We start from the raw sequence: 72,089 nt of genomic DNA, 5'->3' as shown, positions 1-72,089 counted from the left end.
TGTTTTTAGCTTTTTGAATATTATTATTTATTTATTTATCTTTAGAGAGGAAGGGAAGGAGAGAAGGAGAGAAACATCAATGTATGGTTTCCTCTCGTGAGTCCCCCGCTGGGAACTGGCCTGCAACCCAGGCATGTGCCGTGACTGGGAATTGAACCGCGATCATGTGGTTCACAGGCTGGTGCTCAATCCACTGACCGACACCAGCCAGGGCTGCATATTATTTTTAACAAAGCTCTTGACTCCCATACTCCTGAAAATGGAAACGAACTGTTGTTTTTGATTTTTGTAGTCCAGCCTAGACTCGTGTTTTTTTCTCTGGTGGAAAGTTCTCTACCTACTCACCAGACCCCACAAGTTATCACAGTCTCCTTTGTTTTCCTAGTGCTTTGCAATATAACCTATTAACACAAATTAAATAGCATTATAGGTATTTACAGGTGGGCCCTTTCCCCATCCTTATCCACAAAATAATAAGCCTTTTGAGAACAGGAACTGAATCATTTTTCATCATATACCCCTTTAAGCTCCACTAGATCCAAGAGGGCATTCAGTGCAGATTTCAGGATGAACAAATGAATTGGGGTTGTGGACCAGGTCCCCAGTGGGGGGCGTGCGAGAGGCAATCACACATTGATGTTTCTCTTTCTCTCTTCTTCTTTTTCCTTCTCTCTAAAAATATCTTAAAAAAAATTAGTAGACTTGCATTTGGATGACCAATCCAAAGCTCAGTGAAATACGTGTGTGTCTTAACTTTACAATCACGTGCCGTCATGTGATTTTGTCATTATGGGAACATTATGGAATGTACTTACACAAACCTAGATGGCATAGCCTACCACACACCCAGGCCACATGATATAGCCTATTGTTCCTGGGCTACATGCCTGTACAGCATGTTACTGTACAAACAACACGACGTGAAGTCAAGCACAAGTGAAAATGATGCAATAAGAGACACCGTAAACAGAAGGCGTGTGAGGCTGCTGTCAGCGTAACATGGCTGTTTTACAAGACTTTTTTATAAGTAGAAAGAGTACCCTCTAACATAATGGTACAAAGTATAGTAAATACATAAGCCCGTAACATGGTTATTTATTTTCATTGTCGAGTGTCCTCATTGCGTACCGTACATAATTGTATGCACTGTACTCTGTATAACTGGCAGCACAGTGGACTATGTTTCCACCAACAGCACCAACAACCTGTGAGTAATGCATTGTGCTTTGATGTTATGACAGCTACCATGTCTCTAGGCAATAGGGATTTTTTTAGCTCCATTATAATCATATGGGACCACCATCATATATGTTGTCATTGACCGAAAACTTGTTACAGGGGACATGCCTGTCATTTCACATTTTTCCTGGTGTCAGGAGAGCTTCATGGTCCCATTGTTGTATAGCTGTGTATTTTCCTTTCATGGGGCAGGTTTTTTGATGACTGACTATTGTTGGAATAACTTCAACTGATCAGTTCTGTACCCGGGACTCGGAAATACCTCCTTTGGGAAAGGATACGGTATTATTGTAAAAACAGTATCAAGTCAAGTGCAGCACAGACTAAATATCATTACTAAGGTATTTTATGAGAAACCAGATGTTGCCAAGGTTTACTTCACTTACTCAACTAATATTCAATATAAAATCGCATTTCGTTTAATGCTTTTAGATAAAATGTTAGTGTTTGTTGTAATGAGATGAACTCATATGAATTATTACCTTGATTTCAGGGAACTTTCTCTGTGATGCCAACTGGGGTAGGCTCTCCTCACTCTGACCCCACAGACTCTGTCTGTGTCGAGGTGCCTCTTCCAGGAGCCTGAGCTGGTGGCAGTTATTCCTGATCCCAGCATCCTGCCCAGGGCCTGGCCCTCAGCTGGTATTCAGGGAGGGTTTGTTGAATGAATGAGATGAGCATAAAGGGCGTGGGGTCTGGATTGTACTTCACTTTACCAAATGATTATTTTCAAACAGGGATAACTCATGAAGCACATATAGGTAGAAAATAGGCACACGCTGAAGATTTCATTGAATTCATTAATCAGTGAGGGAACCAGGCAGATGTTATAACAGGTGAAGATGAGGAATATTGAAATGAATGTGCAAATAGAGGCAAAATCAGCTTCTTTCACAGACAGAGAGGAGTGAATCGAACCTCTGTGGAAAGGACAGAATTTGCATGTCTATAAACGAGAATTACTTTGCATGGCTACCAGTTATCCACACCCTCCAAAGTTGTAAAAGAGCTCCTATAACATCAAATAACCTGGAAGGGATCCTCCAGACAATACAGTTTCTCAGCAAAGCACCCATTTTCCCCTGCAGTTCAGATTTCACCTGTGCTGACAGGTCCTCCGGGAAGGGCCTTCTGATCAGAGATAACAGCAGCAGAAAAGGCCTGCAGGCCTGAAGCCTTGAGTTTCTGTAAAGGGAGGGAAGTCCCTAGAAAGAAGAATGCAAGGGTAGGCAGATGTAGCGACTCTGGAAGGCCAAGGTGAAGAGTACTGATTTCATCCAAACCTTCAAAATTGTACAACCAGAGCCAAAAAAAACCCCCACCACTCCCAACCACTTATTTTGAGCATTTAATCCCAATTTGTACACTTTCATTTAATTATGAATTATGCACATGTATTCTGATACCAGAATAATTCTAAGAGCGCAAGTTCTGCCACTTACTGGCTGTGTGACTATAGGTAAATTACTGTTAAAAAATGAAATTCAAGGGTTGAAAGACAAATACCGTATGACCTCACCTTTAACAGGAAGCTAAACAACAAAACAAACAAGCAAGCAGAATAAAAACAAAGACACTGAAATAGAGAACAAGGGGACAGTGACCAGAGGGGAGAGGAAAGGGAATTTCAGGGGGAAAAGGGGGAGGGATTTGGAGAAGCAAATATGAAGGACACAGGGATGAGAACTGGGGGGGGGGGAAATGGGAGGGAGGTGGGGAGCACGGGGTGGGGGGGGGCTGAGATGGGAGAAACAGGCAAAAAACTGTACTTAAAAAATAACTAAATAAAATTATTGAGAAAAAAAGGAATTCAGCTGAGTACATTTGGAGGTCTAACTGGCTGCACTAATTAATTCACGAATGAAGCAGCATCCTATCTAGCAGTTGGAAGGGTGCTCTGAGGGGTTGTACCATTTGGAAGGTTTTTATGGGAGGAAGGGTGTGGCAAGGCAGCATTAAGAAAAAAAGGGAAGGGTTATTTGGGGCAAGGGCAACAGTTTTTTAGTAGAAGAGAGCAGAGCACATGAAGTTTTGTTTTTGTTTTTAAAGATTTTATTTATTTATTTTTAGAGACAAGTGAAGGGAAGGAGAAAGAGAGGGAGAAACATCAGTGTGTGGTTGCCTCTCATGTGTCCCTCACTGGGGACCTGGCCTGCAACCCAGGCATGTGCCCTGACTGGGAATTGAACTGGTGACCCTTTGCTTCACAGGCCCTTGCTCAATCCACTGAGCTACACCAGCCAGGGCAAAGTTTTTATCATGCAGATTGCCTCTTCTCTCTGTGGTGGGAATGCAGAGGGCCCACAAAACAGATCACCTCATTGGTGTGGACCAGAAAATTCCAGGCTGGTTGATTATGTTAGCTAGTAAATCTTGGTATGTTTTCATAGGCTTTTAGCACGAGTGACACATTTTGGGCCTGTGGTTTTTCTCTTTAACATTACTTACCAAAGAGGTGCCTCAGTTTCCCCATCTTTAAAATGGTGATGATAACCCAGAGCTGTTGTGATGATTGTATATATTAATAAGATAAATGCATTGCACTCAGCACATAGTAAGTGCTCAATAAATGCTAGCTCAAAATATATTATAAAACACACTCACAAATAGAAGTTAAAATGAATGAGATATAAAATAAGTGTAGATCAAGTTCTAACATTTGTCTTTCTGCACTCAGTGGATCAGCTGACCACTCCATGGGGTGTGTGCATCCCATTCCAGAGACTAAACAGGAGGCTTGATAAAACCTGTGGGTTGTAGAGATGGAGGGCGTGGGATGGGGGAGGGTCAGAGTCAGGGAGACCACAGAAGAGGCAGCACTGCAGCCCAGGAGAGAGATGGAGTGGCTTGGGCTTGGGCACCCATGGAAGACGTGAGGAGGGCTCCCTGAGGACAACGGTGGGGGCCCTACTCTGATAACCTCTGCACAAGGACTTGGCAGAGATGGAAGAATGAAGACAGGCAGAAAATTCTTGGTGTGGGAGGTAGATGGTACAGAGAACAAGCTTTGGAGTTTGAAAGACAGACAGGGAGCTACAACAGAAAAAGGCCAGAGCAGGAAGCTTCCTGGGTCATGGACTCATCTCCCGTGGTCCCCACTGCTCTGGAAGATACTGGCCATTCATGCTGCCTCATGCCTGCATCACTTTTCATGACTGAGCCTATAATGGGCCATGGTGTTGAACGTTATTCACAGGCCCACTTTCTGCACAGATAAAGTACTTGTTACTTTATAGACAGTAGTAACTTCATTTACTTTTCCCAATGACCCTGAAAGAGTTATTATCATCCCCAATTTACAGCTAAAGAACTGAGGTTTACAGAGGTTAAGTTGCTTGAGCCATGAGATGACAAGCTCAGTATAAGCACCCTGCCATAGAATCCGAAAGAGCATGAGCCCTTTTTATTCTGCATTCCACTGTCTCCTGCTATATCTTAGAAACCCATGCACCCTCTTTATGCCCTCGTTACCCCCGTTCTTAGTGTCCTTTCAGGGAAGAACATTTTCCCCACCTCTGGGGTACCTGTCTGCAGAGCAGCATACCTTAGCACCTGATCGCTAGGAAGCCCCAGTGCATCTCTGTCCTCACCCAGGAGACGGTCAGACTGGATGGGGAGAAAAACCCAGGTGAGTAGAGGAAGCCCAAGGGACCAAAAGAAGGCGTAGCCTGCACAGCTGTGGTGGAACAAGTCAGAGTGGCAGGAGCTAGTCTTTTAAGAAGATTCAACTGAGACCCTCTGGGAACCTCAGGCCACTGCAAAAAGGAGTGATTCGCCTTGAGGCGCCCTCATGGGGGAAAAAGGCCTATGTGCAGCTTTGATGTCCTATCCTCCGCTCCGTTTCCACCGATTGTCAAATCTTACTGCTTCTGAAGAACTGGAGAAGGTCCGCATTGAAACAGATAAGTTACAGAAAAATATAGCACCTAACTTTAAAGTATGCTTGACAATTTTAAACTCTTCAGGCAGACCTAAGTTAGATGATCAAAGGTGCATGAGAGGAGCCTCTGGGACTGGCTTGACGGAAGAGCTCAAAATGATTTATAAAGTCAGTGTCTCACCCTTCTATGACCTGAATGGTGTGCAGAGCAGTTTCCCACCCACTCGTGGTACATAATATTTAACCTGCGAAAAGCCTGGTTAAGCAGTGCTTCTAAAATGCTTAAGTTCTTTCTTATCTGAAAGATGTATAAAAAGCATTCAAGGTTTATTGAATGAACAAATGCCTGAATGAATGAACGAATGACCAATGAGTCTTTTTTTTCCCTTTAGTATCAAATGCCAGTTTAAGCTAAGCCCTTGACTGAGTCATCACCAGCTCCTGGAATCACTTGTAAAAATAAAGTCTTACCATGGGTCATATTAGAAACAGTTTAGAGCAGATTAGAAACAGTTCTGTTGAAACTCTTTCATTTTAACCACGGGAGGTGGTACCACCAGGGCTGTGCCTGCACATTAAGTTATGTTGTGGATCTTGGTCATGACAGTGGCTCTAATGAGCACCCTGCTCACAGGTCGTGCAGAACGTCAAGCTCTTCCACATGCTAGTCTTACACAGGACAGCTCCGTCTCTCAGCAACCTGTTTGGTAAATAAGGTAAATCTGGATTCAGAAATACTAACGTGAGGTTCAGAGATGTTTCAAAGTCTTACCAGCCTAAGTCTGTAGACTGTAAAGTGGAGGGGTAGCCCCTATACCATAGCAGGAGTGTTTTATCTTTAAAAGGGGATATTGCTCTTTCTGTTCTCTAAAGAGGCAGCTCAAGCTTGTTGAGGTTACAGAGAAAGCAGCTTTCCAGTTTAGAGGAAATAGGAACTGAGCAGTCCTCATGCGAGATCTAAGTTTCTAATCCTTGGATTCTTCAGAGAGTTGTCTGCTTCCCCCTCCTCAGGACGAGGCCTATGGCATTCTAGCAAGTTCGAAATGTCTTAAATTCAGATGAATCACTCATTTGAAACAGAACAAAAAATAATAAAGCAACTAAAATCCGAATGTTGCAAACTCCTTTAGCCAATAATTGTGAAATAGCATTGACTTTGCCAGTTCCTGTTTTCATTTTCCATAAATCTATTCTGGTATCATTTTATTCCCTTGAAGTAGATGTAGCAAGTTCTCAGTGACACTGAATAAAGCAAGCAGATCATCAAAACCCGCACAGTGTATTCAACAACAACAATAAAACTCTGACTCCATGTTAAACTTGGGAAAATTACCTTCCTGGGGAAAATTTAAAATGTTATAGAGAAGTCACAGAACTACCTGAAAATATCCCTAAACCAATGCCAACAGAGTTGTAGTGAGTGATTAAGCAATTAAGTGTAGGAATTATAAGTTGGAGCTGCTGGTGAGTTAGAGTTTCTGTAGCACTTACCGGGGGTGGAGGGAAGCAGGGAGGAGTGGGGTCTGTGGCTTCACCCCAGGCCTTCAGTCAGTCTGCCACCGCCCAGCTCTGTGAACTTGGGCAGAGACTTTGAACATGCACACCCTCCTTTGTCTATGAGGGGCAGACTGATAGGACCGATGTCAAAGGTTGTTAAAGAAATACCAAGGGTGGGGAGGGCCCTGCACGGAGTAGGTGATGAGAAAATGGCTTCCGCCATTGTTGCGAAGGTGGAAGAGAGAAGAGATGAAGAAAAAGAGAGCAAAGCTTTGCTTGTGCGAGGCTGGAAGCAAGAAAAGTGTTTAAAAACGGGAGGGAAATCCTATCAAAAGCAGATTGCTATGTAAGTGAAATACCCCGTTATCTGAGTGAGGCTTTTGGGATAAAAATCTGACACCCAAATTCTTTCCGTGTGCTGCTAATAGCATCACTGCGCAGAGCAAATGGAAGGCATTTACCTTTCACCGGCTCTCCCTCGCGCTGGCTTTTGATGGGGCAGTCAGTTCAGGCATCAGAGCCAAGTGCGGGCAGCTTGAGCTGCAGGGATCCAATTTGTAGCCTCTTCCTGGCCTGCTGCTTCCCTGTTGCAGGCCCACCTTGCCAGGCCTCTTCCGCATTCCTCCTTCCGTCCTTTTTTAGGTGGCGAGGCACCTGGAAATGGCCCTTCTGGGGAGAGGAAGGCTTCTGCCGAGGTCCTCATTGTCGCACTGGTCTTGCACTACTGAATTATGAAGGGGATCAAAATACCACTGTGGGGTCCTTTGTCCTCATTCTCTCTGCTGGCCAATGAGTGTAGGCCGAGCAAACATTTGGTGTCAAGAAAAGACAGGGTGGCCTGGAACATTGTGTCTCAGTGGGTTCCCTCTCAGGCAGGCCTCTGAGCAGTCCCGGAAAACAAGTTGGCTGGCATCACAAAATAAGAATCATGCAGTTGTTGATCTTCTGCTGAGAGTCAGTCAGATCCCATGGCGATGCTTGCTCAGAGCATCCCAAGCATCACACTTGTCTCCCCTGTGCCCTTGGAATTCTTGATTCTGTTTTCTGGTGGCAGGGGGGACAGGGTACTGGCTCCTTCTGAGTATCTCCTACTTGCTGTGCTCCCCTCTGACTAACATGACATTTGTTAGGTAGGTGCTCAGCAAACATTCATAGGATGGATGACTTGAAATGAATGTTGTATTCTGGTTTATGGCATTTTGTCCCAGAACTTTGGGTCCTCAATAACCCTTGAAAATTCCTGTTATGCTCTTTCTGGAGGACCATAAAAGCTTGTATCATAAGAAGTTCAGCTTTTGGTTTAGTCTACCCATGAAGACAGAGCATATATAGCAGGCTGGTAAGACCCTGAGAAACCTAGTTCACCCTCCTTGCATTACTGATGAAGGCCCAGACACCCAGAAAGAGACAAGAACTTGCAAATGCTCAAGGAGGTGGCAGAATCACCATCAGTCCCCACAATAGCCTGCTTATGTAACCTGGGCTCCCTACACTGTGGGAGCAGCAGAGTAGTATAGTGGTTAAGAGTGCAGGCTCTAGAAACCAGGCTGCTGTGTTCAAACCTTGGCTTTGCCACCAGTGAGCCTAGTGGTCACAGGCAAGTCACTTAAGCTGCCTGTGCCTGGACTTCCTTATAATGGGGTAACAATGCTCTTCCTTCTAAAGCTCCTTAGAGGACTAAATGAGTTAACATCTCTAAAACACTGAGAGCCGTACCTGGCACATAAGAAGCACTATGGAAATGTTTCTTTACATTACTATTACATTCTATAAGATCTGAATAACCTATTGATTCCAATCTAATAACCATTTCTGGGGCCCATTCTGTGCCAGGAGCAGCATGTGGATGGGAGATGCCAGATAAACAAGTCATGGCTCTGGCCCTCAAAGCTGCTTGCAAAATCCTCTTAATGGCAAGATCATAAAAGAATGATGAACTGGATCCAGCCCTGGGCTTGGAAAGGAGCGGGCCTCTGTAAAGGCCAAGGGCAGACATCAAAGCTGTAGCTATCCACATCACACAGATAGGAGGTGAAAGCCCCACATGAGAAATATCTGTTGCTATCTGTGATAGATTGTATTTCCTAAGGATGGTGGCAACAATACCTCCCATTCCACATGCTTTTCTAGAACCTTGACACTTTTATATCAAGAGGTGGAGTCTAATTCCCTTTTGCTTGAATCTGGGCAAGGCTCCCAACTCGCTCAGAAGGAATAGAACACTGCAGAAAGTGACATCGAGTGACTTCTGAGACCAGGTCACAAAAGCTTGGGGGTGGGAAGTGTAGTGGGCTCCCACTGATGAAGCTGGGACATTTGCCTTTGCAGTCCTAAGGTGACATTTGAAAAACCTGAGGCTGCCATACTGTGGGGAAGCTCAGGCCACAAGGCGAGGACATGTGCAGGCTCTCTGGTTGACAACAACACCAGCTGAGGTCCTTGCCAGACGTGAGTGAAGATGCTGCCAAATAGGTCTAGTCTCCAGCCCTGCCTCTCTCCCAGCTGTCTCTTCAGACACTGTGGAGCAGAGTCCGACTGGTTCCCTTTCTGAATCCCCAACCCACAGAATCAGCAAGTGTACCAAGATGGTTATTTTAAGCCGCTAAGTGTTGGAGTAATTTGTTGTGCAGCAACAATAACCAGAACACTGCCCTCAGACCTCTGCTAGGACTCATTCTTTTAAGACTTCCAGCAACAGACAATTCTTTCTCCAGAGGTCTCAGAAGATTTATTTCTTCGTGAGTCTGGAGAATTCCCAGAGATCAAAGATGTTACAGCTGGAAAAGTTTCTGGAGCTTGCCATGTGTCATGTGTCACGTGTCATGCCTGCCAACATCTGGCTGTGACAGCGCCCCAGGGAGTCATCACCAGTCCCACCAGGAGAGAGGGCAAAGGAAGACAATGGAGTCCCCTCACTGCTCATGACTGTCCCACACTGAGCGGGCACAGATCACAATGGCTCATGCAGATGAAAGTGCCCTTAATACTGGAGCAATGTTAAATCCACCTAGATATATGGCATTCACCTTGAAGGAAGAGAACAACTCTTCATTTGGCTGACAAGATGGTATCCATATTTTCTATCCTGTTGTTTGTCTTACTATCTGCTCTTTGCTCCAGACTCTATATTTAATATCTATCATTTTGTTCATTGTTCACAATCAGGGTGGGAAATTGTCTATCTCATTTTAGTGATGGAGGAACTGAGGCTCCAAGACTAACTCAAGATATATTGATTACTAACACATAGCTAATCAATGGTGAGGCTCAGAATTAACACCAAGACTTCTGATTCCAGATTCAGGTCTCTTGTTATTGTACCCTCAAAAGAACTTCTGTTCTGGAGGAAAAAAAAGATGTCTGTTTGTTCCAAGGTGGTCAGGAGAGTGTTTGTTTAACATGTAATGTCTCTTGTTTTTCAGGTCATTCCAAAGTACTGGAATTCTGCATTTCATCTATAAAGGAAGTCAGTTTTATGTTCCAAGTATCAGCTTTGTGGGGTTCTTTCCGTAAATGTGATGAAACCAGAGGTGAGTGGAAGTATATCCCACCATGGCTGACTTCAAGCCACCAAGTTGATGTCATTGACCATGGAGTTGAGAAGAAATGCACATTTTGCTCCTATGAGGTAGTAATAGTCATAAATAAAACCAATGCAAATTTGAGCTTTTTGCAATTCTTTGCCTTTCCCAAAGCAATCATATACCTTCCACTCCAGCATTTCAAACTATCAGACGGTGAGCAAAAACAGTGATTCTGTTCCCCAACACAAAAGGACTGGCCTACTTCTGAAGACAGCTTCTATATAGCGGTGCCATTCTGGAGTGGTGAGCTGTCTCTGGCTCCAAAGAAGTCCTTGGATCTTCCATCAGTAACCCAACCCCACCCAATGACACAGGAGCTAAATACTGATCCCTCAGTGGCTTGACCATTCTTCCAGCGTTGGGATTGGGGTGGAGGCCAATGTTGCAGGGTTCGGTAGAGAAGCCCTGGGAAAGAACCCCACAAGCTTTAAACGGGCTCCACAAGTCGGCTATGGTGGGCCAGAGGCTCATGTGTGCCCTTAGCTTCCACCCTTTGGGGACTGTGAGTAAACCTTGAAGACAGGAAGGGGTCCCTGGTGTCTTGGAGCACTCCTTTGAGACGTGACTCTTAACAGGGTGGGAATGTGCAGCCCTCCTTCTCTCCTCACCTGTCTCCCCAGTGCTGACCTCCTCATTTCCCCACATGTCTGATGTCTGGTAGCGTGTCCTTATGCTCCTAGGGAAGAGAAGCTGGAGAGAAGTGGGTGGGAATTTTAAAGGGGAGACCTGATCTAGGTGGAGATAGAGATCTGAGTGGCAGTGGTATACAGGAGGCAGTGGGTGAGAGCCCTGGTGTGGGGATGGGCAGCTGGTAGGGATTGGTCCACATGCTTTAGGAGCCAGCAGCCAGCACGGAGCAGGTCGGGGCAGTCAGAATGAATACAAGGGTCTTTGATCTGGCCTCTGCCCTCCTTTTCCCCCATCTCCACCCACATCCTCAGACAAATTGAACTTCCTGCAATCCTTTCAACACCCAGAGTTCTCACACATTGTAAACTGTTCTCTTTTAGGAAATTTTCTACCCTTCGCTCTGCCCCATCTTTGTAACTTCTGCTTAGCATGTGAGACCCAGCTAGGTTTCACCCCCCAAAAAATCCTTTTCAGGCCCTGGGCTTCTCATTGAAACACACACACACACATTCACACCTACATACACATGCCCTCTTCCCCACCCCCCACTCTACACCATACCACAGTCTGAGTTAAAAATGCAGCCCTTGATTCTGGCCCCAGAGCTGCCGTAGCCAGTTAAGGCCTTTCACCCTCTGAGCCCCATTTCCTTCTTGGTAAAGTGAGGGGGTGGATAGGCCATGTGTTTGCCGTAGAGTTCTGGGGAAGTCTCTCCTGCCAGTGTGTGCCGACATGGGTGCCAAGCAACCAGCACAGCCTCTTCATTCCATTCTAAGCAGAAGAGCCTCAGGTCAAAGCAATTTATTTGCAGGCAATTCCAGTGTAGCCTTGCCTACGGTGGCTCCAATTCCATGCTGACATGTTCGATAGAGCTGTCTTAATGGAGAAAAATGACTTCATTCCCTAAGCAAGACAGACTTTGGTAGGGGTTGGGATGAGTAGCAGAGGAACTTTTATTTACATGTCACATTTCCCTAATTCTGAGGAATTTGAGTATCCTTTTGGCTTTGCTTTCCATTGCCTACCCATCCCATTAATGAAGATTAATGAAAGGACTAAATCTATCGAGTAAAACTAATCAAAATGACAATCTTCAGTCCTTTTGCCTAGAAACATAGCATGCCCAATTTGGAAATCGCATACAATTCCATCCAGTTAAAACTGTGGTTATTAGGCAATTAATACTTAGTTTTGGTTCTGCTTACTCTCTGGAAATGTTGTTTTCCAAAAGCATAAATGTGACAGGAAATTTCTTCATTCTGTTTATCCTAAGTAGTTTAAATATTATTTCATAATTGCAAATGGGCTATTCCCTTCTTGTACAGGCAGGCTATGGCTGGTCTTCTTATCTGGGGGTGACAATATCTCCATTTCCAGGGTGACAGAGAGGAGCAAATGAGATCAAGGACGGGAGAACTCTTTCCAAATTCCAAACCTCAAGTAAATGCGAGGAGGTTACATGGCCAACGGCAGGCCTGAACAAGCTGCGAGTTCTAGGAGGTCAAGTGTCTTTGGGACAGGATGAGCCTGAGCTCTACAGAGAGATGGGGTGACACTCGGACAGGACTGGGTCCTGGGCTACAGACCCATTAGCAGCGTTTAAGAATATGAAAAGGCGTACACAAGACTCAGGTTTCTCCATGTTCTTTATTTCTCCTTTCTTTTTTGCAACTTATCCTCACAAATGCCCCTTTGCCCTGTGCTGAAGGAGTGATATTTCTGTGAGTCCAGTTCCTCAACTTCAAAATTTGAAGAATTTGCAAATGGTTACATCATGTGGCCCTGCCTCACATTTTCCCAGTGAACTCTCCCATCCTACAACCACAGTATGTCTAGGAAGATCTTTGGGTTCTCGGTACACTGGCCAAGTGTGAATGCCGTTGGAGTCATATTTACTCTCACGCTCAAATGTAAATGTGCCTCTGAGAAAAACAAGTGAGGACTCCTCATATATGAGGGATGGCTCTGTAAAAGACTTAAGGGGGCCAGGGCACAGGATCGTCAGGAGAGCCTTCCGGATTTATTTCTTTGCATTCTTAGCCTGACACTTTAGCCTGGCCATCTGATCTATTAAGAAGAAATAAATTCATGCAAATTTATATCTGCTCCCAGTCTCCCTGGGGACAGAGTGATCCTGGTCCTAGCCCAGCTGCCAAATGAAGTATAGTCCCTCATGGTTTTTTTTCACTTGTACTAGAAAACCAGCACTTGAGAAGGAACGCTGACCAAGTAAGCCTTTCATTTAGAAGAACATGTCCGCTAGGTTATTGTGGAAAGGGCAGATCTTATTGTTCAGAGCGTAAGAGTCATATTCGAAATGTCGATCTTTTTGTATTTCCGCAGATATTTTAATCTGATTAGTATTGGTAATTTGCTTTAATGAAATCAAGTATTGGTTGATTGATTACTTTCTACTAGGCATTAGAATGGGAGACTATAGAGTTGATTAAAGCCCCAAACTATCAGTGGAAATACAAAATCTGATGTCTAAATAGTGTTTTACTGATCATTCTGCATATATCCATTTTTTTAGGTTCTCCAAGTCTCTTGGTGAGGCAGGCAAGTCTGTGCTTTTTTTTGTATAAACCAAAGTACAAGAGAAGACTTGACTTGCTCGAGAACATACAAATGGTTTATCACACTAGTCCAAGACAACTCCCTGGGTTCTTGCTCCTCAGAATTTCCCCAAGGCCATGGGTTGTATTCCTAAGAAGAAATGGCCTAGAATTTAGAATGTTTGGGGATGACATACATTGAATTGACATGAAGGACAAGATCCAAGAGATCTCAACACGGGACAGTGGGAAAACTCATGGCCAGACAATGGTTTTGGGAGGAGCCAGCACCACAGAAAGGGATGTGGCTCTAGGCAAGTCCACCCTTGACAGATGGGTCAGAGGATGGCCTTCCATGGGAACCCAGTCTTTGGGTTACATATGTACCAGATGCTCCTAGGACATTCAAATGTTTTTCTAGAAACCAAGAGCTTTAGACTTTGCACAAACACACCGGAAAGACTGGACAGTTGAGGGGGGATAGCAGCTGAAGTTTCCGGTTGTGGAAATGTGGTCCTGGCTACCTGGAAAGGCCAGAAATGTACCCTAGTTTTTGCTGACCTGCCTCCATAGACACTGTGGTCATAATCTGACTGCTTAGTCCACAGAGACCTGTCAGAATCCATCCCTAAGATCTCAAGAGGAGTAAGAATAAAGATTAAAAGGGAATGGCTTGACAAGTAGAGTGAAAATAGAGCTAACAAACAGTCCCCCCAGTTTTCTACTCATTTTCCTTTCATTTACAGAAAAGCAAACACCTGGGTGAACGCCTGTTGTTATAGTGCCTACAGCATCCAGTGCCGTTCCGTATATATTAGTGTATGCAATGCCCTCTTGGTATTAGTAATTCTTCTCTTCTCTATTTAAGTGATGAGGGCATTCAGACTCAGAGAAGTGAACGTTTGGCCCAAGGCTGGTGTTGGTGAAGTTTCTGGATGCAAAGTCAGGGCTTGTTGTGTTACACAGTGGCCATTTACAGCACCTGATGGAACTCGAGAGAATCCATGAATGCGGCTTTGGGATGCTTTAGCAGAGAAAGGGGGGGCCATAGGGGCTGCTACTCTAACCCTAATGCAACCAGAGCAGTTTTAGCTTTAATTTATTTTATTCTGGGTTTTATGTGCAATTTCTTTTGAGTCAAATGTTTTGGGCATTGAAAAAGTGCCAAAATTCATGATTCACCAGCTTTTAACCGATCATTTCTAAGGGAATAGTCCTAAAGATTTTAGGCAGATTATTTTTATATCCATGTGATCCTGGAGTGGTTGGAACTTTGGTTTGACCTTTGTAGATGACCCTATCGTGACTTGACGCTCTGTCATTGGTGGCAAACCAACCCGAGGTTTGTGTCCTGGCTATACCACTGAATCTTCCTGTGACCTTAAGCAAGTCACTTCCTCTCTCTGACCCCAGTTTCCTTATCTATACAATGAGGCCATTGGACAAGATCAGCTTCCAGGTCTGATATTGTGGGAAAGGTTGAAGGAGGTGTGGAGATGATTACAGTCTCTCAAAATAAAGTACCCAAGCAATTGTCTGGAGGGTAGTAGGGTTGTCAGATTTAGTAAGTCAAAATACAGGCCAACCAGTTAAATTTGCATTTCAGGTACACCACCAATAGTTTTTAGTATAAGTATATGCCATAAAATATTTGGGATATAATTATACTCAAAAAAGTATTTGTCATGTATCTGAAATTCAAGCTTATCTAAGGGTTGTATATCTTATCTGGCATCCCTACCTTAGAGGTATCCTGTTCTCTGTATCCTTTAAGCAAATAAACTGGAAAAGCAGACAAACAAGTGAATGAGCAAACAAAAAAAATCTGTTAATTTTTGCTTTTACCATTTTGATAGAATCTTCGTTTTGATCTTTCAACTTGTGACATCATAGCACCCAAAATATTAAATTCAGAAGACAAAAACAATACTGTTCCCAGTTTTTCTTCTAATTTTTTAATTTAACATTTTGTGTGTGTGTGTGTTTGAAAAAACACAATTCTGTGTCTATTGTCACATTTTGTGTTTGGCAAGATATGTATACAAATTTTTTCCCCTGTATCTGGTGACTTAACACTTGGCTCTGGACTTGACTAAGCCTCTCGTCTCCCTGCCCCAAACATGCTCTTTTGGCCAAAACCCGCTCTGCCATTACAAGGAATTCTGTTGGCTGTCTGAGTTTCCTTCAGACCTTACTATTTGTTTCTGAGTACACACACACACACACACAATCCAAACTTGCACTTTTTGCTTCAGCTAGTGATTGCATGTGGCCGGTGGTTTGGCGATTGTGAAACAGTCTTGAAATATCAGTGAGGAAAGTGTTCCTCCTGCATTTGTGGCCCAGCTCCCCACAGGAACTTCAGGTTTCTCTCTGTCTCCTTGAGCAGGAGGAAGCAGCAACTCAGGGTTGCCCTGGGCCAGGGAAGCAAAGAGGCTGGAAGAACACAGCTCCCTGCATTCATTCGTACATGTATCCCTAACATTTTTTTCAAATGTCCTTTGTAAGTGTTATATGGTCTCATTGGGAAATCACAAGTGTCCTGAATAGAATTGGGGGCACACCTGGGCATCGCTGAGCTCATAGGTGGAAAGGGAAGGAGGGACTAGCAAAGCACTCATCTGGAGGAGGGCCCCTCCACCTGACCCTCTATTTGCTGGACATCTTCGCACAGACATTTGGATGAAGAGGTGGTGTATGGAATGAGGTGCTGTGCCTGATAATCTGGACACTTCTATTTTTGCATTGAGTCAGACAGGGGCTCACTGCCAGACATTGGGTTTCAGGGGCCATTGAAGGTTGGTTGAGCTTATTTCTAAGAGATGTTCCAGTCCAGCCTTTATGTCATTCATTCATTCATTCATTCATTCATTCATTCATGGTACACCAGTTTGTTCACTGAACACAAGTCTGGAAGTAGGAAATTCTGCAGCTTGGGGAGAGAACAGTACAGGCTATAAGACCTACTTTTTAAATTTGTATTCACCCAGAGAGACTTTAAATGAGAAATCAAGGTAAGTATCAGAACCTACAGGCATATCCAGCTTTCCATTTTATTCTATCCATACAGTAAAATATTGTAATGTTCTGCACCAGGCTCTGCTTAGGGGACAGAGAGGGAACAGGCAGGGTCCCTGCACGGGGAAGCTCCCAGTCTGGGGGGGCGGGGCAGTACAGAAAGACAGCAGCCATCATCATGAGCTGCGTGTGCCTTTTGCAGTGGTGGAAGGAAGGGCAGAGGTCTGAGGGAGAACTGAGGAAGAAGTGGTTCATTTACCTCTGCTTATTTCTCTTGTGGAAGTGATATGTAGGGGTTGGCTTGGACCATTGGGGCAGCAAATAGAGGAAGTATATGCAATCAAAAATAGAGGAGAGAGGAGGAAATAAAAGTTCTAATCTAACAGAAGCACAGAAGGCCCCAACAAGCACCAGGGATGCGTAACTTTCCCTGTGCTTTTGAATGGGATATTTCTCCAATGTACAACTGGGCTCAGGAAACAGAAACTGTCTCCTTGGTCAAGAAGTGACACTTGCTCAATGTCAAAGGCAAAGCACTGGGTGCTCCTGCATCCCTTGGGAAGGGACTCGGGGCTTCCCATGGGAGGATGGGGAAGCTGTTTTCGGAGGTTTTGTGTTCCTCTTCAGGCCACCTGCTTTGGCCACCACCACAGATGGGGACAGGCTGGGCCTGGAATGGCTTCTGTTCCTGGAGTCCTTACTGAGGTGTGAGAATGCCCATCCTGAAGGGTACTTGCCATCCCCAGGCTGTAGCGGTTTACGTGGAGGTGGCAGGCTTACCTGGGAATAAAGAGCCGTACTGCTGTCAGGACACAGGGCTCCCAGATGCCCCTGTTGTGGAAGGTGCCTGGTGTCTAACTGTCCCTTATGTTAGTTCCATAGAGCTCTCTGCTTGAGCCTACAACTCCTTATCCACAAGCTCAGACTCTTTTCTTGCCTGAGAATTCACAGACTAATTACCCCCGCTCCTCCACCCATCCCTCACATGTACATATGGTTCCCGGTACATTGTCAGTAGTCAATAAATATTTAATAGTATGTCAATTATACCTCAATTAAAAAAACCCCATTAAATCTGCAGAATTAGGGCAACCCCTAACCCAGTAACTGATATCTCATTAGAGAAAGGAGAGGGAGATTGAACACAGAGACATAGAGAAACAGAGCCATAAGACAGGTGACAAGAGAAGCCAGCTGATGTCAGAGACAGAGACTGGAGTGACACAGTTGTAGGTCAAAGGTTGCCAAGGATTGGCGGCCACCATCAGAAGCCACCAAGCAGAAAGAATTCTTCCCAAGAGCTTTTGGAGAGAGCCTGACAAAACAAACAAACAGATATCCAGTGGACAATTAAATACTGAGTGAACTTAATAAATGAGTGGAGAAAATATAGAAAATGATCCTAGACACATGTAGCGGGGGCTCTTTGAGTGGCATTTCAGCTGCTCCCCGCTCTAGGCATGGGAGCCAGAGAGGCATTCCGTAGGAAGCAGATCACATGCAAAGCAATGGGTGTGTTGAGTCAGAAGATACATTGAGGAAATGTCAAGTGAACACCTAGGTTTGAGTAAAACATGAAGCTAGGGAGGTTGGTTGAGGACAAATTGCAAGCGCATGAAATCGTGTTTGGATTTGATCTTATCAGTAAAGGGAAACTACACAGACTGTCGTGAAGAAACTTTATTTCCATCAGAGCTTGAGAATCTTCTGCCTCTAATATTGACTTAAGTCACCCCTAAACAATTCTGCATTTCTGCTGAACATGTCCTGGCTTTCCGAATTGGGGCGCGCCCTGCTTTCTTCTGCCTCTACTGTTGCTAGGCCATGTAGTGATGACTCCTCACTGCCTTTTATTTTAAAATTTTCTATTATATATTTTTTATTACCATGTAGCCCCCTTATTCCTCCCCTCTCCATTGCCATCACCACACTGCTGTCTGTGTCCACGAGTCCTTTTCCTTTTGCTTCATCCCTCTACTCTCTCATCTCCCTTCGCCATAGCTATCATCCTTCTATCTATGAGTCTGTCTCTATTTTGCTTGTTAGTTCAGTTTGTTCCTTAAATTCTACTTATGAGTGAAATCATATGGTATTTGTCTTTCTCTGACTGGCCTTTGCCCCACATTGTAGTCTCTTGAGTCCCCAAAGCTAACAGTGGCAGAAGTCAGTCACAGTAGCCATAACTCTTGGGTGAATCTCATGCTGACTTTTCTTCAATGCTGCTGAGGCAAGAGAAATGAGGGAGAGACTAATAGAGTACCATGGAACTCAATAACTCTCAATCCCCAAGTCAGAGAGCTCCTCTGAAACCCTCCTTAAAGTCCTTAGTTAAGTAATTCCTCACATCTATTCTACAAAGCAATTCCAGCAAGAAGTATCTGGGGTTAGGCGCAAAATGGTGCCAAATGGCTGCCCTGAAGTTTAAATTTGTATTTCCCTGCTTCCTACCTACATTATGGGAGAATTGAGACAAGTGGAGGAATAAGGTTTACAAGCATCTAGATTTTTTGGAGATGGGGCAGTTCATATTTGAAAATCCCTGGGTTAGACACTGTTGAACAGTGTATCCTCCAAAGAGATGTGTTGAGGTTCTTACTCCCAGTACCTAACAAAATATGACCTTATTTGGAAATACAGGCACTGTGGATGCAATTTGTCAAGTTAAGATAAAATCATACTGGATTAGGGTGGGCTCTTAATCCAATATGACCTGTGTCTTTGTAAGAAGAGAATGTAAAGACCCAAGGAGAGAATGACACATGGTGTAGCCACAGGTCAAGGAATGCCAGGGCTTGTTGGATACCACCGGAAGCTAGGAGGAGGCAGAGAAGGATTCTACCCAGAGTCCAGAGGGTCCTGGCCCTGCCGACACCTTGATTTTAGTTCCTAGTCTCCAGAACTGTCAGAGAATAAGTTTTCATTGTTAAAGCCACCCTGTTTGTGACATGCTATTATAGTAGTGTTAGGTCCAACACAGAGGCGTATCACTGAAAGGGACTGAGAGGCTTCTTGTCCTATCTGCCCGTCCCTGTATTACATACAGGGGGATAACCTCTCCTGGGCAGGAAGGTTCGGTGGCTTTCTCAGAGGGAGCGTTCTGAAGAGTCTGCTAACACATAACTAGGTGTCCCGTGGATGACCAGTCATGCCTGCTTACACAAGATTTCAAGTCACTGTTAAAGCTTCATTACAACAACATGGAGGGGAATTCAAAAATGGAAAGTGTTCATCACATTCCTCTTCCACAAAACGTGCCTTTTTCTATGGCCATTGCCAGCATTCTTCTATTTACACACGTGCGTGGGTGACTGTGAGTTCAGTCCACATTTACCCTTGTGATCTGCCCTTTTCCCGCCACACGACATTGTTTGTTACATCACCTCACAATGTCGGCCTGATCTTTCATCCGGTCGTTATACCACAATCATTTCCTCATTTCGCTTTTGTGTTGGTCATTAATTTGAATGATTTTATTTTTCTCTTTTACTCATTTAGCTAATACTGCAAAGAATATCATTGTGCTTATATTTTTTCCAGTTTTACTGAGAAATAATTGACATACGTCACTGTGTAAGTTTAAGGCGTGCATCATATGATTTGATTTACATACATTGTGAAACAGGTTACCACAACAGGTTCGGCTAACATCCATCTTCTCATGCAGAGACCATAAAAAGAAATGTGTTTAAAACTTTTGATTCTTTTTGGATTATCTCTTCTGGATCAATTTCTGGGATAGATTTACTGACTCAAAGAGTACAAATTGCGTTAAGAATTTTGTTATACATTATTATACTGTTTTCTTAAAGAACAAAAACAAAATATAGTGCCATTGGAAAATATGTATTAAATGGTGCTTTGTTCTATTTTTATTTTCTAAGGTTAAAAATATATTTATTTCCTCTGTACAATTGTCCTAAGTTGGTTGGTATTACCCATTACTTTATTGGGTCTTACTGGTACTGGCTATCTATATATCATAGACATTAAAGCAAATCATCGGTGCCATAATTTAGAACTAAATAGCTTTACTTACAATGGCAGTTGTTTTATTGAAAAAGGTTGTTTTTTATTTAAAAATTAAAAAAATTATTGATTTGGGAGAGATAGTCTACTTATTTATGCATTCATTGGTTGCTTCTTGTATGTGTTATATTATTTTGAAGATGTTATAAAGTATAACTTTTTGTTATTTTGAAAGTTATACTATTACTTACTATATACCAAATAAGCATTTATCCAAATCTGCAATTAAATATTGGTTACCTCTGTTATTTCTATGGCTCATTTTACTAGTTTACTTTTTAATCCATTTGACGTTTATTTTTTCATATTATATAAGGTGAACTATAAATTAACTTATCTCCAAATTGTGATCCAGTTACATAAAATAACTGATTAAACCAGAGTCATTGTCCAATTAGTTTTGATGCTCACTTGATTATATACTAAGTAATCCTATGTACATTTTTCTGTAATAAGAATTCATGTTCTTTACTCTTTGAATATTGTAAATTTTTATTATTGCTGCTTTATAATTTGGTTTAACTTTTAGTAAGTCTGTTTATTTTCCCAGCTTGTTTTTTGTGCAAGTTCTCATACATTCATATTTCCTATGAGCTTTATATTATATGAGGGGGACCCAAAAAAAACCCCTGAGTTATCTTCTGGAGGGTGGGCCCCTTGTAGCACAGGCTTCCCCTACAAGGTGAGTGTCCTAGGAACCCATCTGTATCAGTGCACCAGCTGGTGTTGTTGTGAGAGGGTGCATTGGGCTTCAGTGAATTTTTCTTAAAGACTCAACGCATTTGCCCTTTTCGTGATGGGTGATTTACAAAGGTGCCTGTCCACACTATTCTGCGTGTTCAGCTGTTTTTGACCAAAAATGTGGTTTGACTCCCATGCTCCACCCTCCCTATTCACTTGATCTCACCCTGAGCAATTTTTTTGTTTGTTTGTTTCCCTGGATGAAAAAAAGCCCCCAAAGAGAAACATTTTGCCAGTGTGGTAGTGAAGTAAAAAAATGGTAGAAATACTAAAAAGCATCAAAATCAATAAGTTCAATAACTGTTTTGAGCAGTGGAAAAACATCTCCATAGGTATATTGCATCAAATGGAGAGTCCTTTGAAGGTGACGGAAGTTTAAATATGTACGAATAAAAACACAATATTTTATAAACAAATTCTGTGCTTTGGGTCCCCCTTGTATTTCCTATGAGCTTTATATTTTCCTAAGTTTTAAGGAGACCATTTGATATTCAGGTTGGTGAACCTTTAAGATACACATCCATTGTTGTGTGGGTCAGGGTGAACTTGAGACATTTCTTCTGAGTGGTATAACACAGTAGACAGAGTGGGGCTTTGCAATTGGACCATCCCTGGGTGTGAATCCCGCCACCTGCTAGTTTGTCTGGGTTACTTAGCCACTCTGAGCTTTGCTCCCTCTTTACTCCCAGAGAGATAATAGAGCCTACTTCAAAGGAGTGTCATTCTAATCAAACGAGGGACAGGATGTGAAATACCCAGCACAATGCCTGCCACCACAGGGGCACTCAACTTTCATTTCCTTTAAATTTTCTTGCAATTACAAGGGATAGCTTCATTCAACCTTCAATGAAGGTGGAATTGCTTGCCAGCAATTTATATGTATCATAAATGGATTCTGTTGCCCCTGTACATTTTCACAAGTGTTTCTTGCTGACAGGCAGGATGCCATCACTTACTGTCATTTTATCTTGTGGTCCACCCCTTTGTGAAGCTTTGTATCACTGTGGGTTGTTCTTTTCAGGTCCAGATGGTGCTACCCCTATGCCTTACGTCTTCTGAAAGCCATACTATGCTCCTAAAGAGATGCTACAACAATTACGTTCCTTGAGCCACATTCAGGGTTGCCTCTACCGAGTCAGGAGCCTCTTCCAGTTTTTTCATTCTTGGGTTCCCGCTCTCTAGGTCTGTCGTCAAAAGAGCCAAGCTCTTCCCTAGGAGGATTCTAGATATGATTTCCACCTCTGCCTCCCGCCCATCCTCAGCCAGAACCCAAGCAGCCTGTGGTAGTTTCAGATTGAGAGTCTGCTCTTGACCTCCTGTGGACTTATCACCTTTGCAAAAGCATGTTTCTAGGCACACAGCCTCTTCTGGAGCAGAGGACTGTGATGGCAGCTGGGACCTGAATTCTCATCTTAGCTGTGCAGCTACTTGGCTCTCCTCTTCTCCTTATTGAAAACTCTCTACCTCTTCCAAAAAGGATTTCAGGTTGCTTTACATTACAGAGAGAATGCAGAAATAAGTTATAAGTGGTGGGCGTGTGTGTGTGTGGAAGAAAATAAGAAAGTAGGGCAGGAGAAAGAAATGAAGCTAGGAATGACAAAAACTACAAGTTCAAACCCCTATGCTCTTATATTTGACCAGATTCAACCTTGAGCTTCCTAGTCATTGGAATAAACAGAAATGCTCTGAGCAAGTTTCTTTCTCTCCACATCTCAGCTTCACCATTGATGAGATGGTAATAAAAGCACCTACACCCCAGGGCTGTCCTGAGGATGAAATGGAATAAGGGATGTGAAACCTGTATGTGCATGACACATAGCAGAGACTCTGCAAATGCCAGGTTTTATCATCACTGTGATTTTTTCCCCAGCGTTTCTGCTTGAAGTCAGAAATCAACTGATTTTGGCACCACAGCGGCTCCTTCCATCAAGTTGTCTACAGAGTTATATTCCTTTTCTAAGGTGGTAGAGGCTGAAAAATGATGTTTCTCGTTAACGACATTACTGATCTGGAGGGGCAAGCAGGACAATGAATCTGCTTGCAACAGGTATGATCGCAGGTTAAAAAACAACAATCTTCCTTTGGGTAAGATTCTTTTTCTTTTCAATTTTTAATTTTAATTTTCAGAGAGGGGAAGGGAGGGAGAAAGAAAGAGAGGGAGAGGAACATCCATTGGTTGCCTTCCACATAGGCCTTGACCTGGGACCGAGGCCGCAACCCAGGCCTGTGCCCCTGATGGACTGACTACCTTTTGGTGTGAAGGAAGTTTCCCATCCAACTGAGCCACACCGGCTGGGGCTCTGTGGGTAAGATTCTTATCCCAACCCATTTTACAAGATGAACTGGCCTCAGTACAGTACAACGCTAGAACTTAAAGGAGCCTTGATGGTTCATTCAACACCTCTTTCTGGAGTGAGGGGAGAGTTGAATTTCCCAGCATTATCCAGGTAGACTTTTGATACTGCAATTCCAGTTCTTACTCTTAAAGGACCCATTCACGAGAACTACTAACATGGAATTAAAGTAAAGGAAAAAAAAGCACTGACTTATTTATAGATTTGGGAAGTGAGAGTCAGTTTGAGTTCGGACCGTTCATTGTTTCATTGTTATTACTTCAGCTGCGGGTAGAATTGTCCATCCTTCTTCTCCCCTCTGCTGGCCCTGGAAGGTTAGTTCTCCGCTGCCAGAGAGGCTCCCAGCGACAGCTCACACTCCCTGGAAAGTGTGCGGTTTCGTCTGGTGTGGAGGACCACAGATACTCACATGGCTGTGCTTTCCCCAGTGCGTTTGTGCTGTAGCAGAGAGAATCGCTGAAGCACATCTTTGGGCTATTTAAAGCACACAGAGGAGCACCGTCTGAGTTGAGCACATGTGCCCTTGACTCTCAGTGGAACACCAGTTTATTTTGAGTGGCAGTGTTTGACACTGAATCCCAGGCCGAGTTCATCATGCAGAAAACTGAAGCCACAAGACATGACAAGAGCGGCTGGGCCCCTCTCCTGCTGGTTCCCAGCAAATGAAGGTCCTCACATATAGGGGTAAAGGAGCAGTCGAAATAGTTATGGTGAAGCAGTGTAGCAAGTTGAGAAGCCAGGTCTTAGAGAATCGCTCAGTCCCTTTTATCCAGGTGTATTTGTGCCTGCTGTGTGCATGGCACTTCTACATTCCCCCTCATTATACCCTTTCGTTGCCCTAGGAAGGAGGGTAGTGTTATAAGCCTCGCCTTAGTCACTAGGTCACTCAGGGCAGTGGGCTGATATGCTCAAGGTCATGGGTCATGATCATAAGCCAACCCGGCTTCCAAACTCTAAGCCCAGTGCTCTTTCCTCAACACCACTGCATCTACTCTTGGCAAAAAGGAAAAACAGCAAACAAACCGAAACCCAGAACAAAATCCATGACTTCTAAACAAGGTTCATTTCCTCCAGTTCCTGGTGTGGCCATTTGGTGACTACTTTGGTGTCATTTTCTATGTAAGTAAACTGTGTGCTGAGGAAATGAGTGCTGATAACCTCTGGTGTGGTGGCGATGCCATGCGATGATTTTAAATAGTTTATTTTTGAGGTCCAGACCAGAGGGCTTTGTCGACCCAGGGAGTTGTACTTCCTCTCCTCCCTCTCCTATTTCCCTTTCTGAACCGGTCACTTGGGATGCCGGTCCCTGTGTGCATCTGTGTGCACTCGAGATCTGAAACCCAAGCCAGGGCCACCACCACCAGCTGCAGAAGCACACCACTTACCATCATTTTTGGAAACCAGAAATGACTGGTCACATAACTGTGATTAGATAAAGCTTGTAATTTGTGTTTGCTGTAGTCAGCGACGTGGTATTTTGGGACAAACAGCCGCTCTATGCTACATATAGCTTGGAATTTGCGGCTTTTGTGTAACCCGCCATTGTGTGATCGAGGAGGTAAAGGAGAGGAAGGAGAGAGAGAATGGATGAAGGGAGAGAGGTCAGGACGCCCCACTGAGCAGGCAGGCAGGGACCAGGGCGGCTTTCGAGCTCAAGAGGCCCTTAGAGAATATGTAGTTGACTTGCCCTCAAGAGGGACCACCTCGTCAGATGATCAGATGGTGTCAGGCTCCTAACGACTAGAGCCACTTGACTCCAATGAGAGGCTTGAGGAATTCTGTTTGAGCCACAGTATGACTTAAGAAGCCCGAGTTTAATTCTCCAGTGAGTCAGCTTTTCAGTCTAGCTGATAGAGATTCTCTGATCGAATGCTTCAGTTCCGAAAGGCCAGCCTCTTCTTGTCCCCAGTTCTGGAAACAAAGACTTTGCCTTTCCTGAGTCTCTGCTAGATTAAACTTTTATTCACTCACTGAACATTGACCTAGGGCCCTCCCATGCTAGGCTGGGATGGGCACTGGGGACACAGAAATCATTCAGCCCTCCATACAACAGCACAATCAATTCTGCTGTACCTTCCTTCTCTGTCAAATCTGTATACTGAAGGTGATTTCCCCTGAACAAAGCAGGTGTGTCCTAAAGAATCACTCATCTCTAGGCCCGAATAGGAAATAAAAATGTTGACATAATAAGGCTTCTCCATCTAACTGCCTTAACAGCTGTCTTGTAATACCAGTTTGGGAGACACTATGCTCTATGGACGGGAAAATTGAGGCTCAGGGAGGTGAGCCAACTTGTCTAAAGACACAGAGTGAGGTGGTGGCAGGTCCAGTGTGGAACTCAGGTCAGTATGACTCTTAATTCAGAGTTCTTTCCACTGTTCCCTCGATTTCAGGACATCCAGATGATGGTCATAAATTATGAATTGAAATTGTCACTTTCAATCAATATATTTAAGTGACTGTCATTTTCCTCAGGGAACACAAATATATAGCAGATATAGACCATGCCCGACAAGCACATACTGTTTGCGGGAGGCAGTTATATATGCATATCAGGTTGTGGTAAAATACAGAAAATTCCAAATGAACCCCAGAAAAGAAGCAGACGGTAGGGTGTTGGGAGATCTTGGCAGCTGGGGAGAATGAGATCACCTTCTGTAAGGAGCGGGCATTTGAGGCAACTCTTGGAAGGGTTTAGACAGAGAGGAGATTGAGAGCAAAAGATCAGTTTTGCTGGGTGCTGGGATTGGAAGGATGGGCTGGGCAGGAATCAGGAAAATGAATTTTAGACAAAGGAGTGAGCCTAAGCTCAGGCTTAGAGGTTTAACATGCTTGAAAAGTGTGGGGGTTGGTCCTTTAGCCTGACTGAGAAAGATTGGAACAGCGAGGCAGGTGCTGCATCCCGTAACTAGGTGATCAGCAGAAGAGCACAGACCAGGGTGCTCCTGGAACAGCTGAGCATTAATGACTTTGCACATCTCAGGTGTGTCTTCTGGATTCATCTCTGGGCCACATTTCTCAGGCAACCTCTAGAGTACAGTGAGTTGGTCAAAGTTTCTGCCTTTGGCTCTGTCTTACTACATTTTCAACTCAATCCAGCTCTGTTTCCATGATACCTTAATGTGTCAAAGACACAGAGTTGTTTGGGTTATAGCAGGAAGAACAACTGGATATTTGGAAACATCTGGACAGTTTGCCAAAAATAATAATGCGTTGTAACAAGTGTTTGCTGTTAGGGGACATAGACAGGTCTGAATCACCAGCATGTCCTTTAGAGTTTGGAAAATGCATTCCTTTGAGGAGAGAAGGAAATGGTCACTCAGACCCGCTGTGTCTCTGGTCCCCTTTCATCTTTACTATTCATTGCAGCTCTGACAAGCAATTCCACCTGAAATGTTATAGAAACTAGATGGTTCACTTCTTGTGATATCTCTGGGGAGGAAGAAAATTGGCCATCTTCTTTGTTTATTTAAATTCTGGTTCATTTGTTAAATTTGAAAAATATTTATTAAACTTTTTATTGTGAAGTCCTGTGCATGACTTGAGGATAGAGGGATGACCAAGATTCTAGCCCTGCCTTGCAGGAGGTCACTGACTCAATAAGCAAGTAATCTCAACACAGAGTGATCAGAGATAACAAAGGCCAGTACAGAAGGCTTTGGGTGCACAGATGAAAATGTTACAGACAGGGGAGAAGGGGAAAGGCTGGAGAATGATCCAGTGATGGAGTAACTTTGGTCTGTTGTCTTCAGTGGCCAACAGGACTTCTCTAGTAGAGAAGGGGAAAAAGGCATCATGGGCTTAGGGGACAGAAAGTTGCTTGGTGTCTCTAGCACAGGCCTCGAGACACCAGCCAACTAAGAAGGTCAGGGGAAGCCCTGGCTGGTGTAGCTCAGTGAATTGAGTGTGGGCCTGTGAACCAAAGGATCGTGGTTTGACTCCCAGTCAGGGCACATCCCTGGGTTGCAGGCCAGTTCCCAGCAGGGGACCCACAAGACACAACCATATATTGATATTTCTCTCCCTCTCTCCTTCCCTTCCCCTTTAAAGATAAATAAACAAAATATTAAAAATAAAGAAGGTCAGGGGAAATGTGTGACCTTCAGGAGGCCACTGTGCAGGGTGCAAGAGGGCCATGGTGAGAGGTAAGTTCAGGGAAGTAGACAGGGCAATAGGACTGAAGGTACCACGTGCTCTAAAACTCTAGTCTTATCCTGTGGTTCATGGGGAGCCCCTAAACCTCAAACCACCCTTGTTCTTATTTCCTACAGCTGAACGTACACCAGCCTAGGACCTATCCATCTCACTCCCAGATATACCACCAACAGAAAGAGATGTGTATGTCCACCAAAGGCATGTTCTAGAATACTCTCAGCACCTTGATTCTTGAAAGCTCTAAACAAGAAGTAATCCAATGTCTATCAATAGAAGACTGGCTACAGAGATTGCAATGTTTTCCTATAATAGACTACTTCAGAGCAATAAAAAAGGAAACAGAATGACACTTGCCAGTACATGGATGAATCTCATGGACCATGTGTTCATCAAAAGAAGCCATTTATGTGTGATTTCATTTTTATGAAGTCCAAGAAGAGGAGACTTAATCTGCAGTGACCGAGGTCTGAACAGTGGTTTTGGGGGTGGGGTATTGACTCAGGGGGGTTATAAGAGAGCCTCCTAAGGAGCTTGGGAGTGTTCCATATCTCGATCTCACGGTAGTTACGTGAGTATACACATATGTAAAAGTTCGACAGGCTCTACACTTAGATTAGTACTGTACACTTTTGTTTAAAAGATTGTTTTTATTTATTTTTACAGAGGAGAAGGGAAAGAGAAAGAGAGGGAGAAAAACATGAAAGTGTGGTTGCCTCTCACGTGCCCCCTACTGGGGACCTGGCCCGAAACCCAGGCCTGTGCCCTCACTGGGAATTGAACCTGCAATCCTTTGGTTCACAGGCCTGCACCTAATCCACTGAGCTGCACCAACCAGGGGTAGTACTGTATATACGTTCTTCAAATTTTTTAACTCAATAAAAAAATAAAGCAAAACAAAACTAATAAAAAATTTAAAAGCCACTCTATACAGGATTTTAGAAATCCAGTTGTAATATTTGCCATTATGACTCAACCCTCTCCCAAGAAGTCCCTTTCCTGTGATAGACCCTCCTGTCACCCAGGAATGTGTCACTTCCACAGGAGTTAGTTAGGGACAAAGTACTCCTAAGCTGGAGAAAGGGGAAAAAAAGGGCAGTGATTACACTGAAAGGCAGCAAAGTGAGGTAAACTTCTGGTAAACTTCACTCAGAACGTCCCCCTCTTTGCCTCCCGAGGGACAAAATACCATGTGTTACTGCACCCTCTTTATCTCTTAGTCTGTGCCAGTCCTCCTGACCTATATGGAGGAGTTCAAGTCCCTCCGATCTAATTAAAACAAAGCAAAACAAACAAACAGAATTCCCCTTTGGCCCTGCCTTCTTACAAGCTCTCTCTCTCATCTCCCTCTTCGTCTCCTAAACCAAATTTTCAAAACAGCTTTTCAGCTCAGTCTCTCCTTTCCCACGTGATAGTCATTCTTCCAATCAGCACCTCTGAGGTCTTGGCTTCCTTGGCCTCTCAACTGCCTGGGGCATCAGTGCTAACTTCCTCCAGTCTGGAAATTTTTCTTTCTTGATTTTTTGGTAAGAGCCAGCTCTTCTAGTGAGCAGAAATGGTTATCATATCCACCTCTGTGAATGCTTGTGATGGAAAGAATAACTTGGAAGCCAAAGTGGATTGAGGGGAAGGCCAGCTGGACCACCTCCCAGGGCATCAATCCTTCACAGGCCAAATTTCCTGAGAATGAATTGGAACTACGGTGCCAATTTATTTAGAACCTCTGTGTGTAACGCTTTACATAATTGGCAAAATGTAAATTGGTCCCTCTCTCATCCAAATACAAAACACCTTTGAGTGGAAGTTCTTAAAAAAAAAAAAAAAAAGCCTAACCATCAATTGCCTAGTTCAGCTGCGTATTTTTGCAACCTGCCCAGGCAAACACTGTCAGCTGAGACTATGAAACCCAAGAGCATGCTGGTGTGGTGTACTTCGTGTCCGCGATTCGTTTTACTATCTAAATTTAAACCCTTTTATTAGTCCTCCCAAGAAGCTGGTCTGATTCACAAAATCACAAAAGACAACTGAAGGGAGTTGTCCAGAACCACAGAAAAATAGGAATTTTTTTTTTTATGAGAGAACATTTCATTTTTTTTGGCCACGGAAATGAGTGATCAGGAGAACCTGTTTCTAAGTACAATTTGTACTAAGAGAACACGTTTTCACCAGCCCCGTTATAAACGTTGAACTGGTAGTTGAAGAATATCTCGTGAAGGTGGCACAAATTCTGACACTACCGGCCCCCACCTACCAACCTGCGAGGATGGACTGAACGGGAGAGGACCCTGTGTTGAGGGGAAAACATGGAGCTGAGTACACACGGAGGAAAAGGGGGACCTACTCACTTCCAATTAGATGGGAAACTGTGATTCCCAGAAGGGCCGAGGAAAATCACGTTTCTGGAAAATAGTGTTTCTTAACCCTGAGTGCACATTGGAATCACCTGAGCAGCCTTAAAATATGCCTGAGTCCCGCTGCTAGATCGGAGCGTAGTTGGTCCAGGGTGGAGACGGCGGTGTGGGGCCTTCCGCAAGCTCCCCAGCCAATTCCAATGTGCAGCCAGAGGGAGGACCCCTAGCATCAGCATCACCAGGGAAACGTGTAAAACGCGCACATTCTTGGGTTCTGCCCCGGACCTGCTGAAGCAGAAAGTCTGGGGATGCCGAAATCCAGCAATCTGTATTTATCAGGCCCTGTGGGTGATTTTGACAGACTAATGTCTGAGAACCCGAGATCTAAGGAAAGGTGTCCTTGAAGAGGGTTTGGGGAGGAAAGTGGTGTAATGTTGAGCCAAGAGAATGAGGCAGGTTTTCTACAGAGCCAAAGTCAGGGGCAAAGACAGCAAACTGAAAGGACTTTCCTTAGGGAGGGGAGCATCTGGGAGAACCAAGGCAGAATCCAGAAAGGTCAGAATTAGGCACAGAGTGATGCCAAACAGGTTCTCTTCCCAGGTCAGGCACTGGCCATTGCCTGTGTCCCACGTTCCTCAAACTTAGGATGGTTTTCTCAACTAAATGTCTGATAGTGGGTGTGCTTTGCACAGGGGGTCTGGGCTCTGCTATGCTATGAGAAGCAAGGCTGGAGGTTCCCCTTGCAGTGGGAAGAGCGGAACCCTGTCCCCATTCCACAGGGTGTGTCTTCAGCACTTGTTTCACACCGAGTGCAAGCCAGGCAGGGCCTCTTTGCTTTCTGGCTTGCTTTCATTTCTGCTTCCCTCTCTGACTCACACCCAGCACAGTGGCTCTGGAGACAGTGGTCCCTTCCTTGGGAGAGTCAGAGACTAGGAATGAATGCCTTCATGTGGAGTACAGGGAAGGCAGGCTTAGCAGCAGAGAAGATAGGTTGTTTGGCTTACTCAGTTTAGTCCCCCTTAGCCAAGTATGTTGAACACATCCACTCTGAGCTAGTTCTTGTGCTAGCCACCCGGGAAACAGACACACAGACCTGATCCTAGGAGAGCTTTCGATTGGGGGGGAGGGATATCCTGGTGGAGGAGAAAAATCCACAGCTCCGTGTCTTCTGCCTGAAAGGTGCTATAATTTCTGTGACGCTTTAGGTTTCTATCTAGACCAGGACATGTTTGATAGTAAAAGATGTGAGCTACTAACAGTTATGCCAGGACAACAGGTATAAACTGGGACTGTCCTGGGCATCAGGATGCAAAGCCACGTTAGCCGTCCTATGCAAGGAGCACAGTGTTGGGTGGTAGCAGTCAGCTCTCTGCAACTCAGGTCGAGACCCCCTTGACGTGCTATCCGTCTGTGGATCACTGTATGGCCCATGCTCTACCTTATACCAGCTCCTAGAATCAGCACCAACCCCACACAGAGCACTGTACCCCTTCTGTGAGGACCAGCCATGGGTCTGATGCTCAGCAATGATACTCAGGTTTCTGCCTCATCTGCTGGCACCAGCTCTGCCCGACCTTCTCTCTGTGCAATGTTGGGCAGTGTGCAAGTCTTCTCAAAGCCTCGTCTGTCTCCTCTGTAAAATGGTACTCCAGCTAACAGAGGTTTGTTGGGTCTGAAGGGACCATTTAGACCTGGTTTAGTTTTTGCCCTTTTAAGGTCAAAGTTAAATGCCTGCATTTCAATTATACTGTGCCACCTGTGAAGATGCCCTCCTGTGTTTGGACAGCAATTTTCCCACTCAATGTCTACACAGAGTGATGTGTGAACACCATTAAAGCAGATCTAAAATGACTTATTTAGCTCCACTGAACATTTCTCAAGTATATGTTCCAGGCACTGAACTAGGTGCCATAACACATTCAGTCTCTTTTACCTTTTTTTTTGGGGGGGGAGCACTAAAAGGACCCATTTATTAAAGCTAGGGACAGTAAAACAAGGAAGAACTTAGCGTAGAAGTAGCAACAGGTGAGCCTAAGTTGAACTGCCCTAGCTCACTGGAAAGTCAGAGGAAAGAGGGAGGCTTTGGGGACAGGTTCAGGGGATCAGCCTGGAACAAGCTGCCAGCGGCCCATTGGCTTAGAGTTTAGGAGACACATGCCTGTGGGGAAAGAAGTGGGGAGCAGGGAGGAGAAAGGAAAGGGAATGGAACCAGTCAGCCTCTTGTGTCTTAAGCCTCACGATGTCCTTGTGACACAGGCGATGCTAGCCCCATTTTATAGGTGAGGTGAAACAAAATCTGCAAGTTCCACAGCTCAGAAATAGCAAGACTATTTCTGCCCTCTAATGAGGAGCAGCTTAAGACAAGAACCTAGTTCCAGGTCACAGAGAGCGAGGCTAGACTTATGAAGAAATTTGGGGATCCAGGGCCAGAATTAGGGTGACGCGGGCAAGGCCATGGTGCAGGTACAAGGTCTGATCTTGTCTTTATTTGAAATTTTGATACTTTCTTCATTCTGGATTTTTTTGGTATTAATTTTGATTTGGAAAGGGGTTGCATTAAAATGTTATTTTCTCTTGATTGCTGAGTTTTGGCACCCTCTGAAATTCTGTGTCAGAGGTCAGTGCCCCACTTGCCTCTCCTAGTCCTGGCTCTGTGGGGACACTCTAGGAGGCCGGATGTGATGTGATATGCAACACAGTCTCATTCATTGCCTATGTCCCCTGCCCCTCCCACCAGTGTGGCTTTGTATTGATAAACCACATGGTCAAGTCTCAGGTCCTTCTGTGTTCCTGTGATTTGTATAGGGTCCCCCTCCTCTGACGGCCTGACCAGCACCCAGCCCTGTCCTCCTGCCAGTGCCTGGTCTGTGCTGCTGGGCACTCAGGGTGAATTATGATATATGACATGTATAATGACCCCAAAGCAAGGACTTGGACTTCTTTAGCCTATGCCCACCTTCCTGTGGACTGGGTAAGATGCTGGTAAAAGCTCTAGACCTTATTTCTCGTTGGTAAACCCCTTCTTGTACTATTGCCTGAAAATGTCTGCCCCCTCCATCCCAGCTGGGACCCAGAAGATTAATGGATGCCGTAATTAACATGTGTTGAGCATTTGCCATGTACCAGGCATAATCTAAAATCTGTACATACAGTCATTCAGTTAATCCTCACAACAAACTCAACGCAGAGATACCATTAACTCCACTTTACTAATGGGAAAATTTAGGGACACAGATAAGCAATCTCAGCAGGGCCATGCAGTTAGTAAGTGGTGGAGCTGTGATTTGAACCTGGGCAGGCTGACCCTAGATCCTACCCACCTCCTGGTCCTGACTCTGCCTGCTCCTGGTGGGAGATGAGTCCTTTCTTGAGCCATTGAGGAGAGCCTAGGAAATTATCTTCTTTTTCTGTGGCTTGGTGTGGGCTTACATGATTCTAGGCATGTGGGGGGAAACTGTACATTCGTCTGTTATGGGCCGAAGTATATCTCCCCAAAATATGTACCTTGAATGTTACTTTAATAGGAGACTGGGTCTTTAAAGAGGTAATTAAAATGAAGCCATTAGGGTGAGTCCTAGTCCAATATGACTGGTGTCCTTTTCAGAAGAGGAACTTTGGACACAGTCATGGTAAAGAGACAGAGAAGATGGCTCATAATGTGAGGAGAGGCCTTAGAAAAAAGCCAGCCTGCTGAACCGTGATCTTGAACTTCTGGCCTTAAGAACTGTGAGAAAACAAGTTTCTGTTGTTTAAGCCACCCAGACTGTGATACATTGTTATGGCAGCCTAAGCAAATTCATATAATCTCCAAAGTCTATTTCCAAGATGAGATACAGAGACAGCACCCACCAGCGTTTGGGGAACACCACACGGGCTGAATCTTGCTGCCACATGGCTTCTTCCTTGCCCTCTCTCATTTGAGCTGCTGCTGGTGTCCTTCCAAGGAGCAGAGTGAGGAAAGAGTCTTGTGTGGTCACATTTCTACTTCTGGTCTCTCTGGCATGCGTATTCTTGCCCCCTTTCCACCCCTACAAAAGCCCCTGTTGCCTTGGCCTCAACTACTCTGACATTGTCCAGCCTGACCCTCTTCCTCCTCTTATCCACTTTCTCCAAAGCTTTCGGTTTAATCATCTGAAAACAAAGCTCTGATCATGCATGTCATGCTCCTGCTCTAAAGCATTCCCTGGCTCCCCATTTCTTAAAGGAAAAAGCCTAGATTGTTGGCTTGCCCCGATCAGCTACACATCAGCACTCAGTGGGACCTGCCATTCCAAAGGAAAATATTATCTGCTATTCCCACGTTCCTTCTACTTTCCTGACCTAGACCTTTGCTCACACTGTCCCCTCTGCCTAGCCTGCCCTCCTCTCCCTATGCATGTGTAAGTCCTACTAATTTCCCAAGCACAGCTCAAATTCCACCTCTTTTGTGAGATTTTTGCATCCTACCAGCTGTTGTCTCTCCTTTTTCTCAAATCTCAGCACATTGTCTCTCGTGCCTCCTAAGTTCTTTGTACCTTACACTGTAGTTATTTGTACATGTGCTCTACTCCAAAACCCTTCCACATTTGCAGGCATCCTGAGAACTTGCTGGAAGAGAGACGGTGTGGTGTCTTGGAAAGCAAAAGACATGTGGGAGTGGCAAACCCGTGTATTCGTTCCCTTCCTGGCCACTTGTTGCCCACGGTGAGACAGAGACTCTATGCTGGAGTGGCCAGCACATAGGACACAATCATGAGCAAATGGATGAATCATCTCATCTCTCTGAGTCCTAATTTCCTTATCAATAAAATGGGGATGAAAATATAATACTGGCAATAATAATACAAGCTTACAGGATAATATTTGTGAGAAGTACTATGTAAAAAATGGTCCTTATAAATATTCTTTGAGTATTCTATCAGAAAAGACACATCTGTCAAGCAAACCATTCATTTCCTGTAAAGGCCAAATGCTCCATGAGCTTTTCTAATTTGGCCAATGATAAGTGCATGATGTGTTCAGTTCCTCTGCTAGGTGCTATCACATTTCCCCATTGAATCCTCCCAGACGCCTTGGCAGGAAGGTGCAAAAATCAGCCCTATGTTCTAGAAAGCCAGCATTTCTGACTTGCCTGGGCTGGGTCCCAGCCATTGCCACACAGACTCAGAAAGTCGTCTGGGCCCAGGGAACTGAACTAGCCTGGAAGAGGGTGGACCAGGAAACTGAGCCTTGATGGGTTAACTGGACAATGCCTCTGGACAGTGCCTCCAGCTGGGGAGCCAGATGGATTTCCAGGATTTATTGGGACCATGATTCCCCAGCTGGGCTGGACACAATCTTGCATCTTGACCTTTGTGGGCCTGGATGGTGACTGTGAAGATCTGGAATTTCGGGGCCTGAGCTAGCAGTGGTCTCCTTGAGCCAGGAGTGGGGTAGCTCTGATGAGTAGATAATTAGGACGCTTCTTTCAGCTGGAGATAAAGTCCAGAGCCTCACTCTGGCCATTATCCTGCCAAGCCTAATAGAGCCAGATTGATGGATACAGCGCGGAGGGAATTGGGAACATTCTTGTGCACACTATATCACACTCCATAATCGCCAGTGCACAATGTGGGACTTTTATAAGCCATTACAAAATCCATTTTGAAACATCTCTGGGTGCGACAGCCAGCTGCAAAGCATCTGAAGTATCCCTGACATGTGGGCTTTGGTGGAGCTGCTGAGAATGCACGGACTCAGAGCAATCGCGCGCACACACAAGCCAAGAGAACTCGATCGTAAGGGAAGCAGATGCCGGCGTTACAGCCCACTGTACATCTTATACTGTATTTCGGCAAATGCACTAATCCCTCTTGTTAGACAAGAACAGAAACCCCCCAAATGCTTTCCATATGTCCCATTGTCTTCCTGGCCCTTTAATTCTATCTCAAAAGCCCCCAACTTAGCAACCTTCATATTAATGCTAAACATATTACATCAGTTCTAACACAAATATGTTTAATATGAATACAATTAAAGTTGCTTCAACATAATCCTGGTAAGATAAACAGCATTGCTATTATTATAAACATCCCTGCAAGGTCTCTTGTAAAATATTATCAATACTAATAGAAGCCCCTTCCCCACCCCACACCCAGCCAGATACTCGGACTAAACAATGCCACTGCCTCCCTACTAATAACAAATCTGTCCAATGATTTAAACATTGGTGCATCCAATGTAAACACCATTATAACTAATGTAAAACAGTTACCCAGCCCGGCAAAACTTCAACCAAAATGTTACTGAACAGAAAGAACAGTTTCCTCGGCAAGAATGCATTACAGCCTGCTGGTGACATTTGCAATAGATTACTTAAGCCCATAAAGAAATGAAAATTGCAGGCCCATTTTGAGCCAGCAATGATGAAATTGGAGAGCACAGGCTAAGTACAGTATGGCACAGACCAGCTTCTGCCCAGGGCCTACAGGCCCTATGTGGGTTAAAATACATCCTCCTTGCATTTCTGTGCATATGTGGCCACAGACACATTGCACCTTTTGGTCATGTTTCCTGTCCACCCTCCCCACATGTGTAGGCATGAAGCTGAGGACGGGCCTTTTCAGAGTTAAAGTGCAATTGAAGGCTGGGGTTGGCTGAGTGTGAGCACATGGGCGCATTTTTCCCTCTAATGGCCTTGCCAGGCCAGTGTGGCACTCACTGAATACAGTGCTGGAGTTTGGGCCCCAAATGGTGGAGCTTTTCTCTCTTCCAGATTACAGAGAAGGCCGGGGCTTCGGGAAGAAGACCTAGATGCATCTCCAGAGTCACAGCAGGACTACATTGTGTTCATCTGATTCTTATCTTACTCTAACGTAGGCGGACAGACCCCCATACAACAAACCCTGGTCATTGTTGCCTCTTTTTTTCTTTATATCCTCTTCCCTGATTTATTGGTTCCTGACCTCTTCTTTGTATCCCGGATTTTGGAAACTTCTTGGGTGTTGTTCTGATGATTCCACAGTTGCCCTTCCTTTCTTCCTACTTTCTCTCTCTCTCGATGACTCCTATAAAATACCCCAACTCATCAAGCTCTGGATTTGAGGGCTCCTGAAGGGTAATCTCCAAAAGACACTGCTTGAAACACCACCTCCTACCCAACTGCATAAGGTCTCAATGCTACACTGTGAACCAGTGAGCCTGACTTCCCAATGCCTTTCAGGAGTCTCCCTAGGAAATCTTCAAGAGGAAGTCATGCCTTTGGGGCTGGGCTCCATGACTTCTATACTACAATGTCCTAAAAATTATAAGGGTCCATTGTAATTCAGAGAAAGGAAAAGGAAGTTGCCCAATTATTTCTCCCCCATGTATTTCAATTGCAATTAACCATCTCTCTCTTAAATATTTTTCACACACAGAAATGAAGGTATCCTTTTTCACTGCTGACAGAACTTGTCTGTGGTCAAGAAATTCTCATTTGCTTGGTGTGACTGTGAGAACAGACATCTGTCCTGTGTCTTTCAAAAATATCATGTGATCTGCTATTTACCTGGCACTTGAGAGTTTGTTCAGGGTTTCCAATACTTATGCTACTGACATTGGGGCCAGATAATTCTTTTTTAATAGAATGCTGTTCTGTATAACGTAGGATGTTTAGCTGTATCCATAGCTTCTGCCCATTAGATACCAGTAGCCACCTCCTGGATGTAACAACAGAAAACTTCTCCAGACATGGCCAAACATCTCCTAAGGAAGCAAAATCTCTCTCTTTCCCTAACACACACACACATTGACACATTGAGAACCACTGAGTCAGTTGGATGAATCAAGAATCTACCAAATGAAAGCAGACTAACTGAGATGCAAATTCGTGTTTCCTTATTTACTGCCTGTGTGGTCTTCTTAGGCAAGGAACTTAATCCATCTGAGCCTCAGTTTCCACATGTGTACAGGGGGATGGATGAGATTCATGTATGAGGGGTAGGGGAAACCATATAGGTCTTATATGTGTAAATCCATGATGTCAGATCTATGGCGGCTGTGACTCTCATCTGTACCTGAAATCCAGCGGCTCCTCCTCGAATGAGCCTGCGGAGGCCCAGAGTACGGACAGGGCGTTCCCATTTCCCCAGAGTCTGGAAGGACGGAGAGCGGGAATTCTATTCCAGCTAAACATCATATTATTCATATTATTAATGCCAGGCAACTCTTTCCTAATAAAACCCCAAACCATGTAAACACTAGTATAGTTTTCAATTTGTACTAGATTAGATGCCAGGAGTGTTTGGTTCCATTTTATTTTATTTTATTTTTTAAGTGAAATCTCTTTAGTGGATTTGAAAGCAAGCTATTTTCTGCCTCTCTGGAGAGGTGTAAGTTTTGGAAAGCGAGTTTCCCTGGAATGTTTCAGCTTCAATCAGGGTGGATGGAAAAAAAAAAAGCTGGTTAAATCACATGATAGAATTTCTGGACCCAGATTCATCAGCTCATTTAGGAAGTGCCCTATAGAGTGAAATATGCACAGAAAGGAGGCTTTGTGTCATTCTAAAAGCTATTTTATGTCCTTGGAAAAGCAGGTGGGTATTTATATTCATACCCTTTTGCGTGTTCTGTTTTAAAAGGCTCACACACTGCAAATGTTGTATCTTCAAAGTCATCTCATGGGTCTTCCCATTGGGTTGGGGGACATGATTCTCAACTCCCCATATTCTCAAGCCTGGGGCACACAGAATTCACATCATTGTTGTTATTCTTGGAGCCAAGAGCAAAGACCCCATATTCATGGAGCATTTCCTGTTGGAGTCTGGGCACCCAAGGATGAGGAGGTAACTTTCTACCTTTTGGGCCCACAGTTTGGTAGAGATTGTGAGAGGGCAGACCTCGAGGGAGAACAGACCCAAGGGGAGCCTCAGGCTGTTCTTCCTCTTTCCTATGACAAGAAATTAGGTTTCAGGGGGCTGCTTGGAATGGAGAAGTAGTTCTCATTCCTGAAGCTCTGGGGACAGCTGAGCTCTGAGCTCTACTTAGAGCCCTGGACCAAGGCACAGAGGTTCTAGTCACAGGGAACCTGAGACCAACTCCGTGTGTGCTTGCTAGTGTGTTTGCCAATGGTGGAGATGCTAAAAGTGGGGGTGGGAGGGAGGGTGGTGGGCTGACCGATGTGGGTGGCTGTCCCACAGTCGTTGTCAGTCTCCAGGGAAAGGGGCTGGTGGAAAGGGCAGTCCTGGGGAAATAGGCTACTTCTTGTATAGGGCTAGTCCCCTAGAAAGTGATGAAATGCCCAGCAGGGCCTCAGCCTGCTCTGAGAACTCACCTTCCATTCATTCTCAAGAGTGCTGGTAATTAATTTATAGACGTTCCTTGAGCACTAGCCTGTGTTTGGACTACAGGCCTCACCTGGGCTGCCTTCTCTTCTCATTCCAACAGTCTCTGGGTAAGGCCTTTGGTTCCTCTAATTTCAATACCCACTGAAATGCACTTGTGTGATGGACTCCATTTTTATATCTGGCCAAGACCTCTTGGTAGACCCCTGGGCTGGTATATTGACCAGGCTCCTGGAAATTTGTGCTTGGAAGCCCCTTGTGCAACTTTGCCTCCATGGGAAGCCTTCCCTCAGCCCCTAGCAGAGACGGGAGCTCATCCATTTGCCATCATCCTAGGTACCTACCTTCCAGCATCTACCAGCTTGCCCTATGGTTTGTCAATTTGTGCATATTTCTGCATGACTGTGAACACCAAAGAGGTGCCACATCTGACTTATTTCTGCTTCCTCAAGGCCTGGCCAAGGTGGTACTTACTTAGTGAATTCTTCTGAGGCCATGAATCTTCATTGATCAGGGCTCTGAAATGAAGGCTTGGCAAGGGATCTTATACTTGTCAATGAGTACATGCCAGTGTATGAACTTAAGGAAATTTGGGAAATGAAAGCCATCACGTGTGAATACTGACAGCTTCTAGCTCCTTTACTGTGACAAGGAGGCTCACAATATGTGGCCTACATCTTCTCTCCCTCCCTTTACTTCCAAATACCATAGGAGGATACAGGCCCATGGTAGATGCCTTTACCAAGGGGGCACTGGCCCCGGGCAGGACAGAGCCTCTTCAATTTCATGTTCATTACCATTTAACTACCTCTGCCCTTTCCCTAAGGACCTAATAAAGAACACGGAGACTAAGAGGGTCAGTGGGCAGCAGTGCTATTTGGGAAGACCATCTCCCAGCCTTGATGTGGTGACTAAAAAAGGATGTTAAAGCAACAGGGAAGAAATCATAATGTGAGAACACAGCCCTGAGCCCCAAGGAACAACCTGAACTTGCTCTATGGCAGGGCAGCAGAAAGCAACTGATTCATTAAGATTCCCAGTAGGACCAGTTGGGGTTTGCCAATAAGTTGGAGTAAAGAGCCTGCAACTGCTGACATTTGTGCTTGAACCAGGGTCAGAACCCACAGGGTAGGGGCGAGAGAGAAGCTCTTTCAAACCAGGCTTTGGTAGAACACCCAGGGAAAGACTCAGTGGTTCCACCTGAGAACTTCAGCCATGAGGCTGGGCATCAGTCTTTGCCAAGCAGAATTTTGCAGGGAAGGAGCTCACCTGGGCTTGCTCACCTCAGCGCTATGCCCCTATATGCAACTGCTCAGAGGGCAGTACCTATTTGTAACAATTCACAGGTATAGGGGTGGAGGGAGAGACTCTAACTAGAACTAGGAAGATAGCAGAAAGGTTTTACTAGGACCCTTGAATTTGCACTATGGAATGAAAACTAAATCTGTTCCTCTACAGCAAACACCTATGTAGCATTTACTATGTGCCAACAACTCTTCCAAGTACTTAAAAAATACTGATACATTTACTCTTTAAAGCATCTCTATGAGATATGTACTACTATTAACCTCATCTGACAGGTGAGGAAACCGAGGAACAGACAATTTGAGCTCTCTTGACTAGATGTAGCAGAGGCAGGACTTGAACCTGGGGAATCTGCTTCAGTATCCATGCAGTTAGTCACTGCATTAGGCTCCTTCATATCCACAATAGACATATATGCATAATACATTTTAAAAATGGGGTTTAGATACTATCTTCCAAATTGCTCCTCAGTAAGGGACTGATAAAAAAGCCTTAGCCACCAGCTGAGTAGAATTTATATGGGTCATATGCCAGTTTTTCTTTCTTCTTGCACAAAGTCATAGATCCTACGATGATGTGGGCCTCGTCATTCTCCTTAGCTGGAGTCCACGCTCCCTTTGCTCTCAGGTCTTTGTAATCAGCTAACATTGGCAGCCTGCTAATCTGCTCACAGATGATTCTAAATACCAGATTAGTTATCAGTTATATAGTTTTCCGAAGGTCTGCTTTTCCCAATTATTCTGAAAAATGTCTACCACATGCTCCATGCTATTAAAGAATGGATTTTCTCTGTTTTTCATAACTTTGGAACTTTGTTTCTCTCCGGTCACAACATCCATGTGTCTGGCCAGCTGCCTTGGTCTTCCAAGTGCTGTGGGTGGGGTGTGGATGACGTGGCCATTACCTCTCTGCAGCCACCACCTCTATGGTGATCCTGGTGACACAGCATGAAGGGAAGCAGGTGGACATGGGGACCCATGGGGCACTTCTGTGTCTGTCTGTCTGTTAGTCACCATACCTTATCATGACTAACTTCTGGAAGTGATAGCTGCTGCTTCACCTTGGTCTTCCTCATCCCATGCAAGTTCCTCTTTTGGTCAAGTTTCTCCTGGAAGGACGCAGTGAAGGAGATTCTGGGAAGTCTAGTTCCAGCCCACCTGAGCTGGCACAGCAGCATAAAACACTGCTGTACTCTTGTATGATCTTTCTGTCAGCCACATTGGTGACTGCTATGTTGGAGTGAGGTGGTGCCATGTACATAATCAGAAGTCTACTTGTTGAGCATGACATTAGAGCAAGGGTGATTGCATAGGTGATTTTAAGATATCTTCTTCAGCTAAGATATCCCGATGCATCCCCCTATCCATACCTGATGTGGCTAGCCCTGAGGGTGGGGCCATGACCTTTGAGATCCATTGGCTCGAATGCCCTTTTCTCTGGAATGTGCTGGCATGAACATGGCCAGTGACTGCCTCTGTGACTCAGAGTTAATGAGAAATTTATCTTGAGCCTCTGAGTGTTGAATCAATACAGTTATCAAGTGACGTATACATACACCTTTCTATGAAAATATATAGGCCAGCTCCTATTTGACCAAGAGCTCCAATTTCAATTAAGCATACTAAACAAAACTTCCCTGATAAATAACAGTTTCAGAGCTACAGTTTTGAATGTCATGTCCACAAAGGTGGACCTCTGCTAGGACTTTTCAGTGCTTCTACAATACAGGTGAAAGCAGGACTTTTCAGTTTTTGTCTTGGGTACTTGGGCGAACACCAAGTACTTCCTGATATGAAAGCCAGGTGTCATTAAGCCTTAACATTGAGGACATGCTAAGGGGGCTCAAAGGACTGGAGGTCTCAATGTATGTCCCCTAGAATATGAGGCTTGTGTTTGATTTCCACAAATGTAGAAGCAATATGACCGAAACCCTTTGCCTGAAGTCAGAATGACGAGAGAAACTAACCACAACCCTCCAGCACTGTAGGGGTCCACTGTGGAAGCAGGTCTGAACTGTAGGTTGAGGGCTCAGCTGTAGTGTCGTTATCCTTCCTGGACAGGACTTTTTAATTTTTCAAATGAGAGCATACTTGTGAATTAAAGTAACTGGAAAACTTATTAGCCAGGAATACCTGAAAATGTTACGGGACTGGTATATGTTCCTCCACCTTCTACACACATGCATCCAAGGGGAGAGAAAGAAATTTTCAATGAGGCCTTCTTATGAGAGTGGTGGCAAAGAATAAAACTGTTTTCTGCTTGTACCCATCAAATCTGTTCCTGCACTGCTTTGTTCAATTCAGTGCCAAGATGAAGGATCCTTTTGGACGACAATGCACCAGATCTAGGCAGTAAGTTGAATTCTCTGAGCCTTAATTTCTCAATGCAGTTGTGGATGGTAACACAGAATACCTTACAAGGAATTTCTGTGTGTTTGAAATGAGACCAAGCTGGCCATTTAGTAGGTGCTCAGTAGAAGGAGGAGCCTGAGGAAGAACCTCACCTTCTTCCATGAGCAAGGGGGCTCTCCAGCTTGACCAAATCCAGAACACAACTCAGTGACTAGCAGTGCTTGTCATGTTGACCAAACAGCAATAAATAGCCCAGGTATAAATTCAAACAAACATTCTGTGTCCACCACTTGCTTATAATACTCTTTTTATCAGGGTCTGGATTTAAATGGAGAAGTTACCCCTCACTACACTCCGAATCAGTACTCTGATTTGTGGTGGAAAATTTCTAGCAGTGAGGGCATTACTCCTAATCATGAAGGATCCATTCACACCAGCCTTTGTGGTGGGTCTACCTGGTCCAAGGGGGAAGGTCTGGCACTCTGGGGCAGGTGGACAGGCTGAGACATAGACCCCTCCCATGAGCCAAGATTCATATTGGTTCCACTTCTTGGCACAATGCTTGGGAAGCAGCACGGTGGAGTGGCAAAGGGTGTGGGCTTCAAATTCCAACTACCTGGCATTCAGTAACAGTTCTTCTCTTTCTTCATCTTTTCTTCTTGGCCTACTTTAAAATTTTTGGCAGTGCTTCCCTTTATCTTCCGGAGGCCTCACTCCCCTCAAACACTCCTGTATTTATACCTCCTCATTTGGCCTCTCCCTTAATCGATGTTCATGCCTCACTTCATCTGTTTGGTCCCTGGCCCCTTCCATTGTCTGTCTCCTTGTTTTTCCCACCCTTCTGCTCTCTCCTCCCTCATCCTCCCCACTGCTGTCTCATTCAGCCACTCCCTGTTGCTTTCCCTTCCCCTCTTTCCATCTCTCCCCTCCTTCTCTCTCTCTATATATATTCTCTGCAGTCATATGGCTCTACATATCTGCACAGAGGTGCTTCCTACACAGACACTTCCCCTCCATTCTCCTTTGCCCATCTGGCTGCATCTCTGGGTTGCCACAGGCCAGCTGCCAGGGAAGAAAGCAGGAATGAAGACAGGAAGGAGAGCTAGGCTAAGGGTCTGCTGGGGCCTCCAGAAAGAGAGGAATTGTCTTGGGAATCCCCTGACCCTGTATTCTTCTGTATCCATTTTAGTTGGAGCAAGACCTGCCTATTGGGAAAGATGACTTCCATTTCGGCACTCAATTAATTGACACACACACAAATAAAATACCAATCTTAACAACGAAAACAAGCACAGAGCTTCAACATCTCCGTTCCTCAGGCTAGGAAAAACTGTGCTCACATATTGGCTTCTCTCCCCTTCCCCTCTTTCTGCCCTCTGGGTTCAGTCGATGTTCTCCTGGAAGCAAGAATGGCCCTTTGTGGAGCATGAGCCAGGAGACAGGTCATTTAGGGTAGCTGGTGGCCAGGACTATTGCTTCAACCCCCAATTCTCTTTGTATGGCACTTGCCATAGAAACAGGCACTACAAATTTTGACTGCAATGAACTTGAATCTGTGTGTGTAGTTGGAGAGATAGGTGAGGTCTGCCTCGTTGCCCATCTGGCAAGGTGAGAGCCGGGTGTTGTAAGGATTACATGTATGATATACGAGGAAGGCCTGGCGTATTACCTGGCACAGATGAGGACTTTGGAAATGCTAGTTTCCTTTCCCTTAAATTGTAGGCATAATGAGGAATCAGAACTCATGAGCTCACAGCATCTCCCAGGTGGGAAGGACCTCCCACCTAATGTAGAAATCCGCCTTCTATGGTGTGGGCCTGAGAGCTGCAGGTGCAGGTTCTGCTTGATCCCTCTCCTGCCAGGGAACTCAGGCCCTACCTCCCACTGAAGTTTTGATTAGCTGTCATTGCTAGAGTTACTTTTATGTCTCATTATTTCTCCCCCATACTTCCCACCAAACTTATCATCAAAGCTAAAGCTACATAGAAGTGTTCTGCTTGTTTCTACTTGTGGCGGCCCTTCTGAAATCTGAGGCCAATTTCTGTGCCTATTCTGGTGTCCCTTCTTCATAGTTAGATATCCCCAGTGTGCTGAGTCACACCTTAAATGACTCAGTTTCCTGATCCCTCACTTTCTTGGTGTCTGAAATGTAATGTAATACAATGGAAATGTCAGGCAGAGAGAGCTGTGTGGGGAAAGCTGTGTGTTGACTCTGGCAAGCCACTTCTCTTTCTTGTTGTCTCAGCTTTTGCATCTGTTCAGTGGGGACATCAATGAGGTAAACAAAGTGCTTAGCACAGTGCTGGGCCTCTAAGAAGTTAGCAGTCATTGCTTTCTTGATCATTCTCTCCTGGACATGCATGATTTGCACATTATCACTCTCCAATGTGACTTGACAGTGAAAGTGCCCACTTCTGAAGTCTGCATCAGACACCAGTAGTGGACACCACTTGCCTCTGTCATTTTGGATATGTTACTCCAACAATAAGCAGTTCGAGGCAGCTTTGGTCTGCAGCATTACACAAGTCCTTATCCCAGCCCCCAGCTGCATGGGGAGCACATGTGATCTTTGAACCATTTTGTGTAAACAGAAATTTCTCTTTTGTTACAGTCAGTTCTGTTCACCTTGGAACATACTATTGTAGGCAGAGTTTGCACCTACCATCCCCTTCTTCCTTCCTGAAGCAGTTGGGGTGAGGTGAAGGGAATCACCAGTATTTGTTTAGCAATCCGGGTTGCAGACAAGTGCTTCTGAAAGGCAAAGAGAGTTTAATTCAAACAAATGACAAATCCCAGATGAAAAAATATCATCAGGCAATAGAAAAACCATGGCCACAAATGAAAAACAGAGCTGCCACAGGTAACGGGATCATCCTTTTTCAAGTCTTCCTTTCCCATTCATGGGTGTTTGTACCCTTATTTGGTAGCTGTGAGTGTTGGCCAAGCATTAGCAGGTGTCATAGCTTTAAAAATGAAAATACCATAGAGTAACTTAGCACTGAGAAGGCTCTATCCATTGACTTCATCACTGCTGTCGGTGAAGAGAAGGTATCAGTAATGCGGCTGCAGCTCCTGAGTACCTGGGTCCCTTTGAGGAATGCCACTGCTCCGGAAAAAGTGAGGACCTTCTTATAAGGCAGGTCCATGCAAGTTCCCCTAAGCTGATGCCAGGCCCTTAAAGAAGTGCCCCTCTCCAAATCCTAATTATTTCCATCTTTGCATATTCTCTTTTGGTAATGGCCTTTATTTGCATACATGTATATATTTTTTTACCTGAGAGGTCATAGCAATCTATTTTTTCACTTCTCTTCATATTGAGAAGAACTCTGTGTTACTGCAGGATCTTTACAATGATCATTTAAAAATATAATATGATGTTACTTCATATGGATGAAGAGTACTGTATTATGTTTCTATTGCTGTCACAAAAATTCCTGTGAATTTAGCAGCTTAAAACAATGTAAATGTATTACATTACAGTTCTGTAGGCCAGGAGTCTGGGCCTCACGTGCTAAAATCAAGTGTCAGTGGCCTGGGCTCTTACCTGGGGAGAATTTACTTTTGAGTTCATTCAGGTTATTAGCAAAACTCACTTGCTTGCTGCTGTAGGACCGAGGTCCTGCACCTTTGCTGGTTGTCACCTGGGGCCAGCCCTTGCCTCCCTGAGGCCACATTCTGGTTCCTGCATGCAGGCCCTTCCATAGCAGAGTCAGTGATGGTGCATCAAACTTTCTTACATTAGAATGTCTCTGACTTCCCCTTTGCCTCATTTGTCTGCTCCAGCTGGGAAAAGTTCTCTGCTGTTAAGGGTGCATAAAACAGCCCAGAGTCCATCTAGATAATCAAAGGCAATCACTTTATTTTTAAGGTCTGTAATCTTAATTATATCTTCAAAGTAAGTCTCTTTTTTTCATGTCACGTAACATATTCATAAGCTTCAGGGAATAAGACACGGATATCTTGGGGAAGCTATTATTCTGTTTACTGTAAACACTTAAGCTAACCATTACTTATTGTTGGATATTGAGACTGTTTGTAGGTGTTCTATTTATTTCTTTGTTTATTTCTATAGATTAACACTACAGCGAATGATTATTCACTTAGTTTTTGCTTTTAGGACCAGTAACTTAGATAAACTCTATAGATGGGATTACTACTCAAAAATAGGGACATCTTTACAATTTGATGCTTATTACTCTACTGCTTCCCCAAAGGGTTGCACCTATTTATATTTATATATATTTTTAATAGTTCGATGATTAAAATTTTTTTCCATTTTACAATTGTTCCAATTATCCTGTTTATATTGCTACTGGCTTTAGATTTAATCTGTTCACCTCTGCTTTTTCCCGGAGCTGAGTGTTAGCATAAGCTATAAAAAAAGATTACAGAGTATTACAGAGTGTTCTATTAATTGGTCATGCTTTCTTTCCAAAGAAACTGTAAGCAAACAATAAACAAACAGATTTGAAGACAGAGACAATCATTGTCTCTTACTCCAGAGTGCTTTGTGGAAAGCTGAGATCCTAGCTGAAGGGGGTGGTGGGCTGGATGCAGTGCATGCCAGCTTGGGACAGCGGGTTGTGTACATCTCTTTCTAACTTGGCATTCAGTGATGTCAAGTTGCTAGCTTAATTCAGCCATGGTAAGAACATTTACACCATGGATATTGGTAAACACTAATTGTAAATGCTATATACAGATATAGATATATTTTTTTTCTTGAGCGCTATTGGTTAAGGGTAATCAATGGGTCCTTGGGGTTCTAGGTACTCACTTTTGGTGTCAAGCAGATTTTGGAGAGTATAATTTTTTTCACAATTAACACTTTTTATTGAATTCAAAAGAACCAAAACTACAATTCCCACCAATGGAAAATAAGATAACTATTTCATGGATATTTTAGTCAATAATAATCTCTTCTATGCCTCCCCAGGATGATCTGATACAAACAAATGTGGCCTTTAAGTAAAAAGGACAAAGCCTCAATTATAAACAAAATGGAAGATTCCCACAGTGAGGTCATACCATACAGTCAAGTACCAAGGAAGAAAGTTAAATAGATTTAACTGAAACTTAGCAAAAGACTAATTTATGATTTCACTAATCAGTGAAAATCTTCTTTTATACACACTTTCATTTATGGTAGCAAACATATATGAGTGGTGAGTACTTAGCAAAAAAGTCTCCATAATTGCACTTTGAATGCGTTCATGATTTAACAATGAAAAGATTTTCTAAACAGATCTGCTCTTCAATAGAGTAAGTGAAATATTAAAATTCTTTCATGAATCAATCATGAAATAAGTAATGAAAAACACCTTATATACTTAACCTACATTAGTAGTATCTTAGCGAAAACATAACTTGGTCACTTCTCCACATGTGAGACTGATACAGCAAAAAATTGCAGACACTTATTTATTTTAGGTGGATAAAACAAATATTTTTGGGAAAATGTAAAGCAGTACAGTTGGCTGTCAAATGCTTTACCCAAGGATCTTGACCTTCCAGAGTCTAGACATCTTTGGACCTTAGAACACTTCTGTGTTCTCAGCACCTTTGTTGTATACCAACTTCCACTGGTCTGGAAGTTATTTTCATGGCTAGGCAATACATTTTATCCTAACATTTATTTCTACTTAATTTCTTCCAGTAATTAAACAGTTTTTGCTTGAGATAAAGGAACAACCAGATTTAACTAGGGCTTATGGTAGTTGTATTTTGAGTTGATTCAATTTTGTTTTCTTTGTTATTTTTTGTTGGTTGCTTTAAAAAAACCATAGGCTAAGATTCTCAAAAAGCTGTCAACAAGCTTATGGAAAATGTAAATCATATTAAGGCCTTGTAAATTGATCTTTTAAAATACAGTGTACCAAGAGTGGAATAGAAATAGCAGAATCATTTAAAATGTGTTTCAGACTACTTCCAGCCAAGATGGAGGTGTAGGTAGATACACTTTGCCTTCTCACAGAACAAAAAGAACAACAAATTTAAAAACAAAACATAATCAAAACTGCCAGAAAATCAAACTGCATGAAAGTCTGACAACCAAAGAGTTAAAGAACAAACATTCATCCAGACTGGTAGGAGGGGTGGAGATGGGCAGCCAGGGTGGAAAGGACTCGTGGCAAGGCTGGCTCTCTTGGCTGCATGACCATGAAAGCTGACAGAGAGAACCAAGTAAGTGGCATTGTTCCCTTTGGACCCAACTCTCACACAGCATCACAACACAGTGACCTCGGTTGCCCTGTCTGGGTGAATACGTAAGGCCCCGCCCTTTACTACATAACAGGTGTGCCAACACAAAGAAATATGGCCCAAAAGAAAGAACAGATCAAAGCTTCAGAAATAGAACTAAGTGAGGAAGAGAGAGCCAACACAGAGTTCAAAACACTGGTAATCAGGATGCTCACAGAAATGGTATGGTTGCAAAATAGAGGAAGAAGTGAAGGCTATACAAAGTGAAATAAAGGAAAATGTACAGGAACCAACAGTGATGGGAAAGAAACCAGGATGCAAATCAACGATGTAGAGCAGAAGGAAGAAATAAACATTCAACCAGAACAGAATGAAGAGACAAGAATTCAAAAAAATGAGGAGAGGCTTAGGAACCTCTGGGACAACTTTAAACATTGCATCATCTGAATCATAGGGGTGCCAAAAGGAGAAGAGGAAGAGCAAGAAATTGAAAACTTATCTGAAAACATAATGAAGAACTTTCCCAATCTGGCAAAGGAAATAGACTTCCAGGAAGTCCAGGAAGCTCAGAGAGTCCCAAAGAAGTTGGACCCAAGGAAGCACACACCAAGGCACATCATAATTACAGTAGGCAAGATTAAACATAAAGAGAGAATCTTAAAATCAGCAAGAGAAAAGGAGGTAGTTACCTACCAAGGAGTTCCCATAAAGACTATCAGATGATTTCTCAAAGAAAACCTTGCAGGCTAGAAGGGGCTGGAAGGTATTCAAAGTCATGAAAGGCAAGGACCTACAACTTAGATTACTTACTCCATGTAGCAAAGCTATCATTTAGAATGGAAGGGCAGATAAAGTGCTTTCCAGAGCAGGTCAAATTAAAGGAGTTCTTCTTCACTGAGCCTTATTACATGAAACGTTAAAGGGACTTATCTAAGAAAAAGAAGATAAAAAATATGAACAATAAAATGACCACAAACTCACAATTATCAACAATTGAACCTAAAAAAATGAAACAAAACCAAAAATGAACTAAGCAAATAACTAGAACAGGTACAGAATCATAGAAATGGAGATTACATGGAAGGTTATCAATGGGGAGGGGGCAAAGGGAGGATGGGGGAAAAGGTACAGGGAATAACAAGCATAAATGGTACATACAAAATAGACAGGATAAGGTTAATTGTACTGTTGTACAGGACATGGTGAAGCCAAGGAACTTATATGTAGAACCCATGGACACGAACTAAGGGGGGAGGAGTACTGGTGGGAGAGGGATGCAGGATGGAGGGAAATAAAGGGGAGAAAACAATGGGACAATTGTAATAGTATAATTAATAAAATATACTTAAAAATAAAATAAAATGTGTTTCAATTTCATTTGAAAATATAGAAGTTAAATTACTCTATTAACAGCAATACTTAGTAAAGAAAAAATTAAAAAACTAAGCAAATCTTAATTTATTACTATAATTTTTTCTAGTTTCATTGAAAAATTATCAATGAAATTTTTTTAATTTCAGGAATTCATATAATAGTTATTAAATTATTGGGTAAAAATTCCAATAATAATAGTCTAAATTTAAAAGCTGATGAATACAGAATAAAAGTTGACTGCATTTGTGCTTGAACTGCAAAAACAAACAAAAACACCAACATAGATTTCCATCATACAACACTAAATGAGGTGTTTTTGGCTATGTAAGCATGTTAAGTAAACATGTTTTCCCTGCTATTATTTTTATGCATCACATGTGAATGCAGACTTACAACAACTTTTAAATAAAAAGATACCAATACCTTTATTCTGTATTTTCTTTTGTAGTATTTTCGTTGCTAGATTTTTGATGCAATTTTGAGGAAGAATTTTCATATACAACAAACTCATGCTAGTTTGGTCAAAGTCATTTACCAAAAAAAGTCCCCCACACTTTTCCACATAATATACAAAACTGTAAAGTCTGTAAAGGTGGAAACTCTCTGGAATTTCTTAAAAGTATTAGAAAGCACAGGATGGTGAAAGAAAGGATTCTATATGAATAGTGTTTTTTTTAAAGATTTTATTTATTTATCTGTAGAGGGGAAGGGAAGGAGAGAGGGAGAGAAACATCAATGTATGGTTGCCTTCGTGCGTCTCCTGCTGGGAACTGGCCTGCAGGGAACTGGCCTGCAACCCAGGCATGTGCCCTGACTGGGATTTGAACCTCAATTGTCTGGTTCGTAGGCCCGCGCTCAATCCACTGAGCTACACCAGCCAGGGATTCTATATGAATAGTGTTTAAGCACTCTGTAACATAGGCTGTTCTTAGTGTAACCAGAGTGAAACTTGTCTATATATACACACAAAATATTTCAGAAGCAGGTGAAGTAAACAAAAGCACCAGTTCTTTAAACTGCATTTGATCACATAGACTAGTAAGTCTCTGTGGTTGCTCATCCTGTTCGTGGAAGCAACACTGGTGCCAACAGACCCTGTGTGACCCTGTGGTAGTTCCACATTAAGATCAAGGCCAGCTTCATTTGCCATTTCTTGAAGCAGCATATCCACTTGCTTTTGTGGTGTTGTTGTAGTGCTACTCATATATACGAATGTGTCTTCCATTCGTTGTGTGTGTTTGAACATCCAGTGTTTCAAGCTGGTGTTCAAATTTTTCCATCAGGGCAATCTTTTCAAGGTTCATACTCCTCAACGTAACATCTGTAGACTTAACTACACCTGCCATGGACTTGGTTACCTTGCTCATTATTTGTTCTCCTTTCTCTCTCTCTCTTTTTATTGTTGTTTAAGTACAGTTGTCTCCATTTTCACCCCACCATGTACCCCTGCCCCACCCACCCTGCCCCCCACCCTCGAACCTAGCCCCTCTGACTTTGTCCATGTGTCCTTCATACATGTTCCTTGATGGCCATTCCCTTATTTTTTTCATTATCCATCCCTCTCCTCCCCCTGTAGTTACTGTCAGTTTGTTCTTTATTTCAATGTCTCTGGTTTTATTTTCCTGGCTTGTTTGTTTTGTTGATTAGGTTCCACTTATAGGTGAAATTATATGTTATTTGTTTTTTACTGCCTGGCTTATTTCACTTAGCATAATGCTCTCCAGATCTATCCATGCTGTTGCGAAGGGTAGGAGCTCCTCCTTTCATTCTGCTGCATAGTATTCCATTGTGTAAATGTACTATAGTTTTTTGATCCACTCACTTATTAATGGACATTTAGGTTGCTTCCAACACTTGGCTATAAACATGGGGGTGTGTATATTCTTTTGAATTGGTGTTTCAGGATTCTTGGGGTATAATCTCAGCAGTGGAATTGCCAGGTCAAAAGGCTGTTCCATTTTTAGTTTTCTGAGGAAATTTCATACTGTTTTCCACAGTGGCCATACCAGTCTGCTTTCCCACCAACAATGCACTAAGTTTCCCTTCTCTCCACGACCTGGCCAGCACTTGTTCTTTGTTGACTTGCTTATGATGGCCATTCTGATTGGTGTGAAGTGGTTACCTTGCTCATTGTTACTGCAGTTTGGACTCCGAATGCCACAGCATCCACCCTAGCACTCATTCTCAAGAAATTAATTGCTTGGTTCCTCTGGTGGATTGCATTTTCAGTATGTATTCTTACAACTTCTATATTGCCTTTCTAAATGGTCTTTTTAATCTTGGCTTCTTCTTTTTTTAATTGAAATTTTAATTGCAGAGATTAAAATACATAATGTTGATAGGATCATATGGTGCCCAGTATTACACATAAGGTGCTCAAAAAAGGTTCATGAGTGTATGGTGTGTAATGCGTGTACACATACCACACACACTCACATTGGACATCTTTCGATGCCTAAGTTTCATCTGTTGGCTTTTTCTTCTCTATCCCATTTCTTGCCATTCCTGTTAAGCTCTTTTGTAGCAAACTTCAAGTTAAATAGGTGTTTCTCCATATTCAGCGTGGTCCTACAGCTTTTCTTGGGAGGCAACAGCCCGGGATAACAGCACAGTTTTGATATGTGGGTGCTCAGGGTTCCATTCTAGTCCCGACCTGGGTGGTCTGGAACCTAGGTTTGTCGAGAGTGCAGTTTAAAATGGAGTAAGAGGGAAGGCAGTAGTCTCAGACAGCAGCCTGGTGCAGAGGAACAAGTACAGATTTGGGGTGAGACAGATCTTGTTTCAAATACTGGTTTTACAAAACTTTTAGCTTTAGATTTGAGGCAAGTTGCTGAACTTCTCTAAATCCTAGTTTCTTTAACTAAAAATGAGGAAACTCATCTATTTCATAAGGCATTTTGGAAGATTAAAGAATATATTATATAACACAAAAGGTATACAAACAACAAATATAAGTTATTTAATTCCCTGAAGAGGTTGCCAACTCTTCTTGTGTCAACTAAGTAAGTGGCTTGATTATATATTTTATCTCTTCAAACACACTGTCATTCACACCTTACACTTGGACTGCATTTGCAATATCCAGGGAATTAATGGCTAATACATTCACCAAGTATAAGGCTTCTGATTTCCATTTTCTTGCTCCGAATTCTCAGGGAGATTTATATATTGAGGACCAGGAGGCATGCCTCATTTACATCAAGACACTGGGAACTCCTTGAATTAGTCTTCTTATTTCACAAGCAGTCATTTATTTGAAAAGTATTTATTGAGCTGCTACCTCTCAGGTAGTAACAATACCCCTTTCATTTCCATAATACTTCAGAATTTACAAAGCAAGTTCACACCCATGATTTTATTAAAACCTCATAACAATGAGATGAACTAGATATTGTTATCCCTATTTTAGAGATGAGGAAGCTGAGGCTCAGTGAAGAGAAGCCACTTTCTCAGGGTGGCTCAGCTAGTAAAAAACTGTGACAGCAATCATTCCCTCACTGTGAATAAGAACAAGTATACCTTGTTCACCATGTCAAAGCAGAGCCACTTGATTGGTTAGCCCAGTTTTGTCAATTAATTTGTAATGATGATTTACATTTGCATAGCATAATTGATGTTCACTAAGTACTACATGTGTTATCTCAATTGAGCCTCACAAAAATCTATGAGGTACAAGCAGAAAGAAATATATAGCTAAGAGGGAAGAAAGAGGACATGAATCGAGGACCTACTATGTACCCAGAATAGATCTTGCTAATATAACTTGGATTTCCTAGAATGTTGAGTCAGAAGCAAAACTGATATGGAGACGTTAAATTGGTAAATGTAATCCAGGGAGCAAAAGTGAGGAGAAAAAGCAGAAGTGAGACAGAGAAAGAGGAAAAGCAAATGCAAGATGACACTTTATTGAACTGGCTACAGCTTGTCAAGAAAAACAGTAGGCTGTATACAACTCAACACCAAAAAATAAACAATCCAGTTAAAAAAATGGGCAAAGAACCTAAATAGACACTTCTCCAAAGAGGACATACAGATGAGCAATAGACATGAAAAAATGCTTATGTTCTCAGAAAAATGCATATTAAAACCACAATGAGATATCACCTCACACTTGTCAGAATGGCTAGCATCAGCAAATCAACAAACAACTAATGTTGGCGAGGATGTGGAGAAAGGGGAATCCTTCTGCACTGTTGCTGGGAATGTAGATTGGTGCTGCCACTGTGGAAAGCAGTATGGAGTTACCTCAAAAAAATTAAAAATGGAACTGCCTTACAACCCAGTGATTCCACTTCTGGGAATTTGTCTGAAGAAACCTGAAACATCATTTTTGAAATATATGCACCTCTATGTTCCTTGCAGCATTATTCACAATAGCCAAGATTTGGAAGCAGACTGTGTCTACCAGTAGATGAGTAGGTATACTACTTAGTCATTAAAAAGAAGGAAATCTTACCTTTTGCAACAGCATGGAGGGACCTGGAGAGTAATATGCTAAATGAAATAAGCCAGTCGGAGAAAGACAAGTGTCATATGATTTCATGTATATGTGGAATCTAAGGAATGAAACGAACTAACAGACAAAATAGAAATAGACTAATAGATACAGACAACAGACTGACAGCTGTCACAAAGGAGGGGAGTTGGGAGCTGTGTGAAAAGGGAGCTAGGAGCTGGGATTAAGCAAAAAAACAGAAAAAACTCATAGGCACAGACAACAGTGTGGTGATTACCAGAGGGAAAGGGGGGATGGGAGGAGGTAAAAGAAGGTAAAGGGGGGATGGTAAATGGTGGTGGAAGGAGATGACTTTGGGTGGTGAACACACAATAAAATATACAAATGATGTGCTATAGAACTGTGCACTTAAAATCTGCATAATTTTATTAACCTATGTCACCTCAATAATAAAAAATTTAAAAAACAGTAGGTTGCTTGGCCATGTAGGAAATCTCAGAAAGGAACCATTTTGACTTGGTGCACTCCTTCCTGTCTCCTGACCCTAATGATGGACAAAAACCCTTCCAAGGGCATTAACTCCTTCACATTTCTGGGATGTGTTACTCACCCTCTCTGGGCAGTTACTGGGGGTGACCAGAGCAGTGGGCCAGGTTAGGCTGCAGTGGCTGTTACTGAGGCTGGCACAGTATAAGCCGTCTGAAGTCTGGCCCTGCTATGGGAGGGAGATATGCAACTATCCATGTTAGGGAACCATGTGACTGTGGTGGCAAATGTTGGGGGACTTTGGGACCATGAGCATGGTATTCATTTTGACTGGGAGACAGGCAGAAATGGGCCTGGGATGGGCCTCACAATTGGTCTAAAACACAAAAAACATCTCATCCCATCTGTACCATATATGGAGAGATAGGTATTGCTCTATCCCAATTTTTCAAGTGGGACTCGTTGAGGTAAGAGGTGGGATGGGGACTAAGTACTGGCTGCATAATCTTTGCTCTTTAGCAAAGTATGAATTGCTTTACTTTATTATTTGTATTAATTTTTTCACAAAAGAAAAAAATGAGAATTAAGCATATTTATTCCATCCATATTCTGAAGTCACAGAAAAATAGAGTAGTCATTGCACTAGGTTCTCCAAGCAGAAAGGTATCTCTGAGATGCCAGCTTGCTCCTGACCCTTGTTGGAACCCAGGGCTCAGGTATGGATCAGCTCTGTTGACAGTGCCATACATATGTGTCCTTTGCAATCAGCACATGGATCTCTACTCATCCCGGGGGTTATCTCCTTGGTAAACTCTCTCTTCTGCCTATGTTCCTTCCTTAACCCAGAGAGTGATGATGTCTTCCACCTGGAATTCCTGCTGCCACATAGTTTCGCGATTTGAGAATCATCATTCTAAAATGTTAATCTGTGTAAATCACTTCTGTAGAAAGACCTTTCCACTGCCCTAAAGTTCAAACCCACGCTATTCAGCTTCCATGATCACACCATTGCCTTTCCTTCTCATATCTCCTGTTAGAGTGCTTCCACTTCACAACTTCTGTTTGAGTGCTGAGGAAGGAAAGTTCCTGCACTTCCATGCCTATGTGCCCCTCTTCATGCTGTTTCTTCTGTTGAAAATAGTTTTGTCCTTAACTTTTGAGAACTTCAGTTTATGTAACCAAACTTTTCAAATGCTTCCTATTCTCTGAAGTCATCTTGGCTCACCTGTTCAATCAAAATTGTTCTTGAGGCTTTATTTATACCTCATTCAGTAGTAACGATCACAGAATCTCATTATATGTTTGCTCAATTTAGGCATCATTTTCTTCTTCAGATCAGGGCAGGGACTATGCTTTGGGATGCTGAGGACCAGGTCATATCAGGAGCTCAATGACTGTTGGTTGATGTAATTTAAATCTCTAGATTCATCCTTGGGTGGCCAAATCTCTCAACTAGAAGCAAATTCTTGTGATTGCCATAGAATTTTAGATCCTAAAACTCAATATACATTCCAAAAAAATCAGTCCTTGTAGACCCTGAATGGATACTCCAGCACCAATCTATCATTTGTTGTTTCTTTCCTCCCAAAGGCCCTCGAGTCCACTGCAGATATAATTTTGATTATCATATGATTACTTCTTCACCCTGAATATCTGGCTAAATATGAATATGCACATGTAAAGGGTGAAACTGCATGAGGACAGGTTTAAAAACCCCCACAAGTATCCAGAAGCAAAAAACAAACAATTCCAGAGCTCACACAAGAGACATTACAGTTCTAACTAGTCGCAGTGAAGAGACACCTGCAACATTCGGTAATGACCTATCACTTCTTAGCAATGACGCACCATGGACAGAAATGAAGAAATGGAAATATGCTTTTGTAAGGTATTACATTAAGCATAAAATAGAATATTTGTCAAATATAGACTATATAAATTAATGTAAAGATATGTGGTCTAAACCCTAGAACAATCACTAAAACGGAAACAAATGGGAGATAAAATGTAATACTAAAGGGGGAACAAGGGACAGATATAAGAAGGGACAAATAGAAAAATGGTAGATTTCAAGCAAAATATATCAATAATTATATTATATGTAAATGGCTGTCTTCATGGAAGAAGGACAGCCATCATGCCATCACAGGGATGGGAATTATAGAAGCTGTGGTGTCCCCTGTCTGAACTGGGCACCAGAGAAGGCAAGGATGTGAGTAGCAGAGCACAGAGCCTCCATGACAGTCAACAGAAATTTGAAGGGGCCTCAGAGGCTGGGGCAGAGCCAGAGAAACACTGACAGCAATGTTCATTGTGAAACAATGAGTTTCTAGTAGAACGTGCCTTCACCACCCCATATGGGGCAAGATAACATTCATTATGAACAGTATAAGCAAGACTGTGAGGGGCATTGCTTACCTATGTATGAAAACCACAAACCTGAGGCACTTTGAAAACACTAGATGATGATTTAAATAATTGATGGGCTAACTGATTTTACACCAACAAAACATTACTTTAGATTTATAGGGTCTTCCACAGTGTGGGTCATGTAACCACATGGTGCAGCTCCTGGTGCCTAAGTTCAGACACTGACAGCATGCATTAGAAATGTTGGTGTCAATTGTCAGTGGACTTGTATTGTTAAGCTCTTTTACTTTCTTTTTATTTTTATAGTAGGCGATTTGATATAAATGTACAAAAGTATCTAACTGAGGAAACTTGGAGATCTAAAAAGATGGGTTATTTATCATATGCAGTTTGAGAATTATTGCCACAGAACAGAGGTTGGGGAACTAGCCCACAGGCCAAATCCAGTCTATATGTTTTGTACAGTTTATGAGCAAAAAATAGATTAAAAAAATTTGTGTGACTTATGAAAATCACACAAAATTCATAATTCAGTGTCCATAAAAAATGTTATCAGGGCATAGCCATATTCATTCATTTACACATTCTCTATCACTGCTTTCAACTATAATAGCAGAGTCAAGTAGTTGCAGCAAAGACCATTGGGCCCGCAAAGTGTACAATATTTATACTCTCAGTGCTTCACAGAGAAAAGTTTGTCCTTACTTTAGAAATAGTTACAACTCACAAGCCTGCATCTTGGTAATCTGGCTATTTGAAAATCATCAAAACAAAAGTCTTTCTTCGAAAATTGTCTTTATAAGCTCTGGGCTCATTTTAACAGATCTGCCTCCAGTTAAGTTTCCCTAAATGAGGTCTGCTACTGTCTTGCTCACAGCTATTTCATAGGTGACCCGTGACTGCCAGTAAGTGGCTTGGCTCACCCTTGCCTCCCTAGGAAAACCACCTGCTGCCTTTGTTGTTCTGGGCATTCCCATTCCCATTTTCACCAGGCCTGACTCTGCCTGGCTTGTAAAATCTGATGGGATCTCTGCCCAAGAAGGGATGGCTGACAGTGGGCAGAAGAGCCACCCAAAAAAGGTGGTAACCTGTGAGCAGAAGGCAGACTGCACAGAGATGGGCAACATTTCGTGGCTGCACACCTGGGCTGTGATCACTCAGCTCCTGCCTGGGTTTCCTGAACATTGAATTCATACACAACTTGAGACGACTGTGCCCAGGAAAGTTGATAGTTCAGGCTTCTCAAGAATCCAATGTCTTGGGACTTCTGGCCAAGATGGAGGTGTATGTAGACACCCCATGCCTCCTTGCACAACCAAAATAAGGACACCAAAAATGTAGAAACAAAAAACAACCAGTATTGACAAAAAATTTAACTGTATGGGAAGTCCGACAACTAAGGAGCTAAAATAGACACATTCATCCATACTGGAAGGAGGGGTGGAGTCGGGCAACTGGATGGAGAGGAGTTGTGGCAAAAAAAGCAGTGGCTGGAGGACCCCAGGTGCACAGGTGGCAGCTGGCAGACCCAGTGAGGCAGCAGATTGTGGAGGGGTACTGCGCACAAGGCCGCTGTCAGACTGGGCAGACCTACATTCACGTGCAGATAAACCAGGTGAAACTGGGGAGTGAGACAGACCGCACAACCCAGGGCTCCAGCGTGGGGAAATAAAGCCTCAAAACACCAATTGAAAACACCTGTGGGGATTGAAGTACCAGGAGAGACTCCCAGCCTCACATGTGAGTTTGTTGGAGAGACCCACAGGGTCCTAGAATGTACACAAGTCCACCCACATGGGAACCAGCATTAGGAGGGCCCAGTTTGCTTGGGGGAAGCCACAGAAGGGACTGAAATTTAGCAAAGAGAGGAACAAGTGCCATTATTCCCTCTCGGACCTCTCTCCCATATACAAGGTCACAACTCAGAGACGTGCATTACCCCACCCTGGTGAACACGTAAGGCTTTGCACCTCATATGGAACAGGCTTGTCAAGACAAGAAAAAAAATGGCTTAAACAGAAGAACAGATGAATGCTCCAGAACAAATACAACTAAGCGATGAAGAGATAGCCAACCTATCAGATGCACAGTTCAAAATACTGGTGATCAGGATGCTCACAGAATTGGTTGAATTTGGTTGCAAATTAGATTAAAAAATGAAGGCTATGCTATGTGAAATAAATGAAAATGTACAGGAAACCAATAGTGATGGGAAAGAAACTGGAACTCAAATCAAGGGAGTGGACCGGAAGGAAGGAAGAAACAACCAAACAGAAAAGAATGAAGGAACAAGAATTCAAGAAAATGAGGAGAGGCTTAGAAACCTCCAGGACATCTTTAAATGTCTGAATTGTAGTATCAGGAGGGGAAGAAGAGCATCAAGTGGAAAAGTTATTTGAACAATTAATAAAGGAGAACTACCTTAATCTGGCAAAGGAAACAGACTTCCAGGAAATCCAGGAAGCTCAGAGAGTTCCAAAGAAGTTGGACCCAAGAAGGAACACACCAAGGCACATCATCATTACATGAGCCAAGATTAAAATGAAGGAGAGAACCCTAGAAGAAGCAAGAGATTAGGAGGCAGTTACCTACAAAGGAGTTTCCATCAGACTGTCAGAGGATTTCTCAAAAGAGACCTTACAGGCAAGGAGGGGCTGGAAAATAGTATTCCAAGTCATGAAAGACAAGGACCTACATCCAAGATTGCTCTATCCAGTAAAGCTTTCATTTAGAATGGAAGGGCAGATAAACCGCTTCTCAGATAAGGTCAAGTTCAAGGAGTTCATCATCACCATGCCCTTATTATATAAAATGTTAAAGGGACTTACCTAAGAAAAAGAAGATAAAAAATATGAACAGTGAAAGGGCAGCAAACTCACAATTAACAACCACACCTAAAACAAAAACAAAAACAAAACAAAGCAAATGATTAGAACAGGAACAGAACCACAGAAATGAAGATCACATGGAGGGTTAGCCACAGGGGAGTGGGAGGAGGAGAGATGGGGGAAAAGGTACAGAGAATAAGTAGCATAGATAGTAGGTAGAAAATAGGGGGGAGGCAAGAATAGTATGGGAAATGTACAAGCCGAAGAACTTGTATGTATGACCCATGGACATGAATTAAGGGAGGGGAATATGGATGGGAGTGGGTATGCTGGGTGGATGGAAATAAAGTGGGGGGGGAATGAGACAACTGTAATAGCATAATCAATAAAATATATTTAAAAAAAGAATCCAATGTTTCCCAAGAAATAATCTGTAGGGAGAGAGGGCAGCTCTGGGGGTACAAGACTTCTCTGTGAGAGCAGGAACATGGTGCTCCTCTATGTGACCAGATACCTTGGGAGGAGTTGAGCTAGATAAACAGTTTCATTACAAATAAGCCATGTGGAGAGGACTGAGTAGATATGTCAGAGATGGACTTTTGCTTTCTGGTGCTTGCTCAATCCTTTGGACCAGCAGGGAAGCAGCTGGGATACAGGGAAAAGAATACCATTCTTGATGCCAGAAGGATCTGCTACTTACCAAATGCATTATTTGGGGCCGTTTGCATTGCCTCTCAGAGCTCTGTCTGTGAGGTCCTATCTAGTTCATGGGGTAGTGGAGAGGATCACAGTAAATAAGGGGAGTGAAGAGTTTTACTAACTACAAGGCCTGATGCAAATGTCAGAGGCTATTACAAGGCAACTTGTGAGAACCATGCCTTTCAGTACCCTGGAGTGACCAGGGAGCAATTTTAGTGTTAAGATTGGGCCCAAAGTTTTTTGACTTGGATGAAAATCATTTGAGGTTTTTCCTTAAGTTAGATACTCTGATTGTAAGGGATCCAAAAGCTCTTTGCATATCCCATCCCACCTCAACCCCAGCTTCTGCTGGTACTTGGTTTCCTCTCTACGACAACCTTGCTAGATTATTTGCCAGGCTCTGTTTACATGCTTCCAGGGATGGAGAACTCACTCCTCATCAAGGCAATCCCTTTCACCTTGGCATAGCTCAGGCCATTAGAGAATTCTTATTATTGAACTGAAATCCACTTTTTGGGCTTTCAGTTATGATTTCCCTTCATTATTTGTATTCCTTGGGTTCACTCAGAACCAATTCAACAAATGCAGTCTTCAGCTCTACAAAAATCAATCCAATTTCCTTTACAAATTGCCTGCACTTTCATAATTCTTCACCTTTTTTGTTTCCCCGAAACTAGCTACTCTCAAGCATATTAGTTTCCAAACCCCTTTATACTCCTAAAAAATATCAAGGGCTCCAAATATCTTTGTTTATGTTGATATAGAGCTATCAGTATTTACCTTATTAGAAATTAAAACTGAGGAATTTAGAAAGTTATTAATTCACTTAAGAATAAAAATAAGCCGATTGTATATTAACATAAACACAAATTTCTAATGAACAATAACTGTGCAGTCTAAAAATGTTTAGTGGGAAGAATGCCTTTGTTTACATTTTTTGTAAACCTCTTTAATACCTAGCTTAATAGAAGACAATGGAATCCTCATATCAGCTTCCTTATGCAATCTGTTGCCACCTACTATTTTGGTTGGCGTGTATAAAGAAAATGTGGTTTCACATGGATGTATAATGGGAAAGGGTGCAGTATTTTAATAGCATTTTTAGATAACTATGGGTATGTCCTGCAACCTCTGGAAATCACTGCACACCTGTGATGTGTTTAGAAAGGTAAATAATACCTGGGAATTATTATGAACATAATTTTGACCTCACGGACACCTGCATCCCAGTAACTCTCAAAGGATCCTTGCTCTGACCCTCACTGGCTGGTAAATCTGATCCTGAAATTTATGCCTTGGGAAATGAAGGCTTCTGACCAGATTAGCCTTAGCGCCCCCTTGGGCTCTAACATTTTGCTGTTCGATAATGGTGGATGGCCCTGAAGGGAGAATGAGCATTTGCTATAGGCATATAGCAAATGTGGATATAGCTGTGGCAGCAATATGAAAATTCTCCTGTGGCAGCATTGCTTTGAGAAATTATTTCTAAGGTTGAGTTCACTTATTTTCATGCAGTGAAGGAATTCGACAAGCTGGCAGTAATTCTGATATATAGGTACCCTATTACGTTGCTCTGATCAATGATAATAATAAAAAAATTTTAATTTGTTTGCTCCACTCTAAGGAATAACTAAGAAAATGCTGAAGTGCATGCGGGGAGGTGACAGAGATTTAAAACACTCATAGGTCTAAGACCCACCATTACTCTCTGACTTCCAACACTGATTCCCTGAGGAGGCCAAAGGGCTCCTCTGAAAATTATGCATGGAGGGTTCAAACAAAGTGTCTCTTTTGGGCCAGCCATGCTCCAGGTGAATCAACTGCTTGGTGGCTTGTTGCAGAGGTAAAAGTAGAATGTCTCCATTGCCTGCAGTTTTCCATTTCATGGAAATGTACATTTGATGCCAGTGTGACTGGGGCCGGGCAAGTTCAGGAAACTGCCACCACACTCCCACAGGTGCTCCTTCCCAGTGCTGACCCTATGCGCATCCAGCACTTGCTTTGAGCTTGTGCTCTGGGCTTGTTGGTGCTCTGGGTTCTCCTGGGTTGTCTATCAGAACTTTCTGCCTTGATGGCCAAGTGCTAAACCTGTGCTGTGGATATGGCAGCCACTGGCAATGTGGCTACTGAGCACTTGAAATGTGGTCAGCATGGCCAAGGAACTCAATTTTTCATTTCAAAATTTTAATTACTTGTAATGAAAATAGCCACATGTAGCTAGTGCTACCATATTGGACAGTTTCCATCAGTGGCCTGATTTTTTCTGTCACTGAAAGTTCTCCATCTACTGATGTAATTATCTCCTTCCCTTGTCAAAGGCACTAAAACTCACCTGAATCGCCCCACTGAGTGGTGCTGAGGATCCTGGACTAGAATTCAGAGGCTTCAATATTCCTTGTATGAGTCCCACAGATCTCATCTCTTTTCTCATATCTGCATTAGTTTTAAAATGTCAGCTTATTCGATAATGCCCTGGGAGGGTAGTTGAACTCCATAGCTGCCTGAAATATTTATGTCTTTCCTTGGAATAGCTTACTATTTATTATGATTAGATCTCAGGGAATCTTGCCACCACTCTGTGCTACCTTCTTTTAAAGAGTCTTCTCTCTCACACTTGAAAACATGTGTCCTTTCAATCTGAAGCTGGTTTCCCTTCCTGAAGTAGTAGCATGAGGGTTAACTGGCAAGGGCTACTTTGCCCCAAGGTGATGTCCCTCAGCAGCTCTCCTGGCCCATCCAGAAGAGATGCAGTGTCAGGTCCCCTGTGAGCTGCTGCTCTAACAAGGCAAGGATTGAGTTTCTGCTTTTGCCAAAATAAACATCGAGAAATCCAAAACCTTTCTCAGACCTAAAGTGTTTTTTCCTTTTGATATGGAACCTACCATCTCATTAGCTGCATTATTTTAGTGAGTTACATTTTTTTAGGTATTTCAAATCATCCTGTCATGCTTCTCCTTTACCAAAATGCCTCTGAGAAAATTAACTACTGAGGAAAGGAAAATATGAAGAAAACTAGAATTTAAATCAGCATCTACTTACTTCAGGGCCTATTCTTAGCATTCATCTTATATTATCTCACTTGATTTTTGTAACAACTGTGTTTTGCAGCTGGAAGGACAGAGACTTTGTGTATACACACATGTGCACACACACACAGCATATAAGAATACACATAGATACAGTAACACCATATATTTAAAAGAGGAAGATAATGAAGAATACAGGAATTAGGATAATAGTTACCACGTGTGAGGAAAGGTAGGCAAAGGAGTTGATAGAAAGACTATTTAGTTTAGATGAAGTTTACTGTCATGGTCCTAGTTTTAATTCTGAGAGGTGGTTTCATTAATGCATACATTATTTAAATTGACTAATTAAATGACTAATAAAAATGGCCATGCAAGGACCAATGATCAAAATATTCCATGAACCTCATTATTAATTAATTGCTATTTGCTCGTTGTCTGATATGACCAAAACAAGTTTCTAAACATAGTTGCCACTGGCTTTACATAATAGGGCTTATTTCTTATGAACATACAATTTTATGAAGGTTGAGAGGCTCACTACCATCTCGTAGTCATGCCAACTAGATTATGTGAAATCCCACAAAGGCAGGAGCAGAGAAGGATAGAAGAAATACACTGGCCTTTAACTGTTTCAGCCTGCAAACACTATATGTCACTTCTGCTCCTAGCTTGTTGGCCAAAACTAGTCACATGGCCCCAAACTAACTGCTAGAGCAGTTGGGAAATGTAGAGGAGAAAATGAATATTTACTACTATCTGTCTCTGTCACCTTTTATATTTTCCTCTTGTTGGAGTGCAGATGAGCAATTCTGGGAAAGATTCTATTTTTATTTATCCTTCCTGTAAACTTTGGTAGACAAGATAGCCCTGTCAAAGGAGCCTAGATTTAGAGTCAAATGTATCTGGGTTTGAATGTTAGTGCTCCTCTAACTACACAGGTATATTCCTTTTCTGAGCCTCTTTCCTTATCTGTAAATTGGGGTTACTAATCTAAATGTGCAGGTTTAGTGTGAGGATGAAACTGGCCAAGGGTATAAGGTGTCCACTAACATGCTGAATCTCAGTAATTTACTAAATGGTAGCAGTTATTACTATGCAAAGCTGCTATGAGATCATCGTTCAAGTTATTTAAATCTCAGTGTAGCTTTAGGGGTTGTTAAATATATCTTCATAACCACTTCAAAATAAAGCCACAAGCTCTTGGTAGTGTTATCTTGAATAGATTTGGTCTAGAATGAGGAAGGCGTCTAATGGTGCCAGAAGCCTGGTACATGTGAAATAGCTACCTCTTTTTTGATCATTAGGATGCTTAGGATTAGTATCCTCAGAAAAGCAAGTAGGCATATTAGGTCCAAAGTGGTCTTCAGAAGATAATGGTATTTCTTCAGATGCTCTGTATCACTCAGAATGAACTAGGTTATGCTGATGTAACAACATCCCTAAACTCAACTCCCAATGGCTTATGAAAAGTTCACTTAAGATCTAGGAGACTTTCTAAGCCACTCACTCTCCATGAAATGATTCAGTGATCCACATGTTAGCAGCTTCCACTGTCCCGCAATGATACTTTTTGGGAAACATAATCTTTTCAGTGAACATGGCAGGAAAAGAAGTGCTGGACATTACTGCATTGGCAATGGCTTTGGCCAGAAGGTGACAATTACTTCTACATACAAGACATCATCCAGAATTAGTCAGATGGCGCTGACTAGCTACAGTGCTGATGGAGATGTGAATCTTCCTTTGTGTCCAGAAGAAAAAGCTAAATAAGGGTGACTACCAGAAGTCTCTGCCATACTCTGGTTCTCCACCCAATCTCCACTATAAAAAGCCTGTCTTCCATGAGCTAGAGCTCAGTAATTAATTTGTGTGTATAGAGGGTGTACTACATAGTCTAAATACATCAAACTCTTTACTCTTTAAAATCTTTTAAGTGTTCTGCTTTCCTGTCTCTGTTTATGTTGTTCCATTGGTCCTGGAATGGACTTCCCTTCCATTTCTACACTTCCAAATTTTACCCATTTTTCAAGGTTCCATCTTAAATACTGATTCCTCTTGCCTCATCTCCTCCTGTGCTTAGTTTCTCATTTATTCTTGTACAGCACATTATCCTTCTCCTGGTCTGACCTGTTTGCTTTTACTCTCTATTGTTTGTTCAAACATTTGAATGAGCCAAAGACGGAGTACTGAAAGGAACACGTGGATCTTGAAATCACAATTGAAACCTTAAGTCTGAGGATCAGGAAGTATAATTGTGTTCTTTACATGGGTAAAATCCTGCCTGCCTTTTAAAGTCACAATTTGCCACCCTGGCAAGATACTTGCAAGGGTCTCTGCAGGGTGGCTCAGTTGGTTGAACCATTGTCTCGTACACCAAAAATGCTATGGGTTCAGTTCCTGGTCAGGGGACATACCTAGGTTGTGGGTTTGATCCCTGGTTGGGCATGTATAGGAGGCAGCCAATCAATGTTTCTCTCTCAATTGAAAAATCATATCCTTGAGTGAGGATTAAAAAAAATTAAGGCCATAATTTGCATAGAAATCAGGAAGAGTATGAGCAGAGAAGCAAGAACAGCTTCCCAGAAGCTCTTCCCTGAATTTAATGCTTGCACTGCTTTCTTAGGTTGGTCACTTCATCTGGCTCCATGTCTGTTCCACACCAGGACAGACAACAATGTACAACCCACTGGTACTGGCCAGGTGGGACAAACAATGAGACCCAGCTCTACATCAAGAAATTTCCCTTGGGAAATGCCATCGCTAACTATCCAAATGACACTTCGTTATTAATCACAGAAAAGATCTGATGACCAAGTAGTTTGCTAAACACCAGCAGTGTTATTGGGTTTCTTATCATTTTGGGGTCAGATGCAGAATACCTACTGGTAACTGGCCTCTAAACACATTTCTCAAGGACAGACATTCTTTTCAGCAGCATTTCTGATGATGGTTTTCCCACAGATCTGCTCAGGAAGTGAAGCCCTTCTTGTTCTATGCATGATGTATGAAAACCTAACCAAGTTTTTAAGACTTAACGCATGAAGCAATAAGTACCCATTGAACTTCCGGGACATTGTGGGCACCCGCAATGTGTTCACACACTTTCTCTTAATTTTAACAATAGCCCTGTGACGTAGAGTAGCAACTACAAGATCTATTTTAGAGCAGAGTCTGAGTTTCAAACAGCTAGTTTCTGAAGCCACACAGCTACAAGGCACATCAACCAGGCAGGTATCATAGTTCATGTGGTCAAGATGGGCCATCAAATTTCTACCTTCTTGTTGTTCTGTATTAGACAAGTGGATATAGTCAGGCTGGTTTTGGTAACCAGGTCACTCACTGGGATTTCTCACCAGTACTTCACTGGATATCACTGTGATGCCTGCTTCATTCAGAAGAGGAATTAGTCTGAGTGAGGAGCCTGTGGTGTTTTCTATAATTTCAAAGACAATCTTACCAGGTGCATTATCTCAGTGAATCTTCACAACCACCTTACACACAGGCAGAAGTTCAACAGGAGGAAGCTGTGGCTTAAAGCAGGTTCTGGTGAATGTCCAAGGGCGCTGTTGTTTGGGGTGATGCTGGGACTAGAACCATCCTTCTGCTATTTAGGGGGTCCTGTGTGAGTAGCCACAGTCATAATAAAAGCCAGAATAGCTGCCATAGACCCAGTTACATGGAAGGGTCTCTGCACAAAGATGAAATAGAGATAATGTTGTATAAAAGCCCTTGGCCTACCTCCTGGCATGTAGGAGACACCTGAATGAATGTGGGCTGAACTGTTAGCTGACTATCAGACTGTTCCCAGATTATTTCTAGGAGGCTGGACTGAGACTGCTTTTTGATCTTTTCACTGAAGCCTAATTCATCATCATATTTGCCTCAGTGGCAGGGGTAGAGGCGGAAAAAGCAAGAAGAAGAAAAGAGAAGCAGATAAACCATTCAGGATGCCCCCTCGCTTCTCATTTATTCCTCCTGGGGCCAGTGGTATGCAGGGCAGACAGGGAGAAAGGACAGAATCCATTCACAACCTTATCAGAGTTTCCTCCCCACCTCTCACCCTCCATCCTGACAGAGGTGGGCTTTCCCAGAGTGTTGGGAAGCTGAGCTGCCAAGCTCTGTGGGTAATGGCTGTGTATAAGCACTATCTGGATTTTCACAGCCAGCTGACTGATAAAAGAAAGATCTTGACAGCGAACCCACCCCAGCAGCGGGTAGTTAATGGCACTTTCGGCTGAGCTCATTTCTGGCACAAGAAGCAGAGGATCATAAACCAGAGCTCTAACCTCAAGATGAATTCGATTTTACAGATAGGGATGGTGGTTTCTAAGCCTTGAGCAATGATGAAGCCTCCAGTCCCCAGAAGTTCTATTCTGTGTGGCGTTCTCCTGTTTGCAGAGCAGCCTCCTTTCCATCCACACTTTGATCCTTCTGGAGGTCCTGCTAGGTGGATCAGCTAGGGAGGTCCCTCTTTCCTCCAACAGGAAACTGAGGCCCAGAAAGGGTAAAAGGTGTGCCCAAGCTGGCACAGCTGGCCTTGACCCTTTGCTTTAAGAATCCCTTGACCCTTTGCTTTAAGAACCCCTTGACCAGAATTTCTTTCCCATGTGATTTTGTTTGCAGAGTAGGATTCCAAGAGGTTTTCTTACCTTTAATCAGTACTTCTGGGCCCAGTAATCTAAAATGAGGAAATTGAGGCTTTAGAGAGATTACATTCCCTGTCCCAAATCACACAGCTAGTAAAGGGCAAAACAGGATCCAAGCCTGGCTTCTTAACGGCCCCTCCAGTGCTTCACAAATGAGGATTAATTCAGGGTTCATTTTGGGGGAGCCTGGGGTTATACAACCTTAAATATTTTGCATTTTTGTTTTGATGTTGAACTTCAAAATAATCTCATTTACCTATGGTACATTAAAAACTACTTCAATCAATGTCAGTGATCATTTGAAATGGAAATATTTCTTTTTAATAGAGAAAATATGAGACACTCATTGCTTCACTTTGTGGATCTTAGAGTGGTGACAAGTCCCATGTCCCAGGTCATTTTCCCAGGGTTCTATGAGAAGGTGTGCTTTTTCCTTACAAAAATGTTGACACTTGAATGACTAGGGCTTTGGGACACTGGCCCCTTCCCTGTGCAGTTGAAAATCTAGGGTGACTTTTGACTCCTCATAACCTTAACTATTAAGAGTCTACTGTTGACCAGAAGTCTTACCAATGACATAGTCAATCAACACATATTCTGATTGTTATATGTATTATACACTGTATTCTTACCACAAAGTAAGACAGAGAAAAGAAAATGTGAGTAACAAAATCATAAGGAAGAGGGAGCACATTTATTGAAAAAAATATGTGTGTAAAAGTGTACCCATGCAGTTCAAACCCGTGTTGTTCAAGGATCAACTGCATATATTACACAAGTCTCAGTCAATCTCAACTGTGGAGCTGAAGAAACATTTCCACATTTTTCTCCTTGAAGCACGTACATGAGTGATTATCACAATATTTTGAAGATGAGGAATCTGAAGAGGGGTTTAGATCTGTACCCATGGTCACACAGCTGGGAACTAATAGATTCTAGCTCCAGTCTCTAACACCAAATCCATACTGGCGAGCACCTAAGAAAATGAAAAGTCCAGTTCCCTAGCCAGAGAATGACTAAAAGGTTCCAATTTCTTCTCCGGAAAAGATCTAGAGGGCACAGATTCAAAGTGGGTGGGAGTGGAAACAAGGAATGTTACAGATTTCCTGTTGGTCAATAGGGGTCCTCCTCCTAGGGGAATGAAAAGGTGTTTCTCCCACTAGCTTTGGCCAGCACCTGTCCCAAAGCAAAACCAGCTCCGTCTGCCTCCAGGATCCTACAAGGTGATGATCCCCAAATTCCATCACAGTGTTTACAGTTCTGCAGCCAAACACTCCCTTACTTCAGCTTTAAGCAAAGGATTGCAATTGTTTGCATCCACTTTCTTATCTGGACCGCCTCTCCCACATCTCCTACATGTGGTTTTCATATGGCTTTTATGAATGCCCGAAGTCTGTTCCAGCTTGTTCTAATGTTGCAGTGTTTTAACTGCCATAACACAGTGGTATCAACAGATAAATCAACTAGATATGCTGAAAAAATTATGGGCAAGAATCCTGTTCTCTTCACCCGGCCTAATTCATCCAAGAGTAGAATCTGCCTTGGGAGTTGTAGGGAGAAGAGTTATGTGGAGTATGGACCAGGAAAGTAAGCCAGTCCAACGATTCTATTATTCTTAAACTTCTGGACTGTTTTCACTTAAATCAATGGCAGTCGTCTCTAGAGTTGCCCGTTCTCTGAACCTTGTGATTCCTCCTTTTAGAGTGTCTGCAGAGCTGCTTCTCAGATTCAGCTGTCTCCTTTTTCTCGTAATTTCATTTGCTTCATGGGACTTTCTGCTGTGAATCACGGTAGTTTGGGTTGCCGACTCACAATATTTTTGTATCACCAAGGATTTCCTTGTCCAGACCTCAGATTTCACTCCTCTCACTTCCCGAAAGGAGAAAGTTTCTGAAGGGTTGTGAGAGCACACGGCACAAAAGGCCCCTCTCCCTCCCCTCTGCATTCCAGCACCCGGTGCTCTCCTCTTGCTTCATTCTCAGCATCTTCCTTAGGGTTGGATGGAGAGAGTTGGGGAGCATTTGCTTTGGGAAAATAGGCTCTGTAATCCTTGGACCCTGGAGTGACTTTCAATAGGAAATCTGAATTCCTACTTTATGTGAAATGAGTCTCAGATGCTGAGAAATGAGTATTTGAGAATAATTTATGATTTGCTTTCCATAAATCAGTGCTATTTTACCTACAAATCATTTTGAGAACTGTATGGCTTTGTAAAGAAATGTGTCTGGGCAGAGAATTCCAATTGGGAGTTGAGGGTTATACGTTGATCCCCAGTCCTGTCACTGATTAGTTATATGACTTTGGCAAGTTGCTTCAGTTATTAAATTGCATTCTTCAACAATTAATTCATTAGTTCAACAAACATTTATTGCCTGCCAACTCTCTGCCAGTCACCACGCTGGCCCTTTCCAGCTCTGATGTTGTGAGAACAGGATTCTGTGATGGGTTATGTTCTTATAGCATGAAGTTGATAGAAAGGAGCTACCATTATTTAACATTTATGAGGAATCTGAGAGGAGATTTTATCTGATCTTTGCACTACCTCTGCAAAACAGTACCTCCACTTTACAGATGAAAAACTGAGGCTGAGAGGGCTAAATGACACACACAAGGTTACATTTCTTCTAAGTGGGCTGGCACTCAGGTCTGTCTGGCCACTGACCACCTTAGAAAGCTAAAGTTTTATGTCCATTCTCAGTATTTACAAGTGTTCCAAGCAACCTGGAGTACAGCTTTGTTTCTAGGTAAAAATGGAAATTGAGTTGCCCACTCTGATTGATTTCACTGCTTTCTCTCACCAGGACAGATGCCTTCTTATATCTGAGAGTGGAGATGCACACGGTCCTGTGCTTGGGAACAGGGAGTAGCTGGTGGGCCTGCTGGCGGGTGGCTGAACCTCTCCAGGCAGCTTTTACGTCTGGAGAAGTGTGTTTTGAAGAAGGCACCTGAAGTTTGGAGTCCATCACAATCTCTGCTCTGTCTTTACGGTATAGACAATTTAGCAGAAGTGTAGGCATTCACATTTAGAAAATACCA

The 72,089-nt window shown here is 43.0% G+C and overlaps 1 pseudogene; it reads right to left on the bottom strand.

The window, feature by feature from the left end:
• Positions 1 to 16,925: 16,925 nt before the first annotated feature.
• On the bottom strand, positions 16,926 to 53,094 carry LOC119054731 (charged multivesicular body protein 1B2-like; annotated as a pseudogene).
• Between the last annotated feature and the right edge of the window lie 18,995 nt (positions 53,095 to 72,089).

Source organism: Artibeus jamaicensis, unplaced genomic scaffold (genome assembly GCF_021234435.1).
Source record: "Artibeus jamaicensis isolate MK-2021 breed Jamaican fruit bat unplaced genomic scaffold, CSHL_Jam_final scaffold_1964, whole genome shotgun sequence".
NCBI lineage: Eukaryota > Metazoa > Chordata > Mammalia > Chiroptera > Phyllostomidae > Artibeus > Artibeus jamaicensis.
This window is presented reverse-complemented; position numbering and strand designations above follow the sequence as displayed.